The sequence below is a fragment of the Theropithecus gelada genome, chromosome 5, assembly GCF_003255815.1.
Source record: "Theropithecus gelada isolate Dixy chromosome 5, Tgel_1.0, whole genome shotgun sequence".
Lineage (NCBI taxonomy): Eukaryota > Metazoa > Chordata > Mammalia > Primates > Cercopithecidae > Theropithecus > Theropithecus gelada.
In genome coordinates this window covers 115,332,894-115,404,982 of record NC_037672.1, presented here as the reverse complement: position 1 = coordinate 115,404,982, position 72,089 = coordinate 115,332,894, and positions in this window count along the sequence as shown.

Genomic DNA, 72,089 nt, shown 5'->3' with positions numbered 1-72,089 from the left:
AGCATCACAGAAAACTATTGCCATGACCTTTGTTTTTGACTGGTCTGCTTTTGCTTTGACTGCACCACTTCCATCTCTTGTTAGTCATTGCCTTGATTGTGCCTTTGTCTTCAGGATCATATTGGTAAAGCCGTGTTTCATCTACTGTTACAGTTCTTTAAAGAACTACTCCAGGATCTTGATCTCATTTGTTTAATTTTTTTTTTTTAGATTTAAATTCAGCGGGGTACATGTGTATATGTTTTACATGTACATATTGTTTTATAGTGGAGATTGGGCTTCTAGTGTACCCATCACCCAAATATTGAATAATTTACTCAATGTGTAATTTTTCAGTCTGCACCCCCCATACTCTCACCTATTTTGGAGTCCTAGTGTCTATTATTTCCATCTTCAGGTCCATGTGTATCCATTATTTAGCTCCCACTTATAATTGAGGACAAGTGGAATTTGATTTTCTGTTTCTGAGTTAATTTACTTAGGATAATGGAGTCCAGCTCTACCCTTATTGCTGCAAAGAACATGATTTCACTCCTTTTTAATGGCTGCATAGTATTCCATGGTATTTATATACCACATTTTCTTTATCCACTTATCTGTTGATCGACACTTAGGTTGGTTCCATGGCTTTGCTATTGCGAATAGTGCTGTGATAAACATATAAGTGTAGGTGTCTTTTTAATATAATGATTTCCTTTGAGTCGATATAAAAATGGAAAATTGGATTTAAACTAAAATGCTTCTTCACAACAAGAGAAAAAATCAACAGAGTAAATAAACAACATGCATAATGGGAGAAAATATTTGCAAATTATGTTTCTGATGAAGGATTAATATCCAGAATCTACGAGGAACTGAAACAACTCAACAAGAAACAAACAACACTATTAAAAACTGGGCAAGGAATTGAATAGGCATCTCAAAAGAAGAGATATAAGTAGCCAACAAACACATGAAAAAATGCTCACCATCACTAATCATCAGAGCAATGCAAATTAAAATTTCACTGAGATATCATTTTATACCATTCAGAACAGCTATTGTTAAAAGCCAAAAAAACAACACATGATGGTGTGGATGCAGAGAAAAGGGAATGCTTATATGCTATTGGTGGGAATGTAAATTAGTTCAACGCTTATGGAAAACAGTCTGGAGATATCTCAAAGAACTAAAAATAGAAGTACCATTTGACCCAGCAATCCCACTATTGGGTGTTCACTTCTTTAAAATTTCCATTGAAAACTCTGGTCTTGTCTGCAGCTGGTCTGGGTGCAAAGATTTTGGCACGCATCAAGTGGAGTTCACGCAACTTTAATTTTTTTTAGTCAGAATTGTGTAAGCTGATCCAATTGAGATGTCTGTGGTGCTGGCTATTGTTTCTGCTGTTAACACTGGTCCTCTTCAATTAGGGCACAGCCAAAATTCATTTTTTTTTCCCCTCACAAATTGATGTGGGTGGTCTGTAGCTGCAGTCTTCCTCTTCAACACTATCTCATTGCTTCCTAAAAATGAGTTATTCATTTGTAAAGTGCTGATTTCTTTGGAGGCATTGTCCCAATAATCTTCTTGTAAAGTGTCACCATTCTTCCACTTAAGCTTCACCATCAATATGCTGTTTGTTCTTGCTTCAATTTTAGCAGAATTCCTGTTGCCCTGATAGAGGCTATTTTCACACTGATGTCTTTCCCTTCTTAATGCTTCAAACTCGATCCTGTTCAGAAATGTGATAACAATCACTTTTGATTGTTATAACAAGTTATTTTGGTGCAGAAAATTGAAATTCATGCACTGATTCCTTTTTAATTTTTAATTTTAATTTTAATTTTTTTTTTTTTTTTTTTTGAGACGGAGTTTCACTATTGTTGCCCAGGCTGGAGTGCAATGGCACGATCTCGGATCACCACAACCTCTGCCTCCCAGGTTCAAGCTATTCTCCTGCCTCCTGAATAGCTGGGATTATAGGCATGCACCACCATGCCTGGCTAATTTTGTATTTTTAGTAGAGATGGGGTTTGTCCATGTAGGTCAGACTGGTCTCGAACTCCCAACCTCAGGTGATCTGGCCGCCTCAGTTTCCCAAAGTGCTGGGATTACAGGCATGAGCCACCACCCTTGGTCCCTGTTTTGTTTTTTTGGGTTTTTTTTTGTTTGTTTTTTTGTTTTTTGTTTTGAGACGGAATCTCACTCTGTTGCCCAGGTTGGAGTGCAGTGGTGCAATCTCGGCTCACTACAACCTCCGCCTCCCAGGTTCAAGCGATTCTCCTGCCTCAGCCCTCCGAGTAGCTGGGACTACAGAAGCATGCCACCATGCCCTGCTAATTTTTTGTATTTTTAGTAGAGATAGGGTCTCACCGTATTAGCCAGGATGATCTCGTCTCCTGACCTCGTGATCTGCTCACCTCGGCCTCCCAAAGTGCTGGGATTACAGGTGTGAGCCACTGCACCCAGCCTGTTTTTTTAATAACACACATTTTCCACGAACTTTTCACAGACCCTTTATATATCAACTTTATTACAGCATAGTAAAAATGCTTTTAAATGTATTTGCAAATGTGACAACAATGGGAGAGATTTTCATAGACTTTCTGTTCGCTGCTGAGTAGGGATGTAGGTAGAAAGGATGGTCTTAAAATTTCAAAGCTTTTAATATTATTGTTTAAAACTATGTCAATTATTAACTTAAGCTAAACAAAGCAAGATTAATGAAACTGAAAAATTCTTTGAAGATATTAATAAAGTATTTTTATTGTGTCATTTTGTTTCAACTCCACTCTTCTTAACTTTCCAAGAGATTTTCAGGAAAATGTTTTTCTTTTCTGTATAACGCATATTAGTAGCTTATAAATTCTCTACCAGTATTTAAATGGAGTACACATATTCTGGATATTAAGCTTAAAAATAATATTTTCAATAACTTGTGTGTGGTCAAATGAATATTCACATGACAAAAATGTCTCTACTCTCATTTCAGTTGTGTCTTTTCAACAAAGTTGACTCTCTCCCTACAAAGGAAAGTTTGTATCAGCTACTGAAAAGGTAATATGATATTTTCTAGTATTTTCAAGCGATTCTCCTGCCTCAGCCCTCCGAGTAGCCCCTTTTGTGTTTTTTCCAGTGACTACTTCCGTAAGGACTCATCACTATCGGGCTTATAATGTCAGAAACTGATTTCCCTTTAGCTTCACATAAGTTAAATAATAAAGTGTGTAATCTTTCGTGTCAGGTATTTTTCATTCTATGCTATATGTATGAGATCATCTTGTTCACTGATTGTTATGTGCAATTAAAATTCTTTTATTTTTATTGCTATAAAGCATTCCTGTAGATTACTATAACACATTTGTATATCTCCTATGCAGATTAGAGATAATTGGTAGGTCTCAGTATTGGCTTTGTGAGCAGAACTCTTAGGAACATTGTTATATATGTTCTGTGGTAAGGATATGCATGTGTTTGAGCTTTACATATACTTTGGAATTAAGCTGTGGAGTCAAAGCATTCATGTGTACGTTTGGCATAGTAGCTACTGATGAATTGTTTTCCAAAATGGTGGTATCAGTTTACAATCCCTGATGAGAGACCCAGTTTCTCCACATCTTTCAAATTACTTGATGTATTCATTTTCATTTGTTGTATAACAAATTAATGCAAATTTAGTGGTTTAAAACAATATATATTTGTTATTTTACAGTTTCTGTAGGTCAGAAGTTAGAGCATGGCTTAATTATATTCTTTGTTTAGGGACTCACAGGCTGAAATTAAGGTGTTGGACAGGCTGTGTTCTCATCTAGGGACTTGACGAGGAGTGGATTCTTTGACAAGCTCTTCACATTTTGACAGAATTAATTTCTTTGTAGTTGTCTAATTCTTGAAAGCTTACTTTTTCAAAACCATCAATGGAGAGAGTTTCTGCTCTTACTTCTAGATCTTTTTCAAAAGACTCACCTGATTAGGTCATATCCACACAGAATTATCAACATGGTGAAACCCTGTCACTACCAAAAATACAAAAAAATTGCCCAGGCATGGTGGCACACGCCTGTAATCCCAGCTGCTTGGGAAGCTGAAGCAGGAGAATCACTTGAACTTGACAGGTGGAGGTTGCAGTGAGCTGAGGACGTGCCATTGCACTCCAGCCTGGAAGACAAGAGTGAAACTCCATCTCAAAAAAAAAAAAAAATAGGTTTTGGGGTACATGTGAAGGTTTGTTACATAGGGAACATGTGTTTTGGGATTTGTTGTACATATTATTTCATGACCCAGGTATTAAGCTCAGTACCAACAATTATCTTCTCTGCTCCTGTCCCTCCTCCCACCCTCCCTGATCAAGTAGACCCTGGTGTCTGTTGTTTCCTTTGTGTTCATAAGCTCTTATAATTTAGGTCCCATTTATAAGTGAGAACAGTTGGTATCTGGATTTCTGTTCCTGTGTTAGTTTGCTAAGGATAATAGCTCCATCCACGTTCCCACAAAAAACATGATCTCATTTTTTATGGTTGCATAGTATTCCATGGTGTATATATGTCACATTTTCTTTATCTAATCTGTCATTGAAGAGCATTTAGGTGATTCTATGTCTTTGCTGTTGTGAATAGTGCTGCAATGAACATTCACATGCATATATCTTTATGGTAGAATGATTTATATTCCTCTGGGTATTTACCCAGTAGTAGGATTGCTGGGTCAAATGGTAGTTCTGCTTTTAGCTCTTTGAAGAATCACCATACTGCTTTCCACAATGGTTCAACTAATTTACACTCCTACCAACAATGTATAAGTGTTCCCTTTTCTCCACAACCTTGCTGGCATCTGTTATTTTTTTGACTTTTTATTAATATTCATTCTGACTGGTGTGAGATGGTGTCTCATTGTGGTTTTGATTTGCATTTCTCTAATGATCAGTGATATAGAGTTTTTTTTTTTTTCATATGCTTGTTGACTGCATGTATGTCTTCTTTTGAGAAGTGTCTGTTCATGTCCTTTGACCACATTTTAATGGGATTATTTTTCTCTTGTAAATTTGTTTAAGTTCCTTACAGATGCTGAATATTAGACCTTTGTCAGATGCGTAGTTTGCAAATATTTTCTCCCATTCTGTAGGTTGGCTGTTTACTCTGTTGGTAGTTTCTTTTGCTATGCAGAAGCTCTTAAGTTTAATTAGATCCCATTTGTCGATTTTTGTTTTTGTTGTGATTAATTTTGGTGTCTTTATCATAAAATCTTTGCCTGTTTCTATGTCCAGGATGGTAATGCCTAGGTTATCTTCCAGGGTTTTTATAGTTTTGGGTTTTACGTTTATGTCTTTAATCCATCTTGAGTTGGTTTTTGTACATGGTGAAAGGAAGGGATTCAGTTTCAGTCTTCCACATACGGTTAGCCAGTTATCTCAGCATCATTTATTGAACAGGGAGTCTTTTACCCATGGCTTGTTTTTGTCAGCTTTGTCAAAGATCAGATGGTAGATGTGTGGCCTTATTTCTGGGCTCTCTGTTCTTTTCCATTGGTCTATGTGCCTGTTTTGTACCAGTACCTTGCGGTTTTGGTTACAGTAGCCTTGTAGTATAGTTTGAAGTCAGGTAACAAGATGCTTTCAGCTTTTCTCTTTTTGCTTAGGATTACCTCAGCTATTCGGGCTCTTTTATGGTTCCACATGAATTTTAAAACAGTTTTTTCTAGTTCTTTGAAGGATGACGTTGGCTGTTTGGTAGGAATAGCATTGAATCTGCAATTACTTTGGGAAGTATAGTCATTTTAGTCATAGTGATTCTTCCTATCCATGAGCTTGGGATGTTTATCCATTTGTTTGTGTCTTCTCTGTGAAGAGGGAAAATTGTAGCACTAAATGCCCATATCAAATGTTAAGAAGATCTTAAAACAACCTAACTTCACAACTGAAAGAATTAGAGAAGCATGAACAAATCAACCCCAAAGCTAGCAGAACTGAAGGATATAGAGACATGAAAAACCATTCAAAAGATCAACAAAACCAGGACTTGGTTTTTTGAAAAAAAAAAAATACAACAGGCCAGTAGCTAGATTAATAAAGAAGAAAAGAGAGAAGATTCAAATAAACACAATTAAAAATGAAAAAGACAATATTACTACCAGCCATACAGAAACAAAAACAACTATCAGAAACTACTCTACACACACACATAAACTAGAAAACCTAGACGAGATGGTTAAATTCCTGGACACATACACCCTCCCAAGACTGAGCAAGGAAGAAATTGACTCCCTGAACAGACCAATAACAAGCTCCATAATTGAATCAGTAATAAATAGCCTACCAATCAAAAAAAGCCTGGGACCTAATGGATTCACAGCCAAATTATACAAGATATACAGAGAAGGGATGGTAGCATTCCTACAGAAACTATTCCAAAAATTGAGGAGGAGGGACTCCTCCCCAACTCATTCTATGAGGCCAACATCTACTAGATACCAAAATCTGACAGAGACACAACAAAAAAAGGAAACTTCAGGCCATTATCCTTGATGAACATCAATGAAAAAATCCTCAACAAAATATTGGCAAACTAAATCCAGCAGCACATCAAAAATCTAATCCACCATCATCAAGTAGTCTTCATCCTCAGGATGCAAGGTTGGTTCAATACATGCAAATCAATAAATGTGATTCATCACATAAACAGAACTAAAGAAAAAAACCACATGATTATCTCAATAAACACAGAAAAGGCTTTTGATAAAATTCAACACCCTTCATGTTAGAAACTCTCAATAAAATAGGTATTGAAGGAACATAACTCACAATAATAAGAGCCGTCTATGACAAACCCACAGCCAACATTATACTGAATGGGCAAAAGCTCCTTGAAAGCATTGCATTGAAGGGCATTCTCCCTTGAAAACCAGCACAAGACAAGAATGCCCTCTCTCACCATTTCTATTCAACATAGCATTGACAGTCCTCGCCAGAGCAATCAGGTAAGAGAAAGTGTAAATGACGAGTTGATGGGTGCAGCACACCAACAAGGCACAAGTAGACATATGTAACAAACCTGCACGTTATGCACATGTACCCTACAACTTACAGTATAATAATAATAAATAAATTTAAAAAAAAAAAAAAAAAAAAAAAAAAAAAAAAAAAAAAAAAAAAAAAGAAATAAAGGACATCCAAATAGGAAGAGAGGAAGTCAAGCCACCTCTATTTGTAGACATGATTCTTATCTGGAAAAGCCTACAGTCTCGGCCCAAGAGCTCCTCCAGCTGATAAAAAACTTCAACACAAAGCCAATATACAAAAATCACTATCATTCCTATACACCAACAACAGCCAAACCAAGAGCCAAATCAGAAAGGCAATCCCATTCACAATTGCCACAAAGGAAGAAATTACCTAGGAATACAACTAACTAGGGAGGTAAAAGATATTTCCAATGAGAACTACAAAACACTGCTCAAAGAAATCAGAATAATCTTTTCTATTAACTTAAAGTAAACAGATTAGAGACCTTAATTATCTATGCACAAGCCATTCACTTTTGTCATATTGTATTAGAAGCAAATTAGAGATGCTGCCTATACTTTAAGGTTGGGGATTACACAAAGTCCATAAATACAAAGATGCGGAACTCATGGATCTTAGACTTCTGCCTTCCACACTTAGTTTTGTTTACTTTTTAATTTTAGCCATTTTGGTGACATTGCATTTTGGTTTTAATTTCCATTTCCCTGATATCATGAAATTGAGCACATTTTCATATTTCACTGTCCATTTGTGTATCCTCTTTTATCAAATATCTGTTAAAGTCTTTTGCCTATTCATCTATAAGTTTGAGTCTATTGCTTATGGACTGAGAGGATTTCTTTACTGTTTCAGTGGCATAGTATAGTTAATAATAATGCTTAATTTTAATGTAGTTTTTCTTATAATTTATTCTTTATGCTTAGTATGTTTTGTAGCTTATTTAATTAATAAGTTTTTGTCTAACCCAAAGTCATGAATTTTGTCTCCTATGTTTTCTTCTAAAAGCTTTCCCTTTTACTTTTGAGAATTCAATATAAAACAATCTAGAATTGATTTTACAGTATTGTGTTAAGAGTTACTTTTACTATGTAGATATCCTCTTATGTGTGCATAGAATCAGTAAATGGCACCAGAGGAATCAGGGTTGTAGTTTGTCTACTCACTTTTTTATGTTTTTCTGCTTTCTGATACCTACACTCCTGTCATCCTCAAAGCTTTTGCAGCTCTCTGATACCTTTAAACACATAATTTTTGAATTTTAGTTTGCTTTTGTAACTGTTCTAGTGGGAGTCATGTATTTTAGTTTTATTGTTAATTCATAGTATTTTACATATTTATAAAGTACATGTTATTTTGTTACATGCATAAAATATGTAATTATGAAGTCAGGGTACTTGAGGTATACATCATTTTGAGTTATTTCTCATCTCTATGTGTTAAGAACAATTCAAGTCCTCTCTTATAGCTAGTTTAAAATATACAATACATTGTTATTAACTATAGTCACTCTACTTTGCTGTTGAATGATAGAACTTATACCTTTCATTTAACTGTTTGTTTATATGTGTTAACCTACCTGTCTTCATCCCATGCAACCACACTTCCCAGGATATAGTATCAATCATTCAACTCTCTATTTTTGTGAAATCAACTTTTTTAAACTCATAAAAATTAGTGAGAATATGTGATATTTTTCTTTCTGTGACTTATTTCACTTAACATAATAACCCCAGTTTCATTCATGTTGCTGCAAATAACATGATTTCCTCCTTTTTTTTTTAAATGGCTGAATGGTATTCCAGTATGTATATGTACCACATTTTCTTTATCCATTTATCCATTGATGGACATTTAGGTTGATGCCATGTCTTTGCTATTGTGAATAGTGCTGCAATAAACATGCCAGTACAGGGATCCCTTCAATATATAGATTTATTTTCCTTTAATAGATGACCAGTAGTGTGATTGCTGGAGCTATGGTAGTTGTAACTTTCGTTCTTCGAGAAATCTCCATACCATTTTCCATAGTGGTTGTACTAACTTAGATTCCCAACAACAGTTTATAAGAGTTCTATTTTGTCCACATCAGCACCAGTATGTTATTATTATTATTTTTTTTTTTTTGGCTTTTTAATAATAGACATTCTGACTGAGGTAAGTTAATACTTCATTGTGGTTTTGATTTGTGTTTCCCTGATGATTAGTATGTTGAGTATTTGTTCATATACTTGTTGGCTATTTCTTTTTCTTCTTTCAAGAACTGTCTATTCATGTCCTTAGTCCACTTAAAATTTTTGTTTCGCTGTTGTTTGAGTACCCTGTATATTCTGGATATCAGTCCCTTGTTGGAAGAATAATTTGCAAACATTTTGTTCCATTGAATAGAGTAGCACATTGCTTTGTTAATGTTTTTTTTTTTTTTTTTTTTCTTGCTATAGAGAAGTTCTTTAGTCTAATATAGTCTTATTTGTCTATTTATGTTGTAGTTATTTGTCCATTTATGTTATAGTTTGCTGTGCTTTTGAGGTCTTAGCTGTAAAATTTTTTGCATAGACCAATGTCCTGAAGTGTTTTCATTATAATTTCTTCTAGAATTTTACAGATTCAGGTCTTACATTTGAGTCTTTAATGTATCTGGAGTTGATTTTGGTATGTTGAGGATAGGGGTCCAGTTTCATTTTTCTGCATATTGCAATACAACTTTCCCAGGACAATTTAGTTAAAAACGTATCTTTTCCCTAGGATATATTCTTGGTGCCTTGGTCAAAAATCAGTTGGCTGTAAATACGTGATTTTATTTCCGGGTTCTGTATTCTGTTTCATTGATTCTATATTCTGTGTCCATTATTATACTAATACCATGCTGTTTTGGTTACTATAGCTTTGTAATATATTTTGAAGTCAGGTAGTGTGATACCTTCAGCTTTGTTCATTTTGCTTAGGATTGTTCTGGCTCTTTGGGCTTCTTTTTTGTTCCATATGAATTATAGGATTATTTTTTCTATTTTGGGGAAAATGACATTGGTATTTTGAGAAAATTGCATTGAAGCTATATATTGCTTGAGACAGTATGATCATTTTAATAATATTAATTCTGATTCATGAGCACGGGATAGCTTTCCATTTGTTTGTGTCCTCTTCAGTGTTTTTCATGAGTATTTTACAGTTTTCCTTGTGGATATCTTTAACCTTGGTTAAATTTATTTCTAGAATTTTTTCTTACCTATTTGTAAGTGGGATTGCCTTGTTGATTTCTTTTCTGTCTATTTTATTATTAGTGTATACAAATGCTACTAAATTTTGTATATTGATTATAAGTGTACTTCAGCTTTATTAAATTTGTTGCAAATAGGGATGATTTGACTTCCTTTGCTCCAGTTTGCACGGCTTTTTTCTTTCTCTTGCCTAATTGTTTTAGCTAAGGCTTTTAGTACTATGTTGAATGGGGATGATTAAAATGGGCATCCTTGTCTTGTTCCAGTAATTAGGGGAAATGATTTCAACTTTTCCTTATTTAGTTTAATGTTGGCTGTGGGTTTGTCATATATAACCTTTATTATTTTGAGGTCTGTTATTTATATGCCTAGTCTGTTGAGACTTTTCATCATGAAAGATATTGAAGTTTATCAAATGATTTTGCTGTGCCTATTGAGATAATCATATTGTTTTTGTCCTTCATTCTGCGGATGTGCCATGCCACATTTATTGATATGTGTATGTAAAACTACTATTGCATTCCTCCTATAAAGCTCACTTGATTAAGATGTATTATCTTCTTGATGTGTTGTTGAATTTGGTTTGCTAGTATTCTGTTGAGAATTTTTGGATCTATGTTTATCAGGGATATTAGCCTGTAGTTTTTGTTGTTGTTGTTGCTGTGTCCTTCTCTGGTTTTGGTGTGAAGCTAATATTGGCTTCATAGAATGAATTAGGAAGAGTTCCCTCCTCTTTAATATTTTGGAATAGTTTGAGGATGATTGGTGTGTATATGTATGTTAGAAAAGGCAGTGAATCCATCTGGTCCTGGGCTTTTATTTGTTGGGAGATTTTTACATCGCTATTTCAATACTACTAATTATTGGTCTGTTCAGGTTTTCTATTTCTCCCTGATTTAATCTTGGTAGGTTGTATGCATCCAGGAATTTATGTATTTCCCCTAGGTTTTCCAATTTGTTAGCATTTAGTTGTTCATCAGTGACTCTGATGAGCTGTTGTATTTCTGTAGTATTAATGTCTCATTTTTTATCTCTTTGTCTTCTCTCTTATTTTCTTGGTTAGTCTAGCTGGTGGCTTATAAAGTTTGTTTATCTCTTAAAACAACCAACTTTGTGTTTAATTGATATTTTATTCCTTATTTTTTATAATTTTAATCTGATTTTTATTATTTCTTTATTCTGCTAATTTTTGGTTTGGTATGTTCTTGCTTTTTTAGTTCTTTGAGTGACAATGTTAGATTGTTTATTTTACATCTGTCTGTTCTTTGGATGTAGGTGTTTTTTGCTATAAACTTCTTGTATTACTGCTTTTACTGTATCCCACAGGTGTTGATATGTTTTGTTTCTATTTTGACTTGTTTCAATATTTTTTTTGATTTCCATTTTAAATTCCTCATGACCCAATGGTCACTCAGGATCATGTTGTTTAATTTCCATGTAGTCATATAGTTTCCAGTGTCCCTCTTAGTATTGATTTCTAGTTTTATTGCATTGTGATCTGAGAAGATCTTTAATATGATTTCTATTTTTTAAAAATACCTGTTTAGACTTGTTTTGTGGCCTAACATATTATCTATCTTGAATAATGTTATATATGCTGATGAGAATAATGTATATTATGCAGTAGGATAAAATGTTTTGTAAATGTCTATTAGGTCCATTTGGTCTGAAGTCCAGTTTTAATCCGATGTTTCTTGTTGATTTTGTATCTAAATGTTCTATGTAATGCAGAGAGTGGGGGTATTTGAGTCTCTCTCTATATTTAGATCTAGTAATATTTTCTTATGAATCTGAGTGCTCCAGGGTTTGTTGCATATATATTTAGAATTGTTATTTTATTTTGCTGGATTTGTCACTTCATCATTATATAATGACCTTCCTTACTTTTTAAAACTTTTCTTTTCTGTTTTTGGCTTAAAGTTTGCTCCATATAAGTATAGCTTCTCTTGCTCACTTCAGTTTTGTTTTGCATAAAATACCCTTTTTCATCCTTTTACTTTGAGTTTATATGTGTGTTTACAGAAAAAGTGCATTTCTTATAGACACCATGTAGTGGGATTTGTTGGATTATGTTTTCTTATCCATTCAACCAGTATATCTTTTAAGTGGAGAATATAATCCATTTACATTTAAGGTCATTATTAATATGTGAGATTTTGTCCCAGTCATACTGTTAATTAGTTTTGGTTGTTTTGTATATTTTTGTTTTTTCTCTTATTACTTGTCATTGTGTATTGGCAATGACCTGTAGTTGTATCATTTATGTCTCTTTCTTTTTCTCATTTTTGTGTTTCCTTTACTGTTGAGTTTTATACTTGTGTGTGTTTTTATGCTAGCAAATGTTATCCTTTAGCTTCCAGATTTAAGCCCCTCTTGTGCATTTCTTGTAGGACTGGTCTAGTGGTGATGAATTTTCTGAGCATTTGTTTGTCTGGAAAGACTTTATCTTTCACTTACGAAAGATAACTTTGCTGGATGTAGTATAACTGATCAGCAGTTTTTTTTTTTTTTTTCTTTCAGCACGGTATATATGTCATTCTGTTTTCTCCTGTCCTGTAAGGTTTCTGCTGAGAAATCTACTGTTAGTCTGGTGGAGGTTCCTTTATAGATGACATTTTTCTCTTTCTGTTTTTACAATTCTTTCTTTGTTACTAACTTTAAATATTTTGACTGTAATGTTAAGTGGTGGCTTTTTATTGTATCTGTTTGGGGATTGTTGCACCTTCTGTATCTGGGTGTCTTAATCTCTTGCTAGACTTGGGAAGTTTCATCTAGTAATTTATTAAATAGATTTTCTAATTCTTTTGTGCTCTCTTTTCCTTCTGAGATACCAATAATTCATATATTTGGTCACTTTGTGATGTCCCATGTATCACAAAAGTTTTATTCATTCTTTTTTTCTTATTTTTTTCTTATTCATTTATTAATTTTATTTTATTTTTGCTGATACAGAATCTCACTCTGTCACCCAGGCTGAAGTGTGGTGGCATGATCATTGCTCACTGTAGCCTTGACCTACTGGGTTCAAGTGATCCTCCTGCCTCAACCTTCTGAGTACCTGGGACTACAGTCATGTGCCACCATGACTGTCTAATTTAATTGTTTTTTGTAGAGACAGAGTCTTACTATTTTTTCCAGGCTATCCTCCAACCCCTGAGCTCAAGCAATCCTTACTCTTCAGACTCCCACAGTGCTAGGATTACAGGCATGAGCCACCATGCCTGTCTTCCTTACTGTTGTCAAACTGGATTATTTCAAAAGATTTGTCTTCAAGTTTTGAGATTCTTTCTCTGCTTGATCCATTCTATTGTTGAAACTTCTGAATGCATTTTACATTTCCTTCAGTGAATTCTTCAGTTCCAGAATTTATGTTTGTTTTTATTTTATGATATCTATCTCTTTGTTAAATTTCTCATCATATCCTGAATTGTTTTTCTGATTTCCATTGCATCTGGTACATCAGTCACGTCTTTCAACATTTTGAATTTGCTTTCATAGGAGAGGACTTTTTCCAGAAGATCTATCTGCGATGTTGGTTGGGTAGGTCACTTTGCCTTTGATTTTTGTTATGTACAGGAATGTAGTCTCTGTTTGATTTCTTTGGCTGTAAAAAGTGTCAGTGGTTTCTGAGATTTCCTCAGTTGCTTAGGGTGCAGTTATTAGTGGAGGCTGTGCTGAAGTTTTGTTGGGAATTAGGATGCTAGGTAGGCCAGTCTTCAGGTTTCAGTAGTTGCAGCAGTGAGCTGTCTTTTGGGCTCAGGGTGGTTTACACAGACACTGGTGTTATTGTACCCAAGTTGGTTGATTCTTGAATCTCCAAGTGGCTTACTCTGATGCTTGGTAGTAGCAGCCATAACCTTTACAGGTTGGTGGATTATTGGGCCCCTGTTCATATGGTGTGGTGTGGGTGATCAAAGTGGCAGTTTCAGGATGACCCTTTTGGTTGTCAGCAGTGCTGCTGTTGGCAGCGGCTACAGTGGGTTTTTGGTGGCCAGTCTCCAGGCCTGCAGGTAGCATGTGCAGGTAGATGACTGTTGTGGTAGTAGTGGCTGGATGGGTAGGCCCAACCTCAGTTTCTCAGGAGGAGTGTTCAGATGCCAAAAGTGATTGACATGGCTGGGCAATCACCTGACTTCTGGACTGTGCGCACTGGCATAAGGGGGGAGGGGGCAAAGTTGGGCTTTGTTGGCTTGTCTTCAGGCATGTTATGGTGTGTCTAGGTGCACTGTGGTAGGCAGAAGTGGGGTAATCCCTGGGCCACCAGTGAAATTCTCAGGTTGATGGAAATAGCAGCTGTGCAGTGCCCTTCCCTGGGAAAGAGCAGTGCCCACTTTAGTGACAGCAGTGTAGGCTGGCAGGTGAGGAGTATGCATACCACTTATACCTCATCTGAGGGTGTGGTAGTCACAGTCTTTCATGCCTAAGCCCTGGAGTTAATAGCCAGCTCTTCTCTTGCACCTCAGTTGCAGCATTGCTGGAATTCAAGACAGTGCATAGTCTGTTGGGGGAAAGGGCTTTAGAATAGTGTCTCACTGACATCTCAGTTCTAAAAACAGCAGTCTGTGTTTCAGGCGTGTCTCTGCCCTGCGTAGGATAACCTGGGGTCACTTTTGTCTAAGCCCCAGGAGTAGCAGCCTGTGCTTCTCTTGCATCTCAGCAACAGCATTGTGGGGCTCCAGGACAGTGCACCATCTGTTGGAAGTGGAGTTACAAAATGGCATTTTGCTGGAGCAGCTTAGGTCTCAAGAAATATGAGAGATGCAGTGTGAGCATCCTTCTTGGGGCAATGACATAAAATCTCCCAGCCACACCCTCTATTAGTTTCATAATCTGTGAGGGTAGAGGGCTCTCTTGTGGCTAGAATTGCAGGAGTCTATGGTGAAAATGTGGACCACTGAGAATCTTTCATTTACCTTTTCCTTGTGTTGAGGAGTCTTTCTTGGCTCCCAACTGAACCAGGCTGAGCAGACTGCCTTGATTCTTTTTCTTTCCTTGCTTAGGTATTGGCTATTCATATTCTGTTGAACACTCTTGGATGATATCTTCAAAGTGTGATTATCTACTTGCTATTTTAGTTCTTTTAAGTGGAGGAAGCTAGTATAAAATGTCTTTAGTCAACTATCTTGAAGAAAGGGATAAATTTCTAGACACATACCACCTACAAAGATTGAAACATAAATCCAGAACTTAAACTGGCCAATAAGAAGTAACAAGATTGAAGCCATAATCAAAATTATCCTAGAAAATAAAACCCTGGGAACCAATGACTTCGCTGCTTAAAACTACCAAACATTTACAGAACTACAACAGGTGGTGTTTGATTACATGGATGAGTTCTTTAGTAGTGATTTCTGAGACTTTGGTGGACTCCTCAACTGAGTAGCACACACTGAACCCAATGTGTAGTTTTTTATGCCTCACCCCCTCCCACCTTTCCTCCCAAGTCCTCAGAGTCCATTATATCATTCTTATGCCTTTACGTCCTCACATCTTAGCTCCCATTTCTAAGTGAGAGCATAGAATATTTGGTTTTAAAATACCCACCTGTGTTAGTTCTCCATCGCTACATAACACATTACCAAAAATTTAGCAGCAAACACAATATATCTTCATTATCTACAGTTTCTGTACATCAGGAGTCAGTGCAGGCATGGCTTCACTGGGTTCTCTGTTTCAGGATCTGCAATAAGTGTTTCAGCTGGGCTGTGTTCTTATTTATAGGCTTGATCAGGGAGAGTCTGCTTTCAAGCACATTCAAATTGTGAGCAAATTTCATTTTCCTGTGCTGTATGACTGAGGGCACTGGTCTTTTGCTGCGTGTTGGCTGAAAGTTGTCCTCAAGTCCCAAAGGCAAATCAGTTGCTTGCCATATCCATGTGGCCTCTCATTTGGCAGTTCATGCACGGGTGTTTGCTTCCTCATGTCAAGCAGGAGAGCCTCTATCTTCAGTTGGCTAAGATGGAATCTTACATAATAAAACATAATCTTGGGAGTGACATCTTATCAGCTCTGCCATATTTGTTTGGCTAGAAGCGAATCACAAGTCCCACCCAGACTCAGATTATACAGTGCTTAATACTAGGGAGTGGGGATCATGGGACCATCCTAGAATTCTACTGATCACAGCTTCTTAAAGCATACGTACTATATTAACCTTAGTGGAGTTTATGATTAAATTATACTTCTGTGTGTAACAAGTTTTAGCGGTTTGTGTACATCTGGGTTTAGTACAAGCATACCTCAGAGATATTTTTTTTTTTTTTTTTTTTTTTTTTTTTTTTTTTTTTTTTTTTTTTTGAGACGGAGTCTCGCTCTGCCGCCCAGGCTGGAGTGCAGTGGCCAGATCTCAGCTCACTGCAAGCTCCGCCTCCCGGGTTCACGCCATTCTCCTGCCTCAGCCTCCCCAGTAGCTGGGACTACAGGCGCCCGCCACCTCACCCGGCTAGTTTTTTGTATTTTTTAGTAGAGACGGGGTTTCACTGTGTCAGCCAGGATGGTCTCGATCTCCTGACCTCGTGATCCGCCCACCTCGGCCTCCCAAAGTGCTGGGATTACAGGCTTGAGCCACCGCGCCCGGCCCCCTCAGAGATATTGCAGGTTCAGTTTCAGACCATAGCAATACAGCAAATATTGCAATAAAGCAAGTCAGATGAAATTTTTGGTTTCCCATGTATATAAAAGTTATGTTTGTACTATGCTATATTCTATTAAGTGTGCCATGGTATTATGGCTAAAAAATGTATATAACTTAATTAAAAAATACTTTATTCCTAAAAATTGCTAACATTCATCTGAGCCTTCAGAAAACTTTAATCTTTTCATTGGTGGGAGGTCTTGCCTACCTGTTGATGGCTGCTCTCAGGGTGGTGGTTGCTGAAGATCGGGGTGGTGTGGCAATTTCATAGAATAAGACAACAGTGAAGTTTGCTGCATCAGTTGATTCTTTCTTTAATGAAAGATTTCTCTGTAGCATGCAATGCTATTTGAAAGCATTTTATCTTCAATAGAACTTCCTTAATATTTGTAGTTAATCCTCTGAAACCCATATGCTGCTTTGTCAATTAAGTTTATGGAATATCCTAAATCCTTCACTGTCATTTCAACAATGTTCACAGTATCTTCAACAGTAGTTTCCATCTGGAGAAATCAGTTTTTTCCCTCTTGCATAAGAAGCAATTCCTCATCTGTTCAACTTCTATCATGAGATTGCCACAATTCAGTCACATCTTCAGGCTTCACTTCTCATTCTAGCTCTCTTGCTATTTCCACCACATCTGCAGTGACTTTCTCCACTGAAGTCTTGAACCTCTCAAAGTCATCCGTAAGGGCTGGCATTAACTTCTTCCAAATCCCTGTTAATATTGATACTTCTTCCCATGAATTATGAAAGTTCTTAATGAATGTTCTTAAACGTCTCGGATGGTGAATCCTTTCCAGATGGTTTTTTAAAGTTACTTTGCCAAGATCCATCAGAGGAATCACTATATATGCTGGTTATTGCCTTATGAAATATATTTGTTAAAAAATAAGACTCAAAAATTGAAATTGTTTCTAGATCACGGGCTTCAGAATGGATGTTGTGTTAGAGGGTATGAAAACAACATTAATCCCTTGTACATCTCCATCAGAACTCCTGGGTGACAAGGTGCATTGTCAGTGAACAGTAATGTTTTGAAATAATCTTTTATTTTCTGAGCAGTAGTTCTCAACAGTAGGCTTAACTTACTCAGTAAACCGTGTTTTATAGAGCACAGGCAAAGATAGATTTAACATCATTCATAAGGACTCCCGGGTTTTCTAAATGGTAAATGAGCACTGACTTCAATTAAAGTCACCAGCTGTATTAGCTTGTAACAAGAAAGTTAGTCTGTCCTTTGATGCTTTTCAGTCAGTCGTTGGCATCTCTTCTCTAGTTATAAAAGTCCTAGATGGGATCGTCTTCCTTACAAGGCTGTTTTACCTATACTGAACATCTATTGTTTAGTGTAGCCACCTTCTTCAATAATCTTACCTAGATTTTTTTTTTTTTTTTTTTTGATAACTTGCTTCAGCTTCTCCATCAGCACTTGCTTCACCTTGCACTTCCATGTTATAGAGATTCTTTCCCTAAATCTCATTAACTGACCTGTGCTGGCTTCCAACTTTTCTTCTGAAGCCTTCTCACCTCTCCTAGGCATCCATCACAGAATTGAAGTTAGGTCCTTGTTTTAGATTAGGCTTTGGCTTAAGGGAATGTTGTGGTTGGTTTAATCTTCTGTCCAGGTCACTCACATTTTCTCCATATTAACAATATGGCTGTTTCGCTTTTTTATCATTGGTGTATTCACTGGAGTAGCACTTCTAATTTTCTTCAAGAACTTTTCCTTTGCATTCACAACTTGGCTAACTATTTGGCACAAGAGGCCTATCATTTGGCCTATCTCAGCTTTCAATATTCCTTCCTCACTAAGTTTAATCATTTCCAGCTTTTAATTTAATGTGAGAGATGTGTAACTTCTCTTCACTTAAACATTTAGAGGTCATTGTGGGATTATTAATTGACCTAATTTCGACATTGTTTTTTCTTAAGGAATAGGGAGTCTTTGGGAGAGGGAGTGTGATGAGGGAGCAGCCAGCTGGTGAAACAGTTGGAACACACACAACATTTAATGATTAATTTCACTGTCTTGTAGCAGTGCAATTCATGGTGCCCCAAAACAATTACAATAGTAACAGCAATGATGACTGATCACAGATAACCCTAACATATATAATAACAATGAAAACCTTAAATAGTGTAAGAATTACCAAAATGTAACACAGAGACATGAAGCTAGCTCATGGTGTTGTAAAAATGTCCCAATAGACTTGCTAGCTTCAGGAAGCCAAAAACCTTCAATTCGTAAAAAATGCAGTGTTGGTGAAGCATAGTAAAGCAATGTGCAATTGAAGGAGAAGGCATGCCTCTATTTACTTTCTCTTCTCTGCACTGTGTTGCTGTCATCCGTGTGTTTATTCACTGCTCACTTGGACCTTGTGCAAGATATTTCTTTCTCCAAGATATTTAAAAAACATACCTCTGCAGTAGATATTGTTGTTGTCTCATCCAGTTTGCTTTCACTAGGCCAATGCACTCATCCCTTTGGCCCAGTGAGAGCGGGTGTGCCTGGATATAACACCCACCTCTACCTCCACTCACTTTAGTGGGCAGTAGCAGTGATTCGATAATATGACAGTACAAAGAACTGGTCCCTTGTGTCAAAGCACAACCAACTAGGTTTAATATATACTCCTGAGTGCCCAGTGGGGTCAGGCTGAAGTGAAGCTCCAGCCAAGACCACATCCTTGTTTATCCTTTCCTGCCCTATCCAACTTCACACACTCCACCTCCTAAATACTATAAATCACTTTCATGAGAATCCTTGTCTTAGGGTTTGCTTTTAGGCAACCCTTCTTGACACACTCTTTCAGATTTTTATCTTTAGATATGAAAGTCTGTAGGTGTTTACATGTCAAAATTGTTTGAGTAGTAGCTATTCCTTTAAGAATTCTCTTTGACTTTACAGGAATTCAAAATGTTTGTTACGTGAAATGGTGATGATGTGAATACTTAAGAAGGAAAATTCCAGGAATTATATTTGTCATGCAGCTAGAAGCCTTGTTGAGTTTTTACTACTGCTACATAGACAGGCATGAAAGTCCGGCTTTTGGATACTTAGAAAGAGACTCTCTACAGAAACCCCATAACTGTTTCTTAGCTTGTTGTTGCAGTTTGAATTAAGACAAGTTATATAATTACTTTGAAAACCAAATGAAATTAATTATCAAAGGGCACAAAATACAGACAAATACTTAAAAGAAAGACAGTGCAATTCTATTTCCTGACACTTTAATAAACTAATGCATAAATAATTCTTCAACAACCCATTTTTTTCTTTTTTAATAGAAAAAATATTTAGACACAGTTATGTATTTTTTTCTGATTTATTAACTCATTTTCAGAGTGCTATTTTATCCTTTTAGAGATTTCTGTTAAATTTGAGTGTGACATTAATTGTCCTCAGCTCTTTCCTAGTTTGTGCAATAGGTAGTGGTGACATTCATGGTATCTACAAGCATGCAGTGTGACCACTGACTCATCACAACAGCCATGAGTAATGAACAGCCAATACCCCATTCTGCTGAAAACCAACTGTCTTATTCATTAATACATATATATATTAATCTATTTTTTCACTAACTTGTAATCTTACTTTAAAATCATTAGAAAACACTCTAAGGTAACACTAAAGAAAATTTCTTGTTGAGGAAATGGGGACAGGATTCTCTATTTAATAAATGGTGCTGGAAAAACTGACTAGCTATATGTAGAAAGCTGAAACTGGATCCCTTCCTTACACCTTGTACAAAAATTAATTCCAGATGGATTAAAGATTTAAATGTCGGACTTAAAACCATAAAAACCTTAGAAGAAAACCTAGGCAATACCATTCAGGACATAGGCATGGGCAAGGACTTCATGTCTAAAACACCAAAAGCAATGGCAGCAAAAGCCAAAATTGAGAAATGGGATCTAATTAAACTAAACAACTTCTGCACAGCAAAAGAAACTACCATCAGAGTGAACAGGCAACCTACAGAATGGGAGAAAATTTTTGTAACCTACCCATCTGACAAAGGACTAACATCCAGAATCTACAAATAACTTAAACAAATTTACAAGAAAAAAATCAAACAACCCCATCAAAAAGTGGGCAAAGGATATGGACAGACACTTCTCAAAAGAAGACATTTATACAGCCAACAGACACATGAAAAAATACTCATCATCACTGGCCATCAAAGAAATGCAAATGAAAACCACCATGAGATATCATCTCACACCAGTTAGAATGGCGATCACTAAAAAGTCAGGAAACAACAGGTGCTGAAGATGTGGAGAAACAGGAACACTTTTAAACTGTTGGTGGGACTGTAAACTAGTTCAACCATTGTGGAAGACAGTGTGGCGATTCCTCAAGGATCGAGAACTAGAAATACCATTTGACCCAGCCATCCCATTACTGGATATATATCCAAAGGATTATAAATCATGCTGCTATAAAGACACATGCACACGTATGTTTATTGCAGCACTATTCACAATAGCAAAGACTTGGAACAAACCCAAATGTCCATCAATGATAGACTGGATTAAGAAAATGTGGCACATATACACCATGGAATACTATGCAGCCATAAAAAAGGATGGGTTCATGTCCCTTGTAGGGACATGGATGAAGCTGGAAACCACCATTCTGAGCAAACTATCACAAGGACAGAAAACCAAACACCACATGTTCTGACTCATAGGTGGGAATTGAACAATGAGAACACTTGGACGCAGGGTGGGGAACACCACACACTGGGGCCTGTCATGGGGTTGGGGGACGGGGGAGGGATAGCATTAGGAAATATGCCTAATGTAAATGACAAGTTAATGGGTGCAGCACACCAACATGGCACATGTATACATATGTAACAAATCTGCACGTTATGCACATGTACCCTAGAACTTAAAGTCTAATTAAAAAATAAATAAATAAAAAGAAAATTTCTTATTGAGGCAAATATGTCATTTTTTAAAAGAGGAAATAGTAACATTAGTCCTTTACATAAATCCCAATTTTATTGTATCAGGTTTGTTTAAGAAAGGAAACCCTTTATTAATTTATACAAGTATGTAATATAAATAATGAATCAGGGAATACACTTTAAATCATATCTATCGTCTTGAGTTGGCCTTAATTTTCCTTTACTTGCCAATATGTAAATCTTCAGGATAAGACTGTATGTATGATTTAGACTTGGAAACAACACTCAAGTACAAATTAGAAATTTTATCGATCTCACTGTGACACATTCTTTGTCTCCACATACCACTTGGTCACCCAAGTATGACACTTGGAAATGAATTTTCACTTTATCTTCCCTTTCTCTGTCATCTTTACCTTATACCATATTATTTGTCACTAAGTTCAGCTGATTCTAATATCTAAACATTTCCCTGATCTTTATTTATTTGTCTAAAATATAAATGTGAATATGCTACTGATTTTCTTAAGATGCATGAAGGACTCCATTCATTCAGGATTTATTAAAGACCAGACTCCTTGTGTGGCTATAAGACCCTTCACAGTTCTTTCTCTGCCATTCGCCTATGTTTCTGCTCTGTTCCAGGTTAACAGCCTTTTTGTTCAGGAGAACTGTCATGCTTTCTCATTCCTCTCGACTTTAGCTCATTGAGTTACGTCTGGCTGGCTGCAATTTCTTTCTTTTATTTCTACACCAAGAGAGGCACTGCTTATCAATCATGGCACCATTTAAAGGTTAACTCCTGAGTGCATTCTCTGTCATCTCTGGGCTTAGTTAGGGGTTTCTTTATGTTTTCTTAGCACATTGTGAATACATCTCTTGTAGCACAGGATTATGAGTTCCTTTAGGATCTAGTCTGTGTTCTCTTTATCTTTTATTACCAGCATCTAGCCTAGCCAATTGCTTATCACACAACACTCAATAAATTGTGACTTTTGAGTGAGTGAATAATTATATGTTTATAGTCTACTTTATTAGTAGTGTTATTTTTTTAGATTGAGTCTCACTCTGTCACCCAGGCTGGAGTGCAGTGGCACAGTCTCGACTCACTGCAACCTCTGTCTCCCAGGTTCAAGCAATTCTCCTGCCTCAGTCTCCTAAGTAGCTGGAATTATAGGCATGAGCCACCACGCCTGGTTATTTTTTGTATTTTTAGTAGAGATGGGGTTTCAGCATGTTGACCAGGCTGGTCTCGAACTCCTGACCTCGTGATCCACCCACCTTGGCCTCCCAAAGAGCTGGGATTACAGGTGTGAACCACCATGCCCGGCCTAGTCTACTTTAAATTACTAACCTGTTTCACTGACTCTAATTTTTTTGGCACTTTGAAAAATAGACTTGTCAGTCGCCTATAATTTACTATAGGTTCTTACAATATAAGACATGGTAAGCACTAAATAATCAATAAATATTTTTGTAATAAATGAATGATTTGATTGATACAGTTCTGAAACCCCACAAGGAAAGTCTGTTAGATTTCTTTTTTGTAACTATCTCATTGTATCATAACTTTTAAGAATCTTATGCAATTTTTGCATAACTCAGTTTTACTGATTTCATTACTGTTTCTTTTGAATGTTAAATACGGACCTCAAACAAATATGCTATTATAATGACAAAATCTGAACCTATTCCCTGCCTTTTTTAGTTTGTACCTCTTTCAAATAATATATTTAAAGTCAGAACATAACATGTTTAGATGTCATTTTTTCATGCACTATTGTGTTCATAGTAAAATTGTGAGGAACAGAAATTTTCCATATACCCCTTGCTCCCATACATGCATAACTTCTTCCATTATCAACACCCCTCACTAAAGTGGTATATTTGAGGATACAACATTCTTTATCTAGACTTGAAGTAATCATAGGTATTGTCGCAATAATTACTGCAATGTGTTTGTTTATTTAGATGAATATCCTCTAAATAGGCAAACTATGCCCAATACTACCAAATATTACTAATAATAGCATTGAGTAATACCCCATCCAAAAGATGGGGTATTATAAATAAAAGACAAATAAGAAAAAGACAAATAAGAAAATATAACAGTTTATGTTCAAGAGACTCTTTGCTGAAGACAATGTCATGACAACATTTGGTGTTTCTTTCATATGATAACATTTACCTGTTGTTTGCAATGTTCTTGGACAGATACCATGGTGGTTTTAAAGATAAGGGTTTAATCTCTGACTTAAAGAGTTACCAATGCTTTAGGAAAATTTGGATAGGATGGTAACTGTAATGAAAAACTATGTGTGTTATAAATGTATTAGTGATCAAGGACAATGGGCATTGGGAGGAAATAAATCAATTCTGGTTATAGAAAATCACAGAGCCAATGAAATATGATCATATCTTAAAAATGAAGAGGATTTCAACATTAGGAAACAAACAAGTTTGCATAACTGAAAGTATATCAGGAGGGAGAGTGGAGAAGGGAAATCACTTATGCTAATGTATAAGGGTTCTTGTCTCCATTATCCCCAAATCACCACCCAGACTAGGTACATCTTCCTCCATTTCTGACTCTCATCCTCTAAGAGAAGTTCTATTTCTTTACAGACTAAGCACTGAAGGACATCAGACAAGAAAAAGTTCTTACCATTATGTAGCTTTGTTTACATAAAGAAACTACATGGTAAGAAGCTGAGAAACAATGAGGAATGGGGAGAGAAAAAGGCATGCTTCAGGAGTTAAAACAGAGAGGGTTGTTGGGGATTTGGTATGTAGGGAACTCCAGAGCACTGGTGAGCACAAGAGAACTGGGTATTAGTGGGAGAAGTTGAGATGAGTTTCTATGGGTTAGAAATGGGATTTCCTTTAATGTTTCTAAAGAGAGGAAAGCAGAGTGGATTTCCATGACCATGGGGCTGCTGGAGTGAGTTTCCATAGATATGACTTGAGAGGCTTTTGCATGAGGACCTGATTTTTATTGGGTTTATTATCACAGACCTTATCTCAAAGATCTATAGAGAACTCAAACAAATATACTATTATAATGGCAAAATATACTATATAGAGGCACTTGGTATATTTTAGATGAGGATAGATGGTTACATTTCATTGCGATGATGGGATTATGAAAATGAAAAGTGAAAATCATGCCTGGAAAAATAGTGCGTTTCATGTGCGCATGTTTGGAGGAGGGGCTGGTCGGCTTGTGATTGCCTTCAGGGTCATGTTATTGAGGTGAGTTTCACTGCAGTGGCAAGTAAAAGACATTAAAGAGCTTTGTTCAGACAGTGAGGTGACCATTGTTATTCCTAGGAACCTTTTATCTGGCAGTTATGTGTACATGAAGGAGAGGAGAGACACTGAAGATAAGAAAGCTAATTACTTTAGGAGGCTGTTGAAATATTCTAGTGAAGGAGTGTCCAAAACTTTTTGATTGTGCATCTCTCATGAGAGAAATTTGAAGCACACCAGGCACGGTAGCTCATGCCTGTAATCCCAGCACTTTGGGAGGATGAGGCTGGAGGATCACTTGAGGCCAAAAGTTTAAGAACAGTCTGGGTAACATAGTCAGACTCTGTCTCTCTACAAAAATTTAAATGATTAGGTGGGTGTAGTGGCACATGCCTGCAGTCCCAGCGAGTTGGGAGGCTGAGGCAGGAAGATCACTTGAGCCCAGGAGTTTGAGGCTACAATGAGCTATGGTCACCCCACTGCATTCCAGTCTTAGTGAGACAGCAAGATGTTTTATTTATTTATTTATTTCTAGAAAAAGAAAAAGAAAAAAGACACCAATTTGGAGCCCACACTACCACACTACCATATTGGATTGTTTGTTTATAATAATCTATCTATCTATCTATCTATCTATCTATCTATCTATCTATCTATCATCTATCTATCTTATGGACATTATAAAACATTTGGCCAGGTGCAGCGGCTCACGCCTGTAATCCCAACACTTTGGGAGGCCAAGGTGGGCAGATCACCTGAGGTCAGGAGTTTGAGACCAGCTGGGCCAACATGGCAAAATCTCATTTCTACTATAAAAAACCCTAAGAAACAAAAATTAGCCAAGCGTGGTGGCATGTGTCTGTAATCCCAGTTACCCAGGAGGCTGAGGCAGCAGAATCACTGGAACCCTGGAGGCAGAGGCTGCAGTGAGCCGAGATTGCACCACTGCACTCCAGTCTGGGCAACAGAGCAAGATTCCATAAAACAAAACAAAAAAAATAGAAATATGAATGCCCTAATTTATTGAAATATTACCCTTTTTAGGATATTCTGACCATTTTGAAAACTGCCTGTCTAGAGAGAAGGTGACAACGATCTTACTACAATTGTGGAGGTAAAAATAGCCAGGGTTAGGGACAACTGTAAAGGTTGTCACATTTGACTGACGATTTGGGCATAAGGGAGAGAGAGGTGGAATAATGACTCCCACATTTCAGACTTGTTAAAAAAATAGAATAGTAGTTTAAGTAACAGAAATGTGTTGTTGGTGTAAGAATATTGTTTTGAGGGGAGTATAGCAAACTGGTTTTTGGCAACGTTAATTCCGATTTCTAGTCAATGGTAAGGCAGAACAATGGCAGAAAATTGGAATTTCAGCATTGGAACCTAGGAGTGGCATTGTGTGGTTGGAAATTCAAACTGTATATCCTCACATTCGATGTAATATATATAGCTGAAGTAAAGAGTTTAAATAAAGAAAAAATATCTGAGGAAAGAGGACGAATCTCTGAAGTCTGTTTCCATTCATGAAGCAGGTTTAGGTTTGGGGTAGTTGGTAAGCAGAAAAGGAATGATGTAAAGAAACAATGGAGAAAGATACCAAGATAAGATCGATTTTTTTTTTTTTTTTTTTTTGAGACAGAGTCTCACTCTGTTGCCCAGGCTGGAGTGCACTGACACGATCTCATCTCACTGCAACCTCTGCCTCCTGGGTTCAAGCAGTTCAAGCAATTCTCCTGCCTTAGCCTCCCTAGTAGCTGGGATTACAGGCATGTGCCACCATGCCCGGCTAATTTTTGGATTTTTACTAGAGATGAGGTCCACCATATTGGTCAAGCTGGTCTCCAACTCCTGACCTTGTGACCCGCCCACCTCGGCCACCCAAAGTGTTGAGATTACAGGCGTGAGCCACCGCGCCCAGCCGAGAAGATAAATCTTTAATAAACTCTAGTGTGTTCAGTAATATCAATGGTTGCAGGGAAACTTATGAACAAAAACTGAGAAGTCTATTGGACTAGCAATTAAAAGCCAGCTTCTTTGGGGTGATTAAAAAGCTACCATCTTTTGTAAATCTTAGAGAATAGATATGTCAAAAGTCTAAAGATGGTACTGACTTAATTTTCTGAAAAGAAAAAAAATTATATTAAATGTAGACTTGAATGAGACATATTTCTAGAAAACCAGTTTTATTTTAAAGTTAATATTTTTAGATGTCAACTTCAATTAGGAGACAATAATAAAGTATTTTTAAAAATGTAAGTAAAAACTAAAGTCAGAGGCATGTCATTCTAACATAAATTTTTACTTTCATTGTTCTTTTATTTAAATATACATTTTTTCATAAACAATTTTGTTAAACTAATACAAAATGCACTTACAAATTTACATATTTATTAACGTGTTTGATTTTGTATTTTGTATTAATATTTTATGTTTTGATAGTCATTATAGTTATTATTTTAATGGATGTGTGATACTTCATCTCAAAAGATACTACAATTTCTTTTGGTTCTTGAGGTGATTTTCAACATAGAAGAGTGAAGGACCATCAGTCAAGAGGGACTGCAGAAGGGAAATATGAATTTTCCTTATTTTCTTTGAATGCATTGAGACTTGGTTTTTACCTCACATTTACAGTATTTGTTTTCTCTGTTGGGAGTTGTTTATTTTCTATTTGCACTGGATGAAATAACATTTTACCCTGAAGTCCATGATTTACTCCTATACTTGATTAAAATACTGCATTTAGAACTTTATAATCATATACTGAAATTTTGTTTAAAAACAAGATGCATCTCAAAAAGAAATTTTAACACATTTAAAGATGTTTTCTCATCTAACATGTTTTTGCACATGTAGAAAATTATGTCATGTTAGTGTTCTTTATGCTGTTTGATTTTGAGATGGGCATCAAATAGTGTGCCTAGAAACAAAATTTTGTAGATTCTTAAAACTGTGGTAGAACTTTTAAAGCCATTCAATTTTTCTGACTTAGAAATGAGTCATTTGAGAATCTAGTACCAATGGCAATCAACAGAGGAAGGTGTCTCCACTGAAGCATTGACAAATCTCCATTCAAGATATTGGTAAAAGTATATAATATTTTTGCATAAAAATTTTAGCTTGTAATAATTTTGATTAGTATATCAAATTGATGACACTGATGGAGTAAATCATCAAACTACTCATATAGGATGTAGTCATTTCAGATCACATAATAATTATAGTCATAGTCATCTCTCTGTATACTTGGGGATTGGTCGAGGACCTCCACATATGCCAAAACCAACACATATTCAAGTCCCAAAGTCAGTCCTGTGGAACTCATGTACATATAAAGTCAGCCCTCCCTATAGGTGGGTTTCCCATACATAGATACAGTACATACATTTTTGATCCACTTTGGTTGAAAAAAAAAAAAAATCCATGTAAAAGTGGACCCATGCAGTTCAAACCTATGTTGTGCAAAGATCAGCTGCACTTTACTCTCAGGAAACTGAAAAAATCTTCTTTCTTATAGCTAGAACCCATTTCCTCTTTTTCGATCTTCAGGAAGTAACTTTCCCAGTTTATTGATGTGTATTGTATGTAACAAAACTACCACATTTACTCTAGTAAAGCAGAGATCACATCTACAACTTGTCTTCAGTCCATCACCTCTGTCCTTTAGTTATAGAGGCAGTATAATCAGGTAGTATGCTATTCTTTGAGTAAGCATTGTGTGTGTATGCATGTGTGTCTTTATGAGTACATTAACCATTTAAATGTAGGTATTATAGAATGCAATGAATCTATAGTTTCTGTATTCAAAAGACTTAGAAGTTCATTTGGTGATCATGAAAGGTGAAGCTGGCTGGGCTTCTGGGTCCTGTGCAGACTTAGAGAACTCTTATGTCTAACACAGAGCTTTGTAAACGCACCAATCAGCACTTTGTAAAAACGCACCAATCAGTGCTCTGTGTCTAGCTAAAGGTTTGTAAATGCACCAATCAGCACTCTGTAAAATGGACCAATCAGCGCTCTGTAAAATGGACCAATCAGCAGGACATGGCGGGTCCAAATGAGGGAATAAAAACTGGTCACCCAAGCCAGCAGAGGCAACCCGTTTGGGTCCAGTTCAACACTGTGGAAGCTTTGTTCTTTTGCTCTTTGCAATAAATCTTGCTGCTGCTCACTCTTTGGGTCTTCACTATCTTTATGAGCTGTAACACTGACCACAAAGGTCTGTGGCTTCACTCCTGAAGTCAGCGAGACCACGAACCCACCGGGAAGACCAAACAACTCCAGACGTGTCACCTTTATGAGCTGTAACACTCACTGTGAAGGTCTGCCGCTTGACTCCTAAAGTCAGCGAGGCCACAAACCCACTGGGAGGAATGAACAACTCTGGATGCGCCACCTTTAAGAGCTGTAACAGTCACTGCCAAGGTTTGTGGCTTCACTCCTGAAGTCAGCAAGACCACAAACCCACCGGAAGGAAGAAACTCTGGGCACATCTGAACATCTGAAGGAACAAACTCTGGACACACCATCTTTTAAGAACTGTAACACTCACCGTGAGAATCCACGGCTTCATTCTTGAAGTCAGCAAGACCAAGAATCCACCGGAAGGAACCAATTCTGGACACAATAAGATACCTAGACATAAAGAACTACTTGGTACAAACTACACAATCAGGTACAAACCATGTAAATGCTTGTGGTATTAAATAGTACAAGGTGGCTTGGAGATCAAGGGAAGGCTTTGCAGAGGTGAGTGTGCTGCTAGTTCTGGAAAGGATGTTATTATGTACACATAAATACACAGAAAACAAGAACAGAGGGAGATAAATAAAACGGAAGAGAGAAGTATCTTCTGCCTCTCACCTGGGTGAATAGGCTGGCGATGAGCATTTTTACATATCTACCATGTTGCAGATTCTATGTCTCATGCTTTATAGATTTTTATTGATTAAGCATGAAGCAAATAAGATTAAGCATGAGGCAAATAAGAGGTTAATGTGTCTTTTTTTTTTTTTTTTTCTTTTTAGACAGGGTCTCCTCTGTTGCCCTGAGTAGCTGAGACTATAAGCACCTGCCACCACCACACGTGGCTAATTTTTTTGTATTTTTTTGTAGAGGCAGGGTTTCACCATGGGGACCAGGCTGGTGTTGAACTCCTGGGCTGAAGTGATCCTCCTACCTCAGTCTTCCAAAGTGGTGAATGTGTATTTAATAAATTATGCTGATGCTTTCCCACTCAGAGTCTTAGTTATCTTTGTTTTTCAAGTACCTTGCAGATTGACTTTTCTTGTCATCTTTAGCACAAACAAGTAGGATCACATGTTTAAAACTCTTTGACAGTCCTTTGGGATTCAGGTTCTCTACAAACTTACTAGTGATTCCATAAAATGTCTAAATACTTTTCTCCAATTCTTGTTACATAAACATGCTTTTATATAAATAAGTTTTGTAAAATAATCATGTCTGGAAATAATAAATTAATAATGTTCCCCCTTTCACTGATGAGAAATTGGAGACACAGGAAAGACATCTAAACTTTCCAGTGAAACAGTGGTAAAGTCTGTACTAATACCCAAAAACTGTCCAAAAATTCTATTTAAAAAATGCTAAGTGTTTTTAGATTCATGGTTCTGATAACAGGAGGCAGGGAAGTGTTGGGAGGAGAAAAGTGGGGTCCCTAGCGAGGACTCCATCCTCGGGCCTGTGCCTACAGTCCTAGGTGAGGACAGGCACTCCTGTTTCCATGCCCAAATGTTGTATTTCCCAAGACCACCCTGTTCTGCCATGCCCCCATCCTGTGCCCATAAAAACTCCAAGATTCTAGCGGGCACAGACACAAGCAGCTGGATGTCAAGAGGAACACACTGGCAGAAGAACGCGCTGGCAGACACCACAGACCATCTACGGCGGGATGTCGCTGAGTTCCGCTGAGGGCTGTGGGAGGAGAGCCTGGCAGCCGAGCTGCCCGACCCCAGGGGAAGACCGCCTTCCTGCTGGCCTCTCCATCCATCTGCTGAGAGTTACTTCCACCACTCAATAAAACCTTGAACTCATTCTCTAAGCCCATGTGTGAGCCGATTTTTCCAGTACACTAAGTCAAGAACCCGGACACAGAAAGCTGTCTTTCCTTGCGATAAGGCAGAGAGGTTCCAGTAGAGCTAATTAGCACATGCCACCAGCAGATGGCAAAACTGAAAGAGCACACTGTAACACACGCACACTGGGACTGCGGAAGCTATAGACGCTCAACTCTAGACACTACTGTGGGGTTGGACCCATGCTCCCCATCATCTCCCCGTATGCATACTCTCCCTGGTGGTATGTGCAGTGGTGCGCTCAAAAAGGGAGCCATACCCCCATCGCAGCACCTGCGAGGGGTATCAGGGAATTTTTCCCATTTCAACTGGGGGGCTCATCTGGGATCCTCGAAGGCAAGTGTGAATGCAAAACTGTCAGATCTGTCTCTTTTCCAAAACCCTACCATCTCTTTCTCTTTCATGCAAGTGGTAGGCTCTATTTACCTTCACTGAGTTTTAAACTGCCCTAACCGAGCTGGTCAAAACACCCAGACTTCGTCTATTTTCTCTCTCTCATGGTTTGAAATAGCTCTTATCTCCACTTTTATAATGTTAAAGTTTTGCTACAGGCTGCTGCCATGTTACTAAGTAAAATGAGTGTTTGGCTCAGCCATCAGAGGTGCAAATCAGACCAATTGTTCCTAGAGGTGCCATCTTCACTTCCACCCCAACAGCTGCAGACCCACGCAGCTCAAGGCAGCTCCCCTTACCCTCTCCCCTCCCAGCTCGGGTGCCTGAGCACAGCCACAAGGGATTGGGGGGCAGGAGAAAACCATGGCCGTGGCCAGGAACCCACAGGGCACTTCTCGTCCACTGTGCCAACAGAGCATTTCTACCCTGGCGGAAGAATTCAGCCTGGTCTGAACTGGGGAAGGAAGCAGAAGTAAAGTGACCCACTTGCACTGAACAAGGGGTTCTTCTCCCAGGACCTTCCTTTTTGCCCCTTATACTGTTTTTCTCTTTTTCCCTTTTGTGTGAGAGGACTGACCCCTCCCAGCACTCTGTTTCTCACAGGGAAGTTGATGGAGGAACAGCCCTTCTGGCTGATAACTACACATTTGGCCAGGCTCATTTGAAACACTCTAAACAGATACAAACAGCCTCTGAAATACCTTTTCAGTCCCAAACTCGATTCAAAGCTTCAGGCTGTGACCCAGGAAAGAAAAACCCCATGGCAGAAACAGGCCCAGAGAACTCAAAGGTTGTCGGCAGCAGGAAAAAATGGAGGCATAGGTGATGGCGGTTAATTCCTATTATCTAGGTTTTCCCTGCTTTGTGGGCACATACGTCATGGGTACCTATGACCGGCACCTGTCAAGGTCACCAGGACTCAGGGATAAGAGGTGGAAGGGAAGGGACAACGCCTACTTTGCTTTCTCTCACACCCTGTGTTTTCGCTAAAAGAAGGAAGGGAATGAGGGGCACCTGTATTCCCTGTCTTTCAGAATGGGCAACTGGTTCTTCTCACCAGCCCCAACTCATATTCCTCTCGAGTGTATCCTGAACTACTGGGACTGCTTTGACCCTTGGAATCTGTAGGAAAAATGATTCAGAGCCCTCTGAACAAAGGTTTGACCAAATTATGGTTTACAGCAAGGACAGACTTGGCCTCAGGAAGGAACCATTCATTTCAATATTATCCAGCAGTTGGAACTTTTCTGTAGACATGAGGACAGATGGTCTGAGGCCCCAAATGTGTGGGCTTTCTATACTTTGCAAGGCAATCCAGACCTTTGCTGATAGTGTGGAATTGATCCAGCCCTCCTGTTTGCCATCTCAGGAAAGACTGCAAGGGGTAAGCCTGGGGAATTAAAGAGTTCTGGAGGCACTCCTAGCAGAGGAAGGAGCTCCCTCAAGCCCTGCTCCTCTGGGTCCACCTCATTCTCCCTATTCAGCTTCAGTGTCTCACTCATCCTCTCCTAGAAATCCTCACCCTGAATAAGCCCCAGTCACACTCTTGCCCCTTCAACAAATGCTCAGTGAATTTGGACCCCGTAAGGTCCAGGTCCCCTTCTTCCTACAGGAGTTAAAGCAAATTAAGGGGGATGTTGGCAAGTTTTTGGATGACCCTGATAGCTATATAGAGGCTTTCCAGAATTTCACCCAAGTATTTGAACTGTCCTGGACAGACGTTATGTTACTTTTGAATTAGAACCTAACAGACACTGAGAAACAGGCCACTCTGCAAGCAGCAGAGAGATTTGGTGATCAGCTTTGCACCACATATAGCATCAGAGAAGGGAGCAAATAGTATTCAATTGGAAGAGAAGCAGTACCAGTGAATGACCGTAAATGGGAACCCAGTGATGTGGCAGTTAACAGGTGACTGGAAGAGGAGACACTTTCATGTGTGCATAATGGAGGGCTTACATAGGACTAAGACCAACCTCTCAATTATACTAAGTTGTCTATGACTGACCAGGGATTTGATGAAAATCACACTGCCTTCCTGGAGAGGCTAAAAGAGGCCTTGGTAATGCACACCTCTCTATCTCCTGATTCAGTTCAGGGAAAGCTAATCCTATAGGATAAATGTATTACTCAGGCAGCTCCTGACATCAGGAGGAAGCTACAAAAACAGGACCTGGGACCAGATAGCACATTAGAAGACCTCCTGAAAGTGGCCACCTCAGTCTTTTACAATAGAGAAAGGGAAACACAAGAAAGAGGCAAAAGCTTGAATGACCACTGTGCAAGGCCACAAACCCTAGAATTCCCAGTGTACACCTGTTAACTGCTACAGATATGGCAAGAACAGTTATCTTTCTTCTAAAGTTTAACCGCTCCCATACAAGGTTTGATTAATTTATTTTTTATTTTATTATTATTATTATTACTGAGATGGAGTCTTGCTCTGTCACCCATGCTGGAGTGCAGTGGCGCAATCTCCGCTTGCTGCAAGCTCCACCTCCCGGGTTCACGCTATTCTCCTGCCTCAGCCTCCCCAGTAGCTGGGACTACAGGCTCCCACCACCATGCCCGACTAATTTTTTGTATTTTTAATAGAGATGGGGTTTCACTGTGTTAGCCAGGATGGTCTCGATCTCCTGACCTCATGATCCACCCGCCTCGGCCTCCCAAAGTGCTGGGGTTACAGGCGTGAGCCACTGTGCCCGGCCACAAGGTTTAATTTCTTTCACCAGGGTGAAACAGCTCTGGGTTTTGCAACACTAATGTTCTTGTTAGTGTATTTCACTTCTTATCTCTGTAATCTTTGGCATTAAATTATTTCCTTGTATAATACCCATGTTTAAACCATGCATACTTAACCTTATAAAAATGTTTTCTTCTCTCATGCGTAGAAGCCATCAAACTTCAAATGGTCGGGCAACCAGAGCCTCAGATGATGGCTCCCCTTTGTGAGGAACCCTGAGATTAACCTCTGGGAGGAATCTGACTGCCATTTTATCCAAAACAATGCCCCTGTCAGCAGGAAGCAGCTAAGACCAACCGCCATCCATATTTTAACGGCAGTTAGATGTACCTCTTCATAAGAGGGAAATGATACGGGAGAGGGACTAGGAAGTGCTGGGAGAAGGGCAGGGTTCCTGGTGAGGGCCCCATCCTCGGGCCTGTGCCCACAGTCCTAGGTGAGGACAGGCACTCCTGTTTTGGTACCTACATGTTACATTTTCCAAGACAGCGCTGGCCTGCCATGCCTCCATCCTGTGCCTATAAAAACCCCAGGACCTTAGCGGGCACAGACACAAGTGACTGGACGTTGAGAGGAACACATCAGCAGAAGAACGCACCAACAGACATGAGCAGACTCTGGCAGGCCATCTACAGTGATACGACGTGGAGTTTGGCCAAGGGTGGTCGGAGGATAGCCCGGCCACTGGGTGGCCCCACCCTAGGGGAAGACCACCTTCCCACTCCATTCCCTTTCTGGCCTCCCATCCATCTGCTGAGAGCTTCTTCTGTCATTCAATAAAACCATGCACTCCTTCTCTAGGTCCACATGTGATCCGATTTTTCCAGTATACTAAGGCAAGAACCTGGGATACAGAAAGTACTCTGTCCTTTAATAAGGCAGAGGGTCTAATACAGCTGATTAACACATGCCACCTGCAGACAGCAAAACTGAAAGAGTGCACTGTAGCACACACACGCTGGGGCTTTGGGAGCTGTGAGCACTCAACCCTAGATACCGCTGTGGGGTCAGCTCCCGCTATGAGCTGCCTGTTTGCATGCTCCCCGTAGGGATATTAGCAGTGGGGCACTGAAGAAGTGAGCCATGCCCCATCACAAGCCTTGTGATGGGGATTAGGGAACTTTTCCTCTTTCAGTTTCTGTATTATATTGTGTATTTTCAGAGGCAAAGAACTCCTGACTATTAATTAGTACTGTGCTTCATGAGCCTTCTGAAGTATGTTGAATGCAAAGTTAGTTAATCATATGACTTTCTTACACTCCCATAGTGTCCCTGATTGTTGAAGCACACATAGTGAAACAGAAACAGACTCCAGTTGCCATTCAGGTGCTGAAACTAGCTAATCCACATTTAATGAACAATAGAGTTGTGCAAAAAATAAATTTTTTTTAAGTTGTTTGTTTCTAACAGTAGATGATACTAAAAAGAGGTATAGAGAACAAAAGGAATCATATGAGAAATACAGAGAATGAGATAATTGGGCAAAATTTCAAGATGTTTCCTGAAAATGTAGATGTTGTTCATTTTGCAGGATGAAGGAAAAATGAAGTAATCGTGAAGATTGCCTTTGAGTATTCTTGTATTAATTTCATTGAAGATGGTGACTGATCTCTGTTAGAATTTCTTTTTGCTGTCTTATAGCTAAGGGAGAAAGCACGTCTCTTTTTTTTCTTTTTTTAAGCACAATATAATGTCTCTGCCATTGGGTTGAATATGTCTCTATAATCTACCCCTATAGTCTATAAAATTCCCTGGAAAGCAGTTGACAGTCAAGTGTTCAATAATGAGTGATATATCCTGGAACCTGCATAAGTAGGTTTCATTTTGCTTAGTATATATTAGGTTGGTGCAAAAGTAATTGCAGTTTTTGCCATTACTTTTAATGTAAAAAACGCAATTACTTTTGCAACAACCTGATATATAGTTTTCACTTGGTCATTTAGACAAGACATTAAATACTGCTTTTTGTTTTAGAAGTCTTTGCTTTTCAGTCTAGTAGTAAGTTTCTTTCACATTAGCTTTTAAAAAATGAATCTTCATTTCAGTTCTAAACTTTAAGTTGTAATTTCAATGACTTTACTATCTGTTATGTTCTATGTCACTATTGCTAAGTAAATCACAAGAACCTTGTTTCCAAAATAATAATTTTGAGAAACAATTTGAGAGTTTATACAGAAATTTCTAAGGTTTGGTAATAGAAAAAAATTTAAAGCTCCTGGAAGGATTTATATTTACACAGTTTCCAGACAGGGAAATAGTAACTTGCTGATGTTTTAATAAAGAAAAATCTTGAATGCCCAACATTGATCAATGTTCTCTTTATTTTACTCGCACTGAAATGAGAACATTTATTTAAAAATCAGTCTGAACACTCAACTGTCTATTGTTGTGTCCTGTGTAATCTCACATATGTGATTAAATGCAAAACCTATGTATTTATTTTTTCTTTTGGAAACTTATTTAGTTTTCCTTTCAAGACCCCTAAAAATAATAAACTTTTTAATATTTAACTCATATTTCTTATCCAAAGTATTAACATATTAAAATGCAAACCATCTCAACAAAATTTTTATCTTTTCCTTGTAGTTAATACTTATTATGAAAGTTATAGGTCTGGGATAGAGATAATTATTGAAAAAATGTCTTTAAATAGAATGCTTTATGCTGTCAAAGTCTTAAATCAATCATGACAATACTGTTCACAGTGACTTGTTTCTTTATTACCCCAAGGCTTACTGGTTGATTTTTGACCATTCTAGCACGTTTCCATATGAACACATTCCCATTTGATTTCTGCTGTTAAATGTCTATTTAGACTGCAGTTCTTGAGATTTTATAAGATGATTTCCTGGATGATTTCTTCATTTTCTTGACATTACAGGTACCATATTCAGCTATTTTACTTTTCTCTGTAGCTTACTTGTGGGTCCTTGGAGACAGGGGTGGTAAAGAGAATTTCCCACCTTTGAGGTTTCACTTTTCACGGTTAGTGTAATTGTATTTTCTCAAGCAACAGTTTCACTGACAGTGACATGTTTCTTCTTAGTTCGTTGTTATTTATGTCTTTTCAAATTCCCAGGAAGTGCGATTTCTAAAGCATGGTCACTAAGTAGGTTACTATTGTTCTTAAAGTGGAAATTACATTAGTGGAGCAGAAAATCAGACTTTTCTTGTAGTTCCCCCCTCTTAATTCATTTTGATTCAAAAAAGCATTTAGCAAATACGTAGTTCCAGGTCTTCATAATCCAGAGATGAGCAAGATCACTTCAATGTCAAAGCCATAGCCCTTGGTCAGCAGAAGACAAGTTAGAGGCTGATGACTGACTTTCTGATTCACAGTCATTGAAGCATCTCCACACTGACCATAACCCTCTAGGAAAATTAGCTGGTATAAATTTTGCTTAATTTTAAAAGAAGTATATGTGTAATTAATTTTTTTTAGGTTTTTGATTGGATGAATGAAAAGAGATAAAGCCAAAATTTTATTCTATCTTTTAGGATAACCTGCTAGTAATATCCTTAACTTTTATATGTGATTTGGTTTTGGGGGCTTGAACATAGTAGATTTGCAAAGTTATTTCTTGAATTCTTCTGTTCATAAATGGAATAAAAATCTAAGCAATCTGTGAATGAGTATGACCAAAAGATTTTTCTATTTTGAAAGATAAAATCATGACAATACAGAGAAAGAATAACATAGTTTAAAAAAAAGACCAGTGAAAATGGAATGTAATTGTGTGTTATGTTGTGAATTGTTATTCCTGACACATGAAGTGTGCACATCAATTCAAACTGAAGGTCCAGCTTGTGAAGGTCTTGACCTAATAACATCAAAAGCTATATGTCAGTTACATTCTTCCTTTCTGCTCCATTCATTCTTGTTTACTATTCTCTGCAGATTTGTTTTCAAATGTGTTTCACATGTTTCTGAATAAGAGAATGTAATCTAGTGATGGTTAATTTTGTATGTCAACTTAACTGGGCCATGAGATGCCCAGATACTGGGATAAACATCATGCTGAGTGTGCCTATGAGAGTGTTTTAGGATGAGACCAACATTTGAATTAGCAGGCCAAGGAAAGCAGACTGCCGTCCCCCTGAAACTGGGGTGGGCTTCATCCAGTCAATGGAAGGCCTGAATAGTGCAAAATGGCTGACACTGCCAGGTAGGAGAAATTTCCTCTCCTCTGACTGCCTTTGAGCTGAGACTTTGGTCTTTTACTGCTTTCAGACTTGGACTTGGACTGGAACTTACTTCACCAGATCTCATGGTTCTCGGGCCTTCAGACTCAGGTTGGAACTATGCTATCAGCTTTCCTGGGTCTCCAGCTTGCTGACTACGGAATCTAGGACTTCTCAGCCTTTGTAATTGTGTAAGCCAATTTTTTTTTTAATAACAAATCTCTATTTATCTAGAAACAATAAATATATATCTAATAAACATAAAGTCTTGTGCTTCATAATGACATCACAATGAGGGATGGCATATACAATGGTGGTCTTGTAAGATTATAATGGAGCTGAAAAATTCCTATCACCTAGTGACATCATAGCTGTCATCATAGGGCAGTTACTTTATTTAAAAAATAAGTTTAGTATAGCCTAAACGTAAAGTGTTTATAAAGTTGACAGTAGTACAAAGTAATGTCCTAGGCCTTTACATTCACTCACCACTCACTCACTGACTTTCAGTCCTGCAAGCTACATTCATGGTAGGTGCCCTATACAGGTGTACTTAAAAAAAATCTTTTATACCATATTTTATTGTACTTTTCCTTTGTTTAGATATACAAATACTTACCATTATGTTAGAATTGACTACAGTATCTAGTACAGTAACATGCTGCTCGAGTTTGTGGCCTAGGGACAATAAGCTATACCATATGGTCAAAGTGTGTAGTAGGCTACACTGTCTAGGTTTGTGTGAGTGTCACTCAAACCTAGAGTATCACTCTATGATGTTTGCACAATGACAAATGATGCATTTCTCAGAATATATCTTCATTCAGTGATACATTACTGTATATCTATCTAGATAAATATATTTATGAAATATATATTCTATTATAAATACACAGTTATGTAGTATAAAGAACGATTGGTTCTTTCTCTGGAGAACCCAGACTAATATATAATTATTTTCTTTAGAATCTGTTCAGAATCAGTTAGTCACTATTCAGCTTGGGTAAATCCAAATTCAAACTCTTCCCTCTCTCTACATCTATTATTATTCCCTTCATCTCCATGTTTCCCTCAGCATAAAACAGTCAAATGTCAAGAGAAGGGTTAAAGATGTACAACATCTTCATGGGCAGTCACACCCTTTATCTATATTCCAACCTATTTTCAATTATCACTGTAACATTGCTGTTAGCATTAAGAGTATAGACAGGTAAATGTATTTTTACCTTTTCTTTTTCTAAAGTTGTCATTTAAGATGAATATGTAAACATATTCAGAAGATAGATATATTATCTATCTTCCATAGGTAATGAGGACCAACTGTATATTGTGAATTTACCTACTCACTGAAATTTATTTGGAACCCCAGAATCAACGCTCGGTTACCTGCAGACATGCATGTATATGTAAAGAGTGGCAAAAAATTTGAGTCACCCAAAGCACATGTTTCCAGCTGAAGGTGAACAAAGAGACACTTTGCCTTCCTGTTCTGTTCCCCTATGATAAACAAGTGGGTGTTTTGTTAGTTTATTTAGTATGTATGTGTGTTTTCTTTTTTTTTTTTTTTTTGCATTTTCTTCATCTTTTTTTTTTTTGTTTAATGGTCCCCAAGCACAGTTCTGAAGTGCTCTCTAGTGTTTCTAAGTGCAAAAGACTGGGATGTGCCTTATGGAGAATGTAGGTGTGCTAGATAAATTTCATTCAGGCATTAATTATAGTGCTTGGCTATAAGTTCAATGTTACTGAATCAACAATATATACTGAATGTGATTTTAAACAGAAATATACATAAAGCAAAATTCTATATTGGTCAGTTGATAAAAATGTGACCACAGGCTCACTTGAACCTAACTCTGCATTTCCCGTAGAAACAATGGTTCAGTATTCATTAATTCAGTGTTTGTGGTGATTTTATGTAACCATAACATACATAATTACCATGAATAACAAGAATCAACTGTATGTGGTATGAGTAAGAAGAGAGAGTGTTAATTTTTTTCCAGGCTCTTGTTGCATGTTCTTAAGTTTGTTATCTTGATTTAACTTCTAGGCTACAGTTTTCCAGCTGTTTAATAAGAATGATAATTCCAGAGCCACAGTCTGAAAGTGTTGTTTTCAAGATTGAATAAAGTAGTATCTATAACACTGCTTTGTAAACTGAAATGATGCAACAGGAGCAGACAGCATTATTTATTTAAAGGGAAGAAAATATGCTAGAGATTTTATAATTATTAATGTTTACCACCATTTAGTAAGAGTATTCAGCTCTTTCTTGATTTAGTAAGATGACAAATCACATGTTAATCTGTTAAATAGTTTACATCTGAAATTCAAAGTTCATTTTTAGTAGGAGCATTGTCTCTTCTTTTATCTATGTTTCTCAACTTGTTAAAATATATTACATTGTGTAGGAGCAAAACTGAATATCAAAGAATATTGTAGGCCTCAAGTGTTTGTGTCTTTTGTTTTCTCTGGGGTAGCTCTGCTTAATTTACTAACACATAAATCTTTCCTACTCTTAGTGCTGGAAAGTCAATTTAGCTGAGGAAGAATGAAGCTGAATTCAGTTCTGCCTCATGCATCACCAACAAATTGCTAGGCCAGTTAAGTTTTGATTGCAGAATATTTATTTTTGGTGACAGATGTTGCTGATGTAAGAACCTAGATGATCACAGCTTGAATTAGACCGGGTTGAGGTTGAAAAAAATTGAAATGGAAAGTGTTAATGGAAGTAAATATTGCAACATCAGGATGATATTTTTAGTATTATATTTCTGATGATATTTTTGTGGTAAATAGAGGGTGACTACATTTGCATGCAGGCAATGAATTTTGGCAGAAAGATGGACATGGCCTTTTATGATATCACATTCTTAAGGTGACAGTTTGGTTATGGAACCTAAGAGAGTTAAATTTGCTACATTCTAATTACTTGTTTGGATCAAAGCAGATTCCAGAGTGGAGACTAGTGACTAGAAATCATGTGATTTTGGAGAAGATTACCATACACCTGTGTTATGTCTATCACATCTCATATCATATCATATTATAATAGTTTCTTTACCTTTCTTTTCAAGTTGTCCAGAAATGACTATGAACATCTTTGCATGTAATAGATTTTCAGTGACTGTTAGATGAAAATTAGCTATATAGGACATAATTCTCCTATCTCCATGCAGAATGCATGCAGACTTTCACAGGAGAGGAAAAGAATCATTGGGACTCTTGTCTCCTTGGCAAAATCATGCATAGTTTTTTGCATAAAGGTTTTTGTGGCCCCCACATGAATCACTAATGGTGACATGTCAGGTAAGTGTCACAGGGAGGTCCCTGAGAAGGCCGTAGCAGTAATTCTTTCACTACAACCACCTTTCCTCTTTGAAAACAGCCAAAAGCTGCTGACCCAATGGGTTTTTCATTCCTGCTGTGAAGTTGTTGAATACATAAAAAGACCATTAGAAATCCTAATTTTTTTCTCAGTGCAATGGTGAGAAAAGGAATGATTCCTATCGATGCAGGATGTTTTCTTGACCCCTTTGTGGAATATTGGGGGAACCAGCTCCCAATATTTCAACATAGGTTCTTTTCTATTTTCCCTAAGTGTTGGCCAGTCTGAGAAATAAAGGGAAAGAGTACAAAAGAGAGAAATTTTAAAGCTGGGTGTCTGGGGGAGGCATCTCATGTTGGCAGGTTCCGTGATGTCCCCTGAGCCGCAAAACCAGCAAGTTTATATTACCAATTTTCAAAGGGGAGGCACTGTACCAATAGGGTGTGGGTCACAGAGATCACATGCTTCAAGGGCAACAAAAGATCATAAGGCAGAAGGTTGGGGTGAGATCACAAGGTCAGGGCAAAACTAGAATTACTAATGAAGTTCCATGTCCCACTGTGCATGCATTCTCATTGATAAACATCTCAACAGGGCTCAAGAGCAGAGAACCAATCTGACTCAAATTCGCCAGGCTGGAATTTCCTAATCCTAGCAAGCCTGAGGGTGCTGCAGGAGACCAGGGAGTGTTTCATCCCTTATCTACAACTGCATAAGAGAGACACCCCCAGAGTGTCCATTTTAGAGCCCCCTCCACCCCCCAGAATGCATTCTTTTTCCCAGGGCTGTTGATTATTAATATTCCTTACTGGGGAAAGAATTCAGCAATATTTCTCTTACCCATTTTCAGTAATAAGAGCAATATGGCTCTGTCCTGCCTGGCTCCCAGGCAGTCAGATCTAATGGTTATCTCCCTTGTTCCCAGAACATCGCTGTTATCCTGTTCTTTTTTCAAGGTGCCCAAATTTCATATTGTTCAAACACACATGCTTTACGAACAATGTGTGCAGTTAATGCAACCATCACAGAGTCCTGAGGCAACATACATCTTCAGCTTACGAAGATGACAGGATTAAGAGATTAAAGTAAAGAGAGGCATAGGAAATTGTAAGAGTATTGATTGGAGAAGTGACAAATGTCCATGAGATCTTCACAATTTATGTTCTTCTGTCATGACTTCAGCAGGTCCCTCTGTTTGGGGTCCCTGACTTCCTGCAACAATGGAACACGTGACAGTGATGTCCCATTTACTCAGCTGCCCTGCTCAACCCCTCATGGGAGACAGAGTGCAGATGAACCAGTATGGGAAACAGTGCGAATGAATGAAAGAACTGGCTAGCTGCTTCAGCACTGGCAGGATCAAGCTCTGTACAGGCCCTGCAGCAACATCCAGGTGGGGGTGTCTGGTAACCCCAAGGCCCCAGGGGGCATGTTACAGTGTTCCCTTGGCTCTGCTGCCCATGGACAGCAGTGTGTTACCATCTCATGGGCCCTTTTCTCATCACATGGGGAGGCTGCCCTCTGCCAGCAAGGGCAAAGGGTCAGTGTGACAGTCTTATTGAGTAGTTGCAATTAGTGCATCTTGAATTCTTCTCTGGTGTCCAAGAGGAATAAGGTCATGCAGATAAATTGAACAATGGTGAATGAGGATAATTTTATTGAGTGGTGAAAGCAGCTCTCAGTGGAGAGGGGAGCTGGAAAGGAGATAGGAAGGGCAGGTCACACTTCCCTGAAGTCAAGCCTCCACTCTGCCTTTCTCTTCCAAAGTCAAGTTGCCTCTTTTCAACATCTAGCTGCCATCTCTGTAGTCAAGTCACCTTTCCCCAGTGTCCAGTAGCTTCTCTCCTCTACTGGCTGAGTCTGAGGTCTTTATAGGCACAGGATGTGTGGGGGTAGAGTGGGCCATAGGTAGTTTTGGAAAATGCAACATTTCATTTGTAAAAAGACATTATTCAGAAAGCACCAATTGGGAAAGGGCAGGCACACAGAGATGAAAGTTCTCACTTTGGGCTGTGGGTTTCAGGCTTTTTGGCTTGAAGGCGGGGTTTTGCTGGAGACCCACCCCTATCTGCCTTGAGTTTCTCTGCCTCCTGCCTCTATCACTATTAGTGGAGGAAAAAAAGTAGTGATTAAGTTAGCTTTATCGTTTTGTCTTTCCCAATAGTACATTAGTTTTTTATGTACTAGAAGGAAGATTTAGTTTTAACATGTTTATGTTTGACTATAAATTTTAAGTTCATTTAACTTTTACATTTAAATTTAATTTTTACATTTAAATTTTACAGTTTTTTTGAAGATATATTGGAAGAAGGCACAATTGGAAATATGTAGATCATATCTTAATTTTACAAGGTATATTTTTAATAGTCAGTCTTTGTCCATGTCATGAATATCTGACAGGTAGCTTTGCCAACATCTTTTTTTTTTTTTCTTGGTAGAGGGCATCCACTCGTTTGTTCTTGGAAATCCAAGTAAATGATTAATGAATCAAGAGAAAAAACAACAATGAGTTATTTCTTCACCAAAGACAGTTTTCTGCTTTGTATAGTGTTTTAAAAAACAAATACAATGCTTTATCTTTGCTGAGATGTGGGACAATTTTCTTACAAATTTTGAAAATAAACTTTTAAACATAGGGCATGAAAATACACACACACACATACACATACGCACACATGCATGTGCAAGAGACAGGAAAGTCCTGAGTGCAGATAATAGTTATAATGATAATTATTGGACTTTAATGTTAAATATATATAGAAAGGTGATAGCTGTCACATTCCTGGGAGATTGTTTAGACTCTAGGTCATTTCAGGCAGGCAAAATCACTGATTTAATATAATACTTCTTGTTTAATGAAGGGCTAAGTCCCAAATATCTGACAACTACACATCTCTCTCATTTCAGAGTGTGAAAGGAGAGGAATCATGTATTTTAATAATGTGAAAAGCTGACACAGAGCTGTCACATATTTTGACTCAGCCTCTTTTCCATAGGAAGTGCAATATTGAGTTGGTTCTAACTGACCCATAAGGCTACTGATTTTATGTTGCCAGAAAGACTGGTGACCGCAATTCAATAAGGCAGGCTCTTCCTGTGCAGATTGAATGGCAACTCCTAATGTCCAGGTATAATTACTACTGGACCAAATATTTTATATGCATTTATTTCCTTTTGTTAGATGTTACTGACATAAATCCAAAGCCAACAGTCATTTCTTGGGGCCTGAATAAAAGTTAGAATTTGGACTTACAGATAATGCCATCTTCATGTATCTGTGGTTCCCTGATAAGCTTTTTTTCTTTTCTTTTCTCTTTTCTTTTTTCTTTTTCCAAATAGAGTTTTGCTCTGTCATCCAGACTGGAGTGCAGTGGCACAATCTTGGCTCACTGCAACCTCTGCCTCCTGTGTTCAAGTGATTCTCCTGCCTCAGCCTCCCAAGTAGCTGGGATTACAGGCACCCACTACCATGCCCAGCTAATTTTTGTATTTTTAGTAGAGTCAGGATTTTGCCATGTTGGTCAAGCTGGTTTTGAACTCCTGACCTCAGGTAATCTGCCTGCCTCGGCCTCCCAAAGTGCTGGGATTACAGGCATAAGCCACTGCACCTGGTAATCTTTATAATGTCAGTACATGTCACTATGCAATAAAGAAACCAAACATGTTTATTAAAGGTGCTGCTAATGGCCACTGTTTAATTGAATTGAGCTAATATGGCAGAGTTTTTTGGAAACACAACATTGAGAAAGTGTAGCTCTTGCATATTTAAATGCATAACAATCCAATAACAAATATTGCATTACGTTAATATGTATAATTTAGTTCGTTACTTTGAATTGTAAAGAAATCTCTTCACTGCACAAAATACATTGACTTTTCTAACTGTGTGTGTGTCTATTAGCCAATTTAGCTTCTCTTGTCTGCTCATTCACTTGTAAAAGCTGCTAATTCATCAACAGAAAGTGGATACAATCTACATATGAAATGAGTTAGAGGCAAGGAAGCAGTTGATTGCAGACATCAAGTAACTTATTAACAATGTTTTATATAACTTTGTTCTTTAATGGATTGTGCAGGTTCATTCTTCATTGTGTTGACATTTAAGAGAGAAATTAAGGAAAAGTGAATGGTGGTTAAACATTTGTTACAAATACAATAGCATGATGAGTGTGGGTATTGAAGAAGGTATGTCAGATGAATGCCAGGTAGTGAGTTGCAGGCTTATGTATCATCTGGTTTCTATAAAATGAGCAGAAATGCCAAATATTTCACTTAAAAACATCATTCCATCTTTTCTCCATTGCTCTGGGAGAGTAAGTTTAACTTGTAGTGCTTGCTTTAGCTAACTAGAAATTCAGAAAAACTATAAAAAAATTTTTGAAAACTAGCCTTCAGATGTGAAAAACATGGAATTAGCTATGAATCTTTGTTAGGGGGATATAATTAAAACCAAAATCTCTTCCTAGCCCAGAAAAGCTCTCTGCAGAGGTAGAAGACAAACAATTTTATTATTGAGTAAATATTAAACCAGAGTGTGATGAACATCATAAGCAATTGACAAAGAGGTTGAAGACAGAAAAAAATCTGTCTTTTATATAACTAAGCAGATGCAGACCATTATACATACATTTTCTCAAGACAAACAATAGTCCATAAGTAAGAGGACTGGACAGCACCATTTATCACACATAGTTTATCTTAAGTTCACCTCACAACTAGGGGGACCATATGTGTTCACAAATTGGTTGCATCCAAAGGAAAAATAAACTTCTTATATCTTTATGACAATAGGTACCTTTAGAGCTCAGAGCAAGATACTCAATGAACTTAGGCTCCTACTGTCCCACGGAAGGTGAGAGGTAGGGTTCCTATCTTCCTTGATGATTACATTTCAAAAATATGCTTCCTAGGTCCTTGAGAAAGACATTCCGGGGTCCTAAAGCTGACAAGTTTTATTTAGCTTTAGAAAAGATTTACGTACATTTCAAAGAGACAGAGAGTTTACAATTACAAGTTTTCTAAAATAAATGCTCTCAAATATTAACTGAAATTCCAGTTTTACCACTGATTAGTTGTGCTACCTTGAGGATACTATTAATCTTTGTGAATCCTAAGTTTGTCATCTGTAAAGTGGGAATCATACTGCCTGCATCATAAGATTATTGTGATGATGAATTGAGATAATTTATAAAATTTTTTAACAGAGTCTTTAACAAAGTTAATGGTTACTATGGTGGTCACCATTATAGGGCTAGCCCCTCTACCAATTATTTTGAACCTTCCCATCAGCTCCAGAATGATGCTTCATCAATTTTTCCCTCTTTTGCTCATATCAACATGTTTTTGTTAATCCAGTAGACTCTTTCCTTCAATCTTCAAATGCATTTACATCTCTGTTACAAAACAAATATTTAAATGTTAAGTAAAACAGTACACACTGCAACTTACTTTGATCTATTTTAAAAATCAACATTCCAAAAGTATTATTTATGGATAATAAAATGGACTCATACTAAGCACAGCTTAGTCTTTGTGACACATATATGTTTATATAACCACTAACAGAATCAATATTTAATTGCCATAGAAAGTTCTTTAATGCCAATCTGTAGTCAATCCCCATCTCAAACCCTGCCAGAGGCAACCCCAAATACCTGCTTTCTGTCTCTATAGATGTTTTGTCTTTTCTGGGTTTTTATATAAATGAAATCATATAATATGCACCATTTTGTATTTGCCATATTTTTTCAGCAAAGTAATTTTAAGATCTATCCATGCTGTTGCATAAGTAATCTACTCTCTTCTATTACTAAGTATTATTGCATAATATTATTAAATCATAACTTGTTTATGAATTCAATTGCTATTGGACATTTGAGTTGTTTCCAGTTGGAGCTATTATGAGTAAAGCTGTTATAAATATTCTTGTGGAAATAGTTGAGTGAATGTATGTTTTCACTTCTCTTGGGTAAATATTTAGGAGTAGAATTACTGGATCAAAAGACAGATGTATGTTTAAACATATAGGAAACTATTAAACTGTTTCCCAAGGTGATTGTACATTTACATTTTCAGCAATGCATGAGAGTTTCAGTTTCCTTACCAATACTTGGTATTGCCAATCTTTAATTTTAGGTATTCTAACTCATGTGAACTTAAATCACTTTGTGGCTTTGGTTTGCATTTCTCTTCCAGTGTTTCTGAGACTTGGAACTTGCTGCTCCATTCTGCTGGGGGAATAAATCACTCATCTGTTGCCTGGTTGGAAAGGAATATTTAGTTGTCTGTGTTAGGTGAGAGATGGAATCTAGGCAACTTAACCTCTACGTAGATTTTAAACTGAGGCTGGCCCCCAATCCTCCTGCTCCCAAGACTTCTGTGCCTCAAATTCTGAGCCTTTCGGAAAGATTTCTGTAGCCCAAAAAGCCTGGTTCCTCTGGGCATCCTCCTCAATAGGCACTTAAGTCTCAACTTTGTCTGCACTGCAAGTCATTTACTTCTATCTATCTGCCCTCTGACAAAGTCCAAACCTTTGTTGACAACTCTCACCTGAGAATATTTATCTCCAGTTCTATTTGCCCTTGTGTGTTTCTCTATTTAAAAAATTATTTAGAGAAAGAAAAAAAAAAGCACAAATGATCAGTTTTTCACATTTTCAGTCATCTCTTTCCTATTTACCTTGCTTTCTCACTTTTTCTTCACTATTTCACACAGAAGTTAATGATGACAGAGCTCAAGATCTCTGTAACCTTAATTCTAGTTTATTAAAATTATTTCAACCCAAACTTTCTTCTTTCACCCAAACTCCTTTTGTCCTTGATTTCTGCATTAGTCAGCATTCTCTAGAGAGGCAGAACTAATAGGATAGATGTATATATGAATGGGAGTTTTTTAAGGAGAGTTGACTCACATGATCAAAAAGGTGAGTTAAGGAGCAAGGAAGACAGCGGTGGACCAGTTCAAGTCCCCAAACCACAAAAGTCGGGAAATCTACTGTGCAGCCTTTGGTCTGTGTCTGAAGGCCCAAGAGCCCCTTGCAAACCACTGGTGTAAGCCCAAGAGTCCAAAAGCTGAGGAACTGGGGGTCTGATGTTTCAGGGCAGTAAACATCCAGCACAGGAGAAAGTTGAAGGCCAGAAGACTCAACAAGTCTGCTCTTGCATCTTCTCCGGCCTGCTTTATTCTAGCCATGCTGGCAGCAGATTAGATGGTGCCCAGCCAGATTGAGGATGGGTCTGCCTCACACAGTCAGCTGACTCAAATGCGAGTCTCCTTTGGCAACACCCTCACAGACACACCCAGAAACAATACTTTGCATCCTTCAACACAATTAAGTTGGCACTCAATATTAACCATCACAATTTCTATGTCTCAATCACATTGAGGAAAGTATAACTTCTTCTATTTCATTTAATCATGATCTCACTGAATGGTTCCCTTTTCTCTAAATTAAATTATGTGAACAGGCCAGGAATGGGGAGAGGTCAGCACATTTTTATTTCCAGTAGTTCTATTACAAATACAAATTATTATAGTAAAACTCCATGGGAATTTGGCATTGCTGCTCTTCAATGGCAGCTTATTTCTTAAAGGAAAGAGAGTTATTGCTCTATATGCATTGTGACCTGTTCTCTGCTAGATAAAATGTGTAGGGAAGCTTTATTATGATTCTCTCTGAGATTCTCTGTTTTCTTTGATGCCTAGAAACTCTCTCTAATACATAATGTGCTGACAGTGAGAAAATTGACCATTTCAAGCAACAACTAAACCTGGAGATTAAAAGGAGAGCCAAATGATCTTTTTCTCGTTCTCTTTTAAGGGAGCACAATTCTAAAACTCTCCCAAGCTAAAAAGAGAAGATATTGGTCATGAAAATCTTGTAAGAGTGGTGATAAAACTGGCAAATATGCTTTGAGAATAATAAAGCTATTAGATTGCTAGTCAACTTAAAAAATGCCTAATGTATCATAGAATGGTTGTCTTAAAATTATTTTCTGAATTCTCTCCTAGTTAGCAAATTGAGAGGGCATAAAACAAACTTAAAATAATCTCTAAACACAAATATTTGAATCCGGATTGCTTTGCAATGTGTTTTCATGGCTTGATAATTCCAGAGAAATTATTATTATTATTTGGTCTTTAATCACAAGATCTTTTTATTGCTATACTATTAAGACATTGAATCTAAAGATGCCTGTTAATTTGTATTAATAGTATAGTATTTACAGTACTAAATATAAAATACATTTCATGTTTAACATTTTCTACCATATATGTTAAGTGATCAAATCACACCAAACTATTCTGTACTTAGGAAGAACAAATTGTTCTACAGAAAATGAAGGACACTCCAAATGATCAAGGGACTGGGGATGGTATGTGAAAGCTTTCACCATTAGGTAAGTAATTTAAATCATAGGTGGTGGTGTGGAAGGTTTATTAGAAGTTTAGTGATGCTCTCTGACTTATGCTCATTCTAAGAAGCACTTCGTTTTCTAAAGTAGAAAAAGCGTGAGTCAGAGGAAGTTAAAAACCACACTAGAAAACATCTATTTTAGTTTATCATTTGATTTTATTCTTCTTCCTAATTGTAAGTCTTAAGAATTAGAAAAAATTTGAGCTGTGGTACATAAGACAATATGGGAAGCATGCCAAGAACTGCATTAGGCTATAGCTTTTGGAGAGCAATAGAATGGTTTTTGCTGATCTTTTTATTCAGCAACCAAATTTATAATTTACTAAAAAAAAGTGAGAAGCATATTACATAATTATTCATTCATAAATTAAACAAAACAATATAAATTATGACAGAGCTATGATTATTTTAATGATAATGTACTGGTCTTTAGCAGGAAAACTCTGGTAATTATAATTTGCAGTAAAGGAAAATATATCAATACAGTTTTCTATATCATAGATAGAAGTACTCCAACTTTTAAGTAGCTGCATTTCTGTATAAGACATTCCTTCTCTATAAAATATGAAATTTAAAAATTAAAAAGTAATTTTATACTTTACAGAACCGATTTGCTTATCAGGGATCATTTTCTGTAATGATTTTCTCTTTTATCTTGTGATTTTTGCACTTCTTATCACCTTCAGGGAGGTTATAATTCTGTCACATTTTTTAAAAAGCCTACTAGTTGGTCTCATCTCCTGTATAAGCTATTTTTTGCAGCTATGTGTATAATTTTTGACATATGAATAAATAAATGAAGTGTTTAACATAAATTTATCTTTCAAGTAGCTCTTCATAAATATCTCTGTTTTTCCAAGCATAGCATAACAAATGAAGCTACAGTGGCAGATTGTACTTTATTGTTATTATTAATTTTTCTGTTTTGTAACAAGTGAATCTGGGCTTTCTAAATAGTAATGATGATGAATAAACTTTTGTTGGGATAGAGATCTCCATTTACATGGAATGTGACTAGACATACTGCCAGGCAGATTGAAGCTTGAATTTGTTGGAATACTCACTACCTAAGGGTAAAGCAGGGTGGAGAGGTGGGGGAATGGGGTGATGTGGAGTATACGGGCTAGGTGGGAACACAGACTTAGCTTGTCATTGTCGTAGTGTCTCTATTTTGCACCTCTTCTTATTGTTTCTCAGCCTCTATTTCAGTTTATCTCCATCTACTCAAGTTCAGTTGCCCCATTCTTACCCCTTAATTGCCTTTCTAAAAATTCTTTTAGTTGATTCGCCAGTGCCAAGACACAGGTGTTGCTAACACCTATTCCTTCAGCCTTCATAGCCAACCACAGCTATTAAATATATTGTGTCTTCACTTTGGGCTTTCTTTAGTATTTCTTCTTTTCCTTTCTGTTTCTTTCAACCTTTTTCTATAGCATTTGACAATGTTTTCTACTCTCCTTTTTAAACTCTCATACCCACAGATCTATTGCCTCTTTCTCTATTTACTTCTTTAAATATTTCTTTTTAGGGCAACTCACTAGGTTTTTTTTTTTTTTCTCTTTATATCAGTTCAATGTATGTGCCTAAATAGCCAATGTTCTTGGCCCTCTTGCTTTCTATGTTACTCTTTCATCCAGTTAAGTTAAAAAAAAAATCTGAAAGTCTGCACTATAATAAGTATTAAGTTATCAGAGACAAAAGGCAGCTCTGCCTTCAAAAAGTCACATTGCAATGAGGGAAACAGACAAGGCATTACAATAGAGTGTGATATAATGTGTTATCTAAAAGATGGAGCTTTATTCAAGTTTGCATATCCAGGAGGGGGACTTTACCCTACCAGAGTGACATGAAACCTAGTTTTCAAGGCTGAAGGAAGAGTTTATCTGGTGGGTATGGAGCAGGGTAGTATACGGTGAATCTTCTAGCAGAGGAAATAGTTTGTTCACAGCCTAAGTGGGCTTGTGAAAAAGTGTGAAATTTCATTAAACTGTAGTGGCTTTAAACAAACAAAATATGACTGGCACATGGGGTAACTCTGGGGAAGAGAAGAAAGATGAGAACAGAATAAGAAAGAAGGCAGCTTATGAAAGTTTCTCTGTGACCTTCTAAAATGCATGTGCCATATTTATAATTGTTACCCTTGCACTTTGACCTGGTCCATTTCTTTTTTTGTGTGTGTGTGAAATTACACTCACCACTTTAATAAGGAGAGGTCCACTAAGTAAACCAAATTGTTGAATTAAATGCTTTTCTGGAAATGTACTTCATCAAGCTGCTGAACTCTCGTAATCACAACCAAGTCATTACTAATTTAATTATTTTGACTCCTCCCATCCCACACACACACGTTCAGGATAAAAAAGGGCAAGAATAGCTCACATACCATGTAAACCACTTTTGGGAATCAGATGTGTACAAACAAAAGTAAAACGAATTAAGTGTAAATATATAAGGATGATACATGTCCTGTTGAGTACAGTGGCAAACCAAGAAGAAGAAACCATGAAGGTCTATCAGTAGCAGAATGCTTAAACTGTTAAAAATAGCTCATTAGGTCTGTTGATTTTGGGGATTACCATGGTGGGTTTTTTTTTGTTTGTTTTTTGTTTTGTTTTATTTTGTTTTTTTTCAGTGAGAAGAGAATGAGCTGGTGCTGGCCTTATTCTTACCATTCTTTCTTTACGAAGGTTTTGATGACACCCTCAGCCAGGAATAACCTGATTTATATTCGTTCTTGTTTCAGTTGACATAACTTTCCTTTTTCACTATGTGGGATATCATTTATCTTACAAATGATGACCTTTTGCACATCAATGTTGTTGGTATTGTATTGTTTCTTACTGATGTTAGGGTTGCTAAACTAATTTTATAAAAAGCATGTCTCTTTACCTGAAACTTTTCAATATTTAGTTTATAAAGTGAACACTTTTTTTCCTTTTGATCTTGTCAAATGCCAACTACTGAATTCCTATTTCTCTAGATGATACATTATTTGCATTTGCAAAATAATTCACACAGATCCACACGATGCTAAAACCCTGGAGGTATGATTATCCAGAAGCACAGTTTTTAACATTTGCACTAGATGTTTGCAAGAATGTGTAAGACCAAATCTCTTTTAGCGTTGCTGCCCTGGAAGGAGTTTAATAAATATCCCTAAATATAGATAAAAAAGAAACATTTCTGACTTAAGTACCACCTGTAAGATTTTCCTACTTTTCAAATGTCTTTCCTTTTGACTGCTTCACTTTTTTATCACCATATGTTACAAAATGAGAAGTTAAAATTATTTTACTTTCAGCTTTTGCTGTTTGTATCTTTAAATTAACATAATGAAATCTTTTATGGAAATTGCTCAATAAAGTAGCAATTTAAAAAGCCTGTTTTCTAAAATCATGCATCGTATTAATACTCTTTTAGATGTGATTATGAAAATTCTAGTGCTTTTTTTTGCCTTGTACATGGGGCCTTGAATCTGTGAGCATTTCGATAGGAAAGTGCCTGTAAGCTTCAGTATTCAGTGGCTCAGTCAGTCTCCAGCTTTTTTCATCCTTTCTCTTTGCACATTTGTTCTTACAGCTCCTGTACGTACTCATACACTGAAGAGGACCATGAAAAAGTGCTTAAGCTCAAACAGGTAGGTATTATTTTTTTCATGCTTTGTAAAAGTAGATTAGTCATATGAGAAAACTTGAAATAATTTGCTACAATATTTTAGGTTGTTTGCAATTTAAAATTTTTCATGTTTCCCTGCTTTTCTCCTTTATGCTGGATAACTAAAAGTACCTATCAATTCACCTGATTGTATTTTGCATTTTATTTTTTCCTCAGAGGCCTGATTTCCTTATAGCTTTTGACCTATTGAGGTAATTTGCATGCTCTTTAGCCATTGTCTGAGAAACCTGTGCCCAGATTAATCTTTGTTTTCCTTTTAGACTCTGTTTAATAAAGATTATGAAGAGGCTTACAGTAGCACTATTATTTGAGATTTCATTATGGCTATTAATGGTATTTGAGTGCCAGTTTTTTTTTCACATGGTCATTGATAATTGGGGTTTTAGCTATTTTATATTGACAACACGAGATTTCTGAAAACACTGTCACCTTTGATTGTAATTAATTCGAGAATACTATAACCATTGTTAATGCACAACTCATTTTTAGTTCAATTTAAAATTTGGAGCCTTTCTTTGCTTCATCAAATAATCGTGCTTGTAGTCAGAAGTATAGTAAGTAGAAAAGAGATTATGATGAAAACTGTAAATCTTTTCTCATCACTGTTTGTATTATTAACAGTATAATAGAATTCGATGAGGAAAGGGGCATATTTTTATGGCATAGGTCATACTGTACATAGCCTTTACCTGGGCTAGTTTCTTTGGGATTGGTATATACACTGTTGCAAACCTCAAGGACAATACTAAGCGCAGGGAGGGCAATCCAAGAGGCTCCAATCCCCATTTATCTTACTCTGGGCACTAAAGCTATCTCTTCCCATCCAGATTTTCTTCCAGGAAGCAATGCTCAGTTGAAATGACAAGATGGTGTGAACATGGATCCTTCTGAGGATCAAAATGGGATCTGTTAAATATGTATGTTTATGGGGTCTGTTAATATGTATTAAGTATTATGTAAGTGTTAAGTATTCATCAAGACTTAATAAACAAAGTAGAAGGAACAAACACATAAAGAGGTCCTTATATCATGTGATAGATGCCATGATAGAGGCATCAGTTCAGCGTGATGAGGTAGCACAGTTCAGCGTGATGAGGTAGCACAAAGTGAACACATAAATCAGTCTGGGAAAATCAAAGAAGGCCTCCAGGAGAAGATGGAGTCTAATTTGTCTTTAAAGCTGCTTAGTAGCCAGATGCAAAGTTAGAGGAAGGCAAGTAAGTAAGTCAGAGAAAACACACTATCAAGGCATGGAAACTAAAATAATAAAAACTACAATGATCTTAATATTTATTCTAGGCACCATTTTAAGTGATTCATGAAATCATTTCATGTCTCCCACAAACATATGAGGCAGCTATTACTATCCCAGTTTTAGGTATGAAGAAACTGAAGCACAGAATGTTTAAGTGAATTACCTAAAGTCACATAGCTAGTAAATGATAGAGGACAGATCTGGAACCCTGCTATCTGACTCCAGAGTCCATATCCTTAACCACCATACTATATAGCCCCTTGCTATGGTTTACTGATAGGTGTAGTGAACAAGTGAGTTGAAATTACTGGATAAAATTCTAACTTGGAGAAGGCAGAAGGCACAATTGCAGAGACTGATAAGTGGCAGATACTGACTTTGTATGTCATGCTAAGACAGTTAGAATAAGGCTTCTTAAGTACGTATAGTGAGGGGACAATTATACTTTATTATTATCTTTTAATTTCAAATATGATGTGGATAGATATGTTTATAAAATATGAAATTACATACTTCGATATCAAGGCAATTTCAAATTGCTAGAAAGGATTCTAAATGCTTACTCTCAATTTCTGCACTTTGCTAATCATTGATTTATACCAAACAATTTTGGACTAGCACTTTGAGTAGTATTGATTTATATTTTTTACTTTGTACCTTGTGGTGTAATTAAGGGTATATCCATTCAGATGGGCAGGTTAGCATTTTAAGTATTAATTTCTTTATGGAAAATGAACTAGAGACTATGACTGATCACAGTGAGCCCAATTATGAATCAGTGATCGTAGTATCTGCCAAAGATAACTAGAGCCTAAACTGAGGCTGTGCAGGCAGTAATGAAAAGTGAGGGGTAAATGGTTTTGAGAAATCCTTGAGAGCTATAACTGGCCTGGGTCCATGGAGTTGATTGCCTTATCTTCAACTTCCACTAAAACAGCTCTCTGTGATTCTTTGCTCTCTTTTCCTCTAACTTTAATATTTTAAAATGTCTTAAAAGTTACCATCTATGTATTTCTTAAATCAAAATCATATTTTTCTTTCAAAATGTATTAAACGTTTTGCTGAAGTGAAGCTCCTTTTAGGCCCCAAGTTTAAGTGAGACGAAGACTGGTGGGGCTGAGGAGTGCAGGATGATCTGCGGGGCTAGAAGAAAGTGAAGTGTTGTTTCTCTGTTAAATAAGTATCTTGTGTGGAAACATGGGGCAAAGCCAAGAGTTCATGGTTTAAGGAAAGAGCTTTGAGGGTGCCCAGGTCAAGGGAAATTTTTCACTTTGTCCTTCTGAAGGTTTACTGAGAAATGAACTCATAAATGTCAGATGAACTGGAGAAAAAGCATTCAAAATGTATTAATGTGTAAACAGAATCTTTTAAAATGAAGACCCAAAGATATAGAAAAAATTGTCCATTTTTATGCTTAGGTTCAAGAAAGTATGGATAGCTGCATAGAAGTATGTTTGGAAAAATAGGGTATTATCTAATGTGAATAGACTGAGTGGAGCAATCTAGCAAGGCCTCCGGGTCTATATTTGTCTTGGTTTTTCAGAGCATGTATTTCTTCCTTCTGGATGTGGGACAGGACCCTTTCTGGAAAGGGGATCAGATCATTTTTTATTGCCAGTTTTTATACAAAAAGGCAGAAGAAAAGCTGGAGTCAGATTTTTAGGTTTTATGACTGATTTTGAGGAAAAGAGGTTCTGATTTGTATGTCCTGGCTTGTGGAAGAGGGATTCAAGTTTGTAAGACCAGCCTTGGGGAAGAATGGGGCTGAAAAACAGGAGGCAGGAAGGTGGGAGAAGGTCAGAGAAAACATCTTCCCCCCTCTCCCCCAGATGCTGTTTCTGAGGCCATTTTTGAATGTTGTTTTCTGTTTTCCAACATTCTCTGGTCTAAAACTTCCCCGAGAAGTTTCACAGGCCAGGACTTGGGTTGGTGGATTGTTGTATGAGCTGTTTAATTGAAGCAATCTCTCAGTCTTGAGAACAGGGCAGCAAGTGAAACAGTTAATGCTAGCATCTTATTTCAGGCAGTGGTGTTGTAGATGGGCTTTTACCAAAGTTGGGTTTCTTTATGATTTTTACAATCAGATATTGGATAAGAGACATTTTTATGGAAACAACATAAAAACAAAAGTTAATGGTTAAAAAAAAACTATAAACTTAGGTTTTGACTCTAAGAGGCAGCCCATTGCTAAGATTTTTAGATGTTAGGCTTGAAGCATCTTTAGACAAAGTGAGAGCAGATAGTAACAATCCGACAATTTTTTTTCTGTTTGTAGTTTGTATCAGGTGTTCAAGGGAACTTTTGAGTAGTCTACACATTGTCAAGTTGAAAGGCTGTTTGTCTATTAAGTGTTATAATGATTTTTAAAAAAAATTTTTTATCAAGTTGTCTACCCTTAGCTTATAGGGCTTTAGGAAAACGCAGTATTAATTTTAGTAATTTTAAGTCAGAAAGTAGAAAACATTTGGAAACATTAGTTGGGAGACTTATAGCCAGGAAGGAATTTAGGATTTAATCTGAATTGTAGGAAAATAATAAAAACTCAAAAACAATGATTAAGGCTAGAATCTAATAACAGGTATGTTTTAGTTTATTTTAAACAATTTTTTTCTAGTCTCCCATTTTTACTAAAGACAAATCATAGCAGGACCAGTTTATTTGTAAAATAAGTTACAGTTTTATTACACTTAGCTTGATTATTTGTTTTTGTTTTTTTTTTTTTTTTTTGAGACAGAGTCTTGCTCTGTGGCCCAGGCTGGAGTGCAGTGGCCGGATCTCAGCTCACTGCAAGCTCCGCCTCCCGGGTTCACGCCATTCTCCTGCCTCAGCCTCCCGAGTAGCTGGGACTACAGGCGCCTGCCACCTCGCCCGGCTAGTTTTTGTACTTTTTAGTAGAGACGGGGTTTCACCGTGTTAGCCAGGATGGTCTCGATCTCCTGACCTCGTGATCCGCCCGTCTTGGCCTCCCAAAGTGCTGGGATTACAGGCTTGAGCCACAGTGCCCAGCCAGCCTGATTATTTGTATAAAATGTAGTATGAATAGTGATTGGCCATATAGATTCTTTTTAAATTGGCTTTGTTGGAAAAATTTTACAAGGAATCTCAGATTAGACTTTTAAAAGTCTCCTAAGGCTCTGAAGCCAAGCCAAGCATTTATCATCAGGCTGTCTGTAATACCTGGATAAATTTCTATTTTTGGGGGGGTAGATCCCCAAATAACTCGTTTTCTGGGCCTATCAGAAAGTGACTTTTTTTTTTTTTTTTTTTTAAACTTATCACAGGTCAGGAACCTTGTAAAGGAACTGTGTGGACAAGGTGCCAACCCAGCCTTTTAAAGAGGCTTTTTACTTACTCTAGAAAGTCAACCTGGATTCCTCAAAGCAGTTCAGTCTTATTGGAATATATTCTGTTCCTGTCAAATCTTTCATTAAATAACTGATGTCTTTCATTGTGTCCTGTTACATAAGAAAATAGATTTGTATTGAACTTATGTAAATAATTATATCATAATAAATTAAGAATACTCACAAATTATTTCTAAACTCTGGAAAAATCAGATAGACAAAGGAAATCAGGTTTTTTTACAAAGGTATATTGTACCAAATTGTTGTCAGCTATAAATTGCTCAAAAGAAAAAAAACAATTATTGAGTATAAAAAAATAAAAAGCCGAGCACGGTGACTCACGCCTGTAATCCCAGCACTTTGGGAGGCCAAAGCAAGTGGATCACGAGGTCAAGAGATTGAGATTATCCTGATCAACATGATGAAACCCCATTTCTACTAAAACCACAAAAATTAGCCCGGTGTGGTAGCACATGCCTGTAGTCACAGCTACTCGGGAGGCAGGCTGAGGCAGAAGAATCACCTGAACCTGGGAGGTGGAAGTTGCAGTGAGCCGAGATCGTGCCACTGCACTCCAGCCTGGTGACAAAGCAAGACTCCACCTCAAAAAAGAAAAAATAAATAAATAAATAAAAAGAATCAGCAGTGTTTTAAATAAAAAAAATATAAAAACTATTTTAGTCTTTTATCAGTTTAGTCGCATGTAATTACCTTTTGTTGTGTTTGATGTTGGATTAGCATTCCCCAAAGCCAGGGGAAGTTTTTACCTAGTCTAATGGTATGGAAGTTTTTACCTAGTCTAATGGTATGATCTCCAAAGTTACTAGAAACCTGTCAAGAGTACCTGTCAGAGAGTCCTTTACATGGGCGTTTTTAAAAAGAAGAAGTAAATTTTGGACTGTTGGTAATTATAAACCACTTTTGGGGAAGAATTAAAAAATAAAGCAATGATTGTTTGTGGATGACAAAAATCCTAGAATAGTCAAGGGGAAAGACAATTGACAAGAAAATTTAGTTATTTTTGTGGTATATAATAATGTTAACACGATAATCATAATTATTACTGATAACATATACTAAGACTTATCAGAATTTTAGAAATCTCACATAATTTTGGAACATAAGTTAACGACACATTTATGTAAATATAAACAGCAGAAAGTTAAACGCTATTTCTTATTTGACAATGTTCCCTACATGATTTTAACACACCAAACATGCCTGATATGTCCCTCTTGGACTTCCAGGAGCTCTAATATCTGAAAAGTTAGTGTGAGGTTAAAAGAACATAAATGTAGAATTTGAAATTTTGATTTTGAAAAGTCTGTCAAATATCAAAAGTTTAAAAAACTCGAAATAGGATCACAGATCATTGTGAAATTGTAGTCATTTATTTAGCCAAAGCATATTAATCGGAGAAAAGGCATTCAAAAGTTATTAACATGCACTCCAGAGCCTTCAGAATAAAGACCCAAAGATACAGGGCAAAGTGTCCATTTTTACACTTAGGCTCAACAAAGTGTGAATAGCTGTGCAAAAACATGATTAGACCAAAAAAGTATGATCTAACATTAATGGACTGAGCGGGGAAACTCAAGTCTTGTCTGTCCATATTCTTCTTGGTCTCTCTGAGCTTGTATTTCCTCCTTCTGGGTATATGGGGAAGGACCCTCTTTGGTATGGGAGGCTCATGACCTACAGTCAAACAAGGTAGGTCAGATAATTTTTTTAATGGTTGGTTTTTATACAGACAGTCAGAAGAAAAGCCAGAGTAAAAATTTTAGGATTTATGGCTGGCTTTGGGGAAAAGGGGTTCTTGTTTTTATGACCCACCTTAGGAAAAAGAGATTCCAGTTTTTAAGATTTCCCTTGGTGGAAAATGAGACTGAAAGCAACAGCAAAAAGTCAGAGAAAAAGTTTTGTTTCTGATACCGAGGCCTTCATTTTGGGCAATTGATTTCTGAATCCCAAGAAAGGGAAAGGACACGAGACCCAAGCAGCAAAGGTTAGAATTTCTCAAACAGTCCAAGAAATGAGCAGAATGTCTATCTAAGCAGAAGGATGACAACCAATTATTTCAAAGCCTTGTAGTTGGTAACAGGAAGAGGCTCAGGGTAGCGGATAGTCTGGAGCAGGGAGCTAGGGGCTGGCACCCAGTTACAAAGTCAGGGCTTCAATCTTGAGCATTGGAATTCCAAACTAGGACTTATTGGTGGTAGAAGAATGACAGGAATTCATTTCTTGTGGATTTGAATTTGAGGTCAAGAAAATAATCATTTTCTGAATGTGCCTAGCACCTCAATAAATGCTTAATGTGTATAATTTCATTTAATTATCACAGCAAATCTACCGAGTAACTAATATCCCCGTTTTGAGAAAATCAAGACTAAGACATGTTACAAAACTTGCCTAAATTTACACAATTATGAGGTGGTGAAGCTTGTTTTTTGTACTTCCACGCTTATTTCTTTTCCAAGATGCCATGCTTCTTTCAGCTTTCACGTTTCTCAGTGCCAAAATGTGAACAGCTATTGACCTTAGAGTTTCCTTATGTGATGAGAGCACAGAGGTCAGAATGTGCTGGAGAAAATGTCAGCATGGACTTCATACATCTCCAGAATACTTTTCACTGTAGAGCTCCTCTTTGAAGAGAAAGTCCAAGAGAAATTCTTGAAAATTCAAAATTTTTATTCTTCTAACACATTGAAAATCATTTATGTGTCAGGTGCCATTTTAAACACTTAAGATACACTAATGAATGAAACAAATATAAAATGTCACAATTCCAGTAGAGAAAAAAATATAATAAAAAGTATGATGAACAAGTAAAAAGTATATAATGCGATAGTAAGTTAATGAAGCAAAGCAGGGTATGGGGCATCAGAACTGTAATTTTGAATAGTTTTTATAGTAAGCATTACTGAGCAGTTGACACTTAATAAAATATATTTAGATTATTCCTGTACTCAAAGACTACCTGTGAGCCACATAAAGCTGTGTGGAAGTACTGCTGCATTTTTAAATAAGGTCAGATATTTGGGGGATTTTTTTTTTTTTTTTCAGTCAATACTAGCTCTGCCTGTTTTAGCCCAGCTCAGTGTCAACACAAGTCACAAAACACATACAGTCCCAGCTCCACTTTGGTGTTGAATTAATGAGACAAGTTCTGGTAGCCTTTTGGGAACTCTTCCCCACTGGTGAGTGAGCTCTGAAAATAACTATTGTGTAACTGAGCAAAATAAAATTTTATGAGTTTATGTGAATATTATGCTGCAGTATTCCTAACTAAATCCATCCTGCTTGGCCTGGCCACATGGTTTGACTTCTGCTCTGTTCCCCAAGGAATGAATTTACCCAATTTATATTCTGGCACCCATATGATGCAAAGGACCACAATCACTGAAAAATGTTTTTCACTCTTTAGAATCATATTTCCTTGGTATTTATTTCTGATTCTTTTGGGAGTAAACAACTACTTTGTGAATTTAATGTGGATATAGACTTAGAAGTATATATTTTTTCTTTACTATAGCATTGTCAGCTATATTTAATGAATTCCTGTGACCTCAGAGAGTATATTCCACCTCCTTCTCCTTGACACTCATCAGAAATAGACTCACCCCCTCGCAAAAAAGAAAGAAAAAAAAATGCTGTATTCATGATGGGCAGTTTGAATGTAACTCAACAGACACATGTTTCATGAACACAGTTTTGTTAATGAAATGCAGGGGTATCTTGTTTTATTGTGCTTAGCTTTATTGCACTCTGAGGATATTGCATTTTTTATAAATTGAAAGTTTGCGGCAATCTTACGTCCATCAAGTCTCTTGAGACCATTTTACAGCAGCATGGGTTCACTTCCTGTCTCTGTGTGACATGTTGGTAATCCTTGCAAGATTTCAAACTTTATTATTATTATTATATCCTATATTGTGATCTGCAATGTGCGATCTTCCATGTTACGATTGAAATTGTTTTGGGGTGCCACTAATTGTTTGTATCACATTGTTCCATGGTTGTTAGTCTGTTTTGTGTTTTTCAGTCTTTTTCCTGTTTGCTTTTCAGCTTTAGTTGTTCCCTTTGAGATATTCTTAGGTTCAGAGATTCTTTCCTCAATGTGTCCAGTCTGCTAATAAGCCTATCACAACATTTTTCATTTCCATTACAGTATTTTTGATCTCTAGAATTTATTTTTGGTTCTTATTTTAAAATTTCCATTACTCTGCTCACTTTGCCAGTCTGTTCTTGCATACTGTCTGCGTTATCCATGAGCACTCTTAGCATATTGACAGTAGTATCTTTAAATTCCTGGACTGATAATACAACATCCTGCATATCTGAGTCTGATTCTGACACTTGTTTTGTCTCTTAAAATTTTATTTTTTGCCTTTTGGAATGTCTTTATTTTTTTTTTCTCATAACTGGACATGAGGTATTGAAAAAAGAAGTCCAGCACTGCTTTCCAAAGTGATTTCCACTCCTAGATTTCTACTTTGGCAAATTGTAATTCTCTATATTGAGAGAGATAGATGTGTTCTATGTCTGTGTCTAATGTTGAGAATAGTGGTTTGTTCTGGAATCAGGGACAAAATTGTATCCTTCGTGAGGGATCTAAGAAGAGTTGTTGATTTTTCTTTTTATTCAGCGTTAGCTTCTTCACAGAATGACTTCCAAACTCCTTACATGCTGGATTGGAAATCAGGAGTACAAGCATTTTACTTGAAATATTTTTTATAAAAGTAGATGATATGTTTTATAAAACTGCTAATTTCTGGTAACATCTTTACCTTCCAAAGCTAGGTTTAAAATAAGTACTTCTCAACATTGGTTGTTTTGACTTTAAAATCAAACAAAAATGTAAAATTTTTTGAATGTTTGGCTACCTTTTTAAAATTTAAAACAAAAAGTTTTATTTTTAAAAAATATTGTTTTGTTTTGGAAACAAACAAACAAACAAACAAAAAAACAGAAACAAAAAACCCTGTAGACAAAATCTCTCAGAAGAGTGACAAGATACATGGCAGAAGAAATTTGTAATTTGTAATTTGATTGATCCAAGTACATAATAAACTTTATTTTGTTAATTCCTCTTTGTTATTTACATTCCCTGTCGGCTACTCGATTTCCAGTTTTCACATTCATCTAACTCTTTTTATATGGCTTGTTTACTTTGTTTTATTTGGTAGCTCACACTAATAAAAAATAGCACAAATAAAGGAAATAAATCTTACAATTTTAAGAGAATTTTGTTTTGCATAGTATTTGTAGCCCCTAATCGGTAAATTACATCATTTTCATGAAGTCTTTGTATTATGTAGTATTTTGGAAATAGAATTTGCATCTGTTCTTATTTTGTGAATTCTATTCTCAGATCAAGCAGGATATGAGCTGTTCTTAAATCAAAGTGAGTTAGTTGTCCACTCGTTTAGAATATAAAACAGAAAGAAAGAATTAATAGATCTGTTTAAATTTTCTGTAGCTGATTTTTATTAATGATATTTTCCATTGATTGTTTTAAGATGTGTATCACTAGAGGTTTAATCAATTCAACAAGTATTTTCTTTGCAGGACAAGGACTTAGCATGAAGAATTTTTTTTTAAGCAAGAAAAAATGTTTTAATATTGCTCAATATGATTTTGCAAGGTCCCTTAGCAAAAAAGGCATATAAAATATGATTTTCCATTTTTAGAAACAAAACAGTGATGTGATGCCATGGTTCACTATAATATTCACTGTCTTATATTAAAGGCCTTTCTGATGAATTTTTTCTACAAATATTGCTAAGAAAACTTTACTTGTCCTTTGGGACTGAACTCATATGTTGATTTTATAGAGTTTATCTTGCTACCTGTTTTTGAAATTTCCTTTTATTCTGTTGTCTTGGTAGTTAGGAAGTTAAGAGTGAAATTTGAAAATCAACTACTGTCTTAGGGAGAATAATGATTCCCCAATGAAGTTTATGTCATAATTCTTGAAATCCATGAATACATTAGGTTATGGTCAAGGGAAATTAAAGCTCCAGATAGAATTAAAGTTGCAAATCAGTTGACTTAAAATAATGAGATTATCTAGATAGGCTCAGTGTAATCACAAGGGTACCTAAAAGTAAAAGAGGGAATAGGAAGAGAGTATCAGAAAGAGAGCAGTGTGATAACTTAGCCTGATATTGCCTGCTTGAAGATGGAGGAAGGGGCCATGAGCCGAGGAAAGAAGATGGCCTCTAAAAGGTAGAAAAAGCAAGAACATAGATTTTTGCCTAGAGCCTCCAGAAATTAATGAACTGCCAAAACTGTGATCTTAGCAAAGTGAGATATATACCAGACTTCTGATCCATAGACCTGTATGGTAATATATTTGTGTAATTTTGAGTCACTAAGTTTGTGGTAATTTGCTGCAGCAGCAAAATCACTGAAAGATTGTAAAGTAAGGAAAATGCCATCATGCTGTTGTTAGCCAAATAAATCTCTATGAAAACTTTAGCCAAGCTCTTCTCGGAGAAAAGGTAAAGTGACTTGAAGAGAGGAAGAGATCTTCATGACAATCTATGAAGAAGTTACTCCACCTGGATAAAACATAATGGGGACTGACAACCAGGATGAAATAAGAGGTATGGTGATCACATGATGCATCATCCACAGGCAGACACCATTGAGAGTAAAAGGGGACACTAGTAAAATTAAGCCAGGTAATAGGCATACCTGGCTGAACTTGGCAAGTGGAATTTGAAATCGAACTAGATGAGGAGACTAGTGTGAAGGAAGGAGAGCAATATGTTTCTTGGCCAGAGTGTGCACTTAATGAACACTGTGAGTGAGACTTAGGTGGCTTAAAAATACAAGTTTTAGAGCCAGAAAATCTGGGTTACTACCTGCCATAAGTTTCTCATCTGTAGAATGGAAATAATAGTTGCTATTTTATAGTGATATTGGGATGATTAAAAGGCACAATGGGCATGAAATTTTTGCATGGTGACTGGCTCAATGCAAGTGCTGAAGAAATGTCATTTCTTTTTTCTCTTTATTAACATTAATAATACTTATAAAGCTTGGTAAAGTGATATAATAAAAGCTAGCTGGTTGAGATACAAAACAAATAAACAAGATATCTTCCCTTAAATATAATTTCTCAACTTATATTCATTGAGGGCCTAACACATGCTAATTAGTATGCTAATCAAGGAGCACTTAGATGGATAAGATAAAGTATGTCTTTCTTAACTAAATTTCACTTAGCATAAAATTTATATGTTACAGATTTTTCTAGCTTTTTTGAGGTATAACTGACAAGTAAAAATTGTATATATTTTAGGTTTAAAATATTTGACGTTTCAGATATTTTTAGAGAACTCAGCAACGGGAATGTTACAAAAAAGTGAGAACATTCTAGGCTGTCAGCCTGTGAGGAGCGTTTCCATGACTGTTCTGCAGACTGCTGTATGTGCATTGTGGTGTCTGACTTGTGGTAGTTCCTCAATTGTTAAATGATTGAAGAAATAAAAGAATGTACTCAAGTTCAATATTCAGATCTTATAATTATATCTTTTTTACTATTTTAAATACAGTTGACCCTTGAACAATGTGGAGGTTAAGGGCACTGACCCCCCAACATAGTTGCAAATCTGAATATAACTTTTGACTTTCCAAAAATGTAACTGCTGGTAGCCTACTGTTGACCAAAAGCCTTACTGAAAACATAAACAGTCACTTAACCCATGTTTTGTATATTTACATGTAAGATATATTGTATTTTTTTTTTTTTTTTGAGATGGAGTTTCGTTCTTGTTGCCCAGGCTCGAGTGCAATGGTGCGGTCTCGGCTCACTGCAACCTCTGCCTCCCAGGTTCAAGCGATTCTCCTGATTCAGCCTCCTGAGTAGCTGGGATCACAGGCATGTGTCACCGCACCCGGGTAATTTTGTATTTTCAGTAGAGACGGGGTTTCTCCATGTTGGTCAGGCTGGTCTTCAACTGCCAACCTCAGGTGATCCGCCCTTCTTGGCCTCCCAAAGTGTTGGAATTACAGGCATGAGCCACCGTGCCTGGCCCAAATATTGAAATCTTACAAGGAAACTAAAGAAAAGAAAATGTTAAGAAAATTATAAAAAAGAGAAAATATATTTACTACTTATCAAGTGGAGCTGGATCATCATAAAGGTCTTCAATCCTCATTGTCTTCATATTGAGTAGTCTAAAGAGGAGGAGGATGAGAAGGCATTGGTCTTACTATCTCAGCGGTGGCAGACAAGGAATAACATCTACATATAAGTGGACTCACATTTCAAGCCCTTACTGCTCAAGGGTCAACTGTAATGTGCTCAACAGTCTGTCATTAACATCTCATATAAGGGAGAGATAGCATTGGTTTTGCACAAGTTGATTTAAGAGAATTAAATCAACTAAAAATACTATTACTAAAAGGCTCTTATCTTAGAGGAGAAATCATTTCATTTATCTATTCTGCTCACAAATATCAGAAAACATAATATTGATTACTTGTGAACATTATTTATAATCATTATAAAAGAACATAAAATTAAGGACTTCAAAATATTGCAAAAAGAGATTTCGCTGTTAATTTAAAGATGCAAGACTTCAACCTCAGACCTGATTTTGTGTCTTGGAGATGTTTAGAGATATATAGTAACTCATAAGGAGCCAATTACTTTTATAACATTTTAATCCTTACCATTGATATTAAATATAGGCCAGTAATGATACAATTACCTTCTCATTTTAAAAAATGATTTAATCAAAATTCTTAACTACTTATTACTGGAATGATTTTTTTGTCTTGTCTGATATTACTTCAGGATAATATATTTTCTGAGGCTTTGGTTTATATGACACAATTCTTAACAATCATTAAATAATTAAAGGAGAGTAATAGGAGATGAAGTCAGAGAGGTAGAAACCAGATCATTAGAGGCTTATGGAAATTTTAAGAACTTTGGCATTTATTCTGAAAAAAATGAGGCATAACTGGAGACTTTTAGCAAAGGAATGATAGAAACTTACTTGAGTTTTAGAAAGATCATTCTGGCTGCTGTGTTGGTTGGAGGGCAAGGTCTAAAATGAAATGAATGAGGTCAGTAGTTATGACTTAAAAGGGATAGAAGTGGTGAAGATGATAATAAAAGATCTTATTTTAGACATATTTTTAAGGTAAAACTTGCATTTTGAGGGAAAGAGTACCTGTGAAGTGTAAAAGAGAAGTCAGAGATAATTCCAAGGTGTTTGGACTAAGCAATTGGATAGATGGAATTGCCATTTACTAACTGAAATAGTTTTTTTCAGGGGTGGGGAGATATTCAAGAGTTCAAGTTTGAGAAACCTACAAAATATTCAAGTGGAAATGGAGATAGATGTATTAATATGGAGTTTAAGAGACAGATTAGAATTAAAAATATGTTTACAAGTCATTAAGATGTAGATGTATTTAGACCCATGGTGTTGAAAGAAGTCACTAACGTAAATGTAACTGTAGAAGGGAGGCAGTTACTAGAGAGGAATTTAGGGTTAAGAAAAGAATTTTATTTTTGATTAGTATTCTGATTAGTATAATCCTGTAAAAAGAAAAATACATTGATTATATAATAGTATTTCAATTCCTGGATTAATATGAGAGTGGATCTAGTTCACAAAGAGAAGTCTGAGCATTATGTAGGATCAAGATATTTTGGCTATTATATGTCAACAGCAACATTTAGTATTTTTTGTCTTTTTAAATTTCAGAAATTCTTTTGGATGTATAGTGGAATCTAATTTTGCTTTTAATATGCATTTCTCTGATGTTTACTGAGGTTGAACACTTTTTCATAGTATGTTAATTGTCTATTTGATTTTTTTTTTTCTGATAAATCTGTTTACAAGAACTTAAGGAAAAAGAATGGGAAAAATAAAAGAAAGCACCAGAGACTATGGGATAATGTCAGAGGATCTAACATATATGTAACTGAAGTTCCAGAAGTTAAGATAAATGATAACTGAATTAATAGATCACATAATGGCTGAAAACTTTCCAAAAGTTTTGGAACATATCAATCCACATATTCAAGAAATTCAGTGAATCTGAAGAAAAATAAATCATACTTGGTGACATCATTGTCAGACTTCTAAAGATGAAAGAGAAAGTAGAAAAGAGAAATATGAGATTCAGAGAGAAAAGAAGACAGTACCTTCAGTGGAAAAATAATTGGTGTTTACTTCTCATCAGAGACAATGGAATTGTATCATAAAATGTACACCATATAAGCTATTTGTTGAGGTTCTGGAGGACACTTTTATTCATAATCAAATATGACAATAGAGCATTGCCCAACAATTTCTGCAGCCAACAGTCCAGAAAGCCAAATCACACTCTCTACAACAGCTGGTCCACAACAAAAAGGACTTCATCAGTGACTGCCAGCTTCCCTAGTTTACTGATTTCTGACTCAGCACCAAGTAGAGGACAAAATATACGATTTCTGACCAATAGCGTGGGATGCCTCACTTTGAGTCACTCTAACTCCAGCTTTCCCATGCCAACAACCTTGAGTCAAAGTGCGATGATCCCTGACTTACGATGGTTCTACTTTCTGATTTTTTGACTTTACAAAGTGTTTATTGGGATATTAAATGCATTTTTGCCTTGCCCAACTTTCAAGTTACAGTGAATTTCTCTGGACATAACGTCATTGTAAGTTGAGGAGCATCTGTATACCTGAAGCCCTCCTTTTTCTCACTACAGAGTTTTCCTACTCCTTGCCTGTCTTTGACTTTGTGCCAAATGCAAGTTGTATTAGTTCCCTATTGTGACTGTAACAAATTACCACAAATTTAGCAGCTTAAAGTGACACAAATTTATTATCTTGCAGTTCTGGAGATCGGAAGTCTGAATGCATTTTACAAGGCTAAAATCAAGGGCCTAGCAGAGCAGCATTTCTACTCGAGCCTCTAGAGGAGATCCATTCTTTGTCTTTACCAGCTTCTCTAGGCTGTCCACATTCCTTGAGACTTGGCTGCATCACTCTGACCTCTGCTTCTGTTTTCCTGTCTCTTTTGACTGTGATTGTCTTGACTCTCTTATAAGGATCATCGTGATTACAATGGGCCTACCTGTATTATCCAGGGTAATTCCTCATCTCAAGATCTTTAAAAGTGAATCACATCTGGGAAAGTCCCTTTTTCCGTGACATAGATGCGTAAGATATCTCATATAGATATGTAAGATAGCATACTCACAGGTTCCGGGGATTAGGACATGGACATCTTTGGGGTGTAATTATTTGACTCGAGCACAAAAATAATAGTAGCTGACTCTCTTGCTATATCAAACTCTGAAAAAATCCTCTGTTCTTGTTTAGAAGTTGCTGTTTATTTCCACAGTGAAAATGGAATTTCTATGTTATGTTGAGTGTCCAGGGCAAAGGGTGCTAAAAGAACTACAGTAGCAGAAAAGTCACTGCCCTTTACAGATGAAGTTAGAACATATAGAAGGTATACTAAGTCAGTTTCATAATGTCCCTTTGAGTAGCTGTGTCAACACACTGCAAGGGGCAGGCCTGCCCACTTAGTCCTGAGCCTTCACCACAGAAGTAAAGGAGCACACAAAAGGAGAGCTGACCCTGATGTCTGGAAAGGTGTAAATAATGGGCAGCACAGAAGAATTACTTATCAAAGTAAGAACCACACAGATGTATTTTCTGTTTTTCCTTTGACAATAAGTTGTCATAAAATTATTTATTTAGTTTGACTATCCAACTCTATTGGTAATGTTCTAGTGTCAGACACAAATCCACACCCACAAACACACAGTGTCAATTATTACATTATCCATGGTAGTTTGGTTCTATAAAGCTGTCATGAGCATTTAATTAGCAAATATGAAACCACTGCCCTTAGGATAAATAGAAGGTTTGATGCCTGTGAGTCTCTGATCATATTTTCATCAGCCAATCAATGCATAACCTTGTTTTATGTGTTATTCTGTTTAAAGCACCTTATGTTTTTTATATATATATGTATATATATTTCTTAAAAATAATTGATTGAACAGTCTTTGAATGATTTAGAGCCGGTGGCTTTGGAGGTCATTTGTGTTATACAGGTTCCTTTGCCCAAGTCTATGTAAAATAAGCCAGTCACAATTGCATTAAAATCCTGCTCTTCCCCATGACCCTTTTCCTGTATAACACTTAGCAGATATTTTCAACATTCTTTTGCTGCCTCCTGAACTGAACAGGCTGCTTGCCTGCAAGTTTAGCATTTTTCACGCCATATCACCTTTTGAAATGTGTGAGGCAGACAGCACTAGCTGAGAAGGATTTAACATTTTCCTGACCCTGGGTAACATTATTATAATTTTCTTTGACTTTGAGCCTTACAATAGTGCTGTCCACTATGGTTTTTTCCTAATCAGTTGTCATCTCATGAATTCACAAATTTAGCCATTTTTTTCCAACTTTTCCATAGCTTCATTATATGCTATAAACGTTACTTCAGCAGTTTCTGGAATGGTCTTGTGTACAAATCAGCAAATTTCCTCTTCCTTTTTCTGGATATACTGTTTGTTGATTCATTAGCATTTAACTCACAGTCAATAGCACTATAATTCACGCTTGAATGAAGCTTAACAAACAAATATTTTCTCTGTAAGGCCCGTCATAGTCTTCTTGTGCTTAGATAAGATAGCACTTCCACACCATGTTGTAGGCCATTTAAAACAGCAAAATCACCAACAATAAGTACAGAAATGTAAAAAATGTGGTACTAAATAGATCCTGAATAAGACACATGTTTACGGTATGAAAACTGAAACAACAAGGCAGAGTGTTGTCGTGTTCGATGTCAGGAACCTGCAGCTGTCAGCCAACTCAAATATTTTGCCCCTCTGCAAATGCCTTTGTAAGTGCCAAGAGTATTGGCTTTGGTTACAGATAAATTTTGTCATGTAGACAAATTTGAAAATACAGAATCTGCACATAATGAGGATTGGTTTGTGTGTGTGTATTTCTAAATTACTGTTAAAATTTTCATGTAAATCTACTCATAGTGTCATTGAGGTCAAAATATGTGATTATTTATAAATTCCTAAGAAAATGATTTCTACCTCTCTATCTCAGTAGTAAGCATAACAGACAAAAGCCCCTGAACTCATGGAGGTTGTATTTGGTAGCATGTTAGGGATTGGCATGTTGTATGAAACTTACTGTGCCTGCATATGGCTGTATAAATTTTAATTGTAATACTTCCTGCAATATTTTACATTTCATTTGTCTTACCTTTCTAAATTTCAACATCATCCTTTCTTGCCCTGCCTCTGTAAAGCATGCGCCTTGCAGCTAACTACATACAGTTTGAAGATCTAATCAACGTTAGACCTGTTGATAGCAGAGATTCGAGTTCCTGAAGATTGGCATGCTGCTGAGAAGTGGCCTGCTGTTTCCTTTCTTAGGGACTCTAGTTTGCTTTTAACTTTGTGCAGAGTCCACTGCTGACAAGACGGTTAATAAAAGTGATATCAGGCACTGTGTGGTATCTGAAAAAAATTAATGAAAAAATGTATGCTGAGAAAGGTTCTATTAAGTAGGTCGTCAGTCAGCTTTCCTGTCAGCCACTGTTCTTAGGAGCAACTGGTTATTTTTTATTATTGCTTATTATA